The sequence below is a fragment of the Armigeres subalbatus genome, chromosome 2, assembly GCF_024139115.2.
Source record: "Armigeres subalbatus isolate Guangzhou_Male chromosome 2, GZ_Asu_2, whole genome shotgun sequence".
Taxonomy (NCBI): Eukaryota; Metazoa; Arthropoda; class Insecta; order Diptera; family Culicidae; genus Armigeres; species Armigeres subalbatus.
This window is the reverse complement of record NC_085140.1, coordinates 304,548,146-304,620,234: the sequence shown is the minus strand read 5'-3', so window position 1 is coordinate 304,620,234 and position 72,089 is coordinate 304,548,146. Positions and strand designations below refer to the sequence as shown.

The following is a 72,089-nucleotide window of genomic DNA, read 5'->3' as shown; positions in this document are numbered from 1 at the left end:
GCGCGCGTTCTCCCAGGTTCATCACCACAACGCCATCTTCGTCTGCCACATCGGTATTCAGGTGTTCTTCGTAGTGCTGCCGTCACCTTTGGATCACCTCACGCTAGTTCGTAAGAAGATTCCCGTTTATGTCCTTACACAGGGTGTCTACTCATCTGTGAAAACAAAATTCCCTGATTTTTCCAGGTTTTTTCCAGGTGTTTTACATTAATTTCCAGGGAAAAACAAACGTGCCATATATAGATTTTGACAGCAAAATAATCAATTCAAAAAAGTATATATTGCGTATATATAATGTTAAAGAATATTTTGGTGGCTTCACAAAAACAATGTTGTAAATTACTTAAGAAATTCCTCCAGGAATTCCTTCGCAAGTTCACCCAGAAATTGCTTCAGCCATTCAATCAAAATTTCTTCAGGAATCACATAGGAAATTTCTCCAGGTATTCCTTTGAAAATTTCTCCATAGATTCCATCGAAAAATCCTCCGGATTTTAAGAATTGCTTCAGAACTTTCTCCAGGATTTAATTTGAAAATTTCTTTGCTAAAACTTTAGAAAACATCTCAAGGAATTGTTTCGGAAATTTCTTCAGAAATGCATTTCGAAAATGTCTTGTGAAAATCCATCGGAAATACCTTTATAAAATACTTTGCAGATTTCTTCAGATATTCTTCTGAAATTTTTTTCAGGAATTTCTTTGGAAACTTGGTAAGAATTCTATCGAAAATCTCTTTGAATTTTATTTCAGCTGTTTTTTTTTAAGAAACTTAAGAAAACTAGAAAACTACGGAAATATGTTTGGGAATTTCTTCAGGAAATCCTTCAGAACGTCTTACGAAAACTCCTTCAGGAAATGTGTTGATGCAAAAATATGTGATCGCTGGGTCCATGACGTTAGGCATAAGGATGTTAGGCATAATACCTTCTTTATGTCGTGGGCTGTTTTTGGGGCATTTTATGCTTAACATCCTTTATGCCTAACGTCCTTATACCTGTTCGCGTGACCAACATCTAGTTTGTTCTAGTTTGTGACCAACATCTAGTTTGCTTGGACCTAGCAGCCAAGGTACCGGTACTATAAGTGTCAAACGGCCAAGTTATAGCCTATTCAGATTACGCCATTTATGATCATAAATATCATGATAAACAACAACCTGATGCCATCACCATACATTCAATTTTCTTTCTCCGCTTTAACACGATATTTATTACGATAAATAATCTAATCGTAATCTGAATAGGCTATTAAGCTTATTGAAGCATATTTTAGCAGAATAATTTCAATGGTTACAGCGCCACTATTACTGCGTTCTATTACTGCTTTACTGTAAAACCTTCGGAAAATGCTTCGGATATTTTTTTTTGAAATTCCTTGGGATTTATTAAGAACTCATTCAGAAGTATCTTAAGGAAAACTTTAGAAAACACCTGGAGGAGTTATTCCGGATATTTTGCTTTCAAGAATTCTTTGGAAATACTTCGAGAATACCTTTAGAAATTCCTTTGTAAAATCCATTCGGGAATCCTTCGGCTATTCTTTCAAATCACTCAACACTTCACAAATCACTCAACACTTCACAAATCACTCAACACTTTTTTTTAATCCCTTCAGGTTCCCTTTCGGGAATTTCTTAAGAAACCATACGAAAAATCGTCCGGAAATTCGTCTCGAAATTCCTCCGGGAATTCTTTTGGATTTTTATCTTGGTAATTCCTCCAGAAATAATTTAGAAAATTACTAATCAGTTCCTCCAGGAATTGCTTTGAAAAATCCTAACTAATTTAGTATTTTTTAATATATTCCTAAAGATTTTCCGAGGGAATACTCAAAAGAATTTACAAAGCAATCCCTAATTGATTTCCCGAATAAATTCCTAGATTCCACCAAGAATAGCTTAGAAAATTCTCCAGGAATTCCTTGGAAGATGGCAAAACTTTTTTTGCGGAACAACGATCCCATAACGTTCACTACATTTTCAATAGATTTGATTGGTATATTTATTTAAATATTTTTAAGGATCTTTTTCATCTTTTCATCTCATGATCACCGGGTATTCAAATTTCCCTGATTATATCAGGAATTCCCTGATAATTCCAGGTATTTTCCAGGTGGGGAGAATTTTCCTGATAATTCCAGGTTTTCCAGGTTTTTCCAGGTAATAGACACCCTGTTACACATATCAGACTGTGGCACGTGGCCCTTACGTGAACGGTTCAACTTCTCATAGAACTTTCGTGTGTTATTAGCGCGGTACAGTTGCTCCGTCTCTTCATGGTCTCGATCTTCCTGCTGGCGCTTTTTCTCCGGAAAATCGAGTTTTGTCTGTTCCGCGCCCGTTTATATCGTGCTTCGTTTGCCCTCGTGCGGTGTTGCAGCAATCTCGCCCATGCTGCATTCTTCTTTTCCAGTAGATGCTGACATTCGCCGTCTTACTAGTCGTTTCTCAGATCCGGTAGCATCGTGCCAAGTGCAGCGGTTGCGGTGCTACCGAATATCTCTCGAATATCTCTCCAGCTATTTTCAAGAGACGCTGCGCCTAGCTGCTCTTCCGTTGGGAGTGCCACTTCCAGCAGCTGCGCGTATTCTTGGGCTAGTCTACCGTCTTGTAGCCGCCTAATATTAAGCAGCGGCGTTCGACTTCGACGCGTGTTGCACGCCGTCGAGAGTTTTTGAGCGCAGGCATACTGCAACGAGGTAGTGGTCGGATTCAATATTCGCACTGTGGTAAGTGCGTACGTTCGTGATATCGGAGAAGAATTTACCGTCGATTAGATTTGGTTTTCCGTTTCTTGGTTAGGTGATCTCCATGTGGCCTTGTCGATATTTTTTCGGGGAAAGAAGGTGCTTTGGACTACCATTCTGCGGGAGGCTGCGAAGTTTCTGCATCGTTGGCCGTTGTCATTCGATACGGTGTGCAGACTATCCAGTCCGATGGCCGATCTATACATTTCCTACCTTCCTACCTGTGCGTTCATGTCGCCGATGACGATTTTGATGTCCCGCAGTGGGCATCCATCGTATGTCTGCTCCAGCTGTGCGTAGAACGCTTCTTTCTCGTCGTCGGGTCTCCCTTCGTGTGGGCAGTGCATGTTGATGATGCTATAGTTGAAGAAACGGCCTTTTATCCTCAGCTTGCAAATCCTTGCGGTGATTGTTTGCCACCCAATCACCCGTTGACGCATCTTACCCAGCACTATGAAGCCGGATCCTAGCTCGTTGGTGGTGCCACAGCTTTGGTAGAAGGTAGCCGCTCGCCCGCTTTTCCACACTTTCTATCCTGTCCAGCAAACGCCACGACGTCGAAGTTGCGGGGATGTAATGCATCGTAGATTATCCTGTCGCAACCTTCGAAACCTAGCGACTTGCAGTTCCATGTTCCAAGCTTCCAATCTTGATCCTTTATTCGTCGCCTAGGTCTTTGCCGATTATATCGAGTCGCATTATCTCTTATATTGTTCGTAATTATTGGTTTTCCAGGCGGCTTATTGGGCCTGCGCAAAGCTCCTGTCGCCTTGGCGGGGCCTACTTGCGGATATATGCAGTTTTTTTTATAGGAATTTAACAGGGCCCACTGTCAAACCCCACCACATCCTAGGCAAGCCCCACAGCTCGCAGATGGCCTGGGGATATCGAATCAAACTGGTATGTTCATATACAGTGGAAGTGGAAGAATTCCAATTCTGTTTTTTTTTTACCTTGACTCATAGGGCCGCATAGGATCATGGCGCCTGCCTAGGATGTGGTGGGGTTTGACAGTGGGCCCTGTTAAACCTCTATAAAAAGCTGCATGTATCCGCAAGTAGGCTCAGCCAAAGCGACCGTGTGCCGCTCAAAGCGCACAAGCCCAAGTCCTGGTGTTAGGTGGGACGTTAAACAGCCCTGACACGACGGCCCTCCGACGAGACAGGAGGTTTGCGCAGGCCCAATAAGCCGCCTTTAAAAACAACTATTACGAACGACATAGAAGATAATACGACTCGATACAATCGGCAACGACCTAGGCGACGAATAAAGGATCACGATTGGAAGCTTGGAACATGGAACTGCAAGTCGCTAGGCTTCGCAGGTTGCGACAGGATAATCTACGATGAATTACATCCCCGCAGCGCAGCTGGAGCAGACATACGATGGATGCCCACTGCGGGACGTCAAAATCGTCATCGGTGACATGAACGCTCAGGTAGGAAGGGAGGAAATGTATAGACCGGTCATCGGACCGGATAGTCTGCATACCGTATCGAACGACAACGGCCAACGATGCATAAACTTTGCAGCCTCCCGCGGAATGGTAGTCCGAAGCACTTTCTTCCCCGCAAGAATATCCACAAGGCCACATGGAAATCACCTAATCAAGTAACGGAAAACCAAATCGACCACGTTCTAATCGACGGTAAATTCTTCTCCGACATCACGAACGTACGCACCTACCGCAGTGCGAATATTGAATCCGACCACTACCTCGTTGCAGTATGTCTGCGCTCAAAACTCTCGACGGTGATCAACACGCGTCGGAGTCGTCCGCCGCGGCTAAACATTGGGCGGCTACAAGACGGTAGATCAGCCCAAGACTACGCGCAGCAGCTGGAAGTGGCACTCCAACGGAAGAGCAGCTAGGCGCAGCATCTCTTGAAGATGGCTGGAGAGATATTCGATCCGCCATTGAAGCACCGCAACCGCTGCACTAGGCACGGTGGCTCCGAATCAGAGAAACGACTGGTATGACGGTGAATGTGAACAGTTAGTTGAGGAGCAGAATGCAGCATGGGCGAGATTGCTGCAACACCGCACGAGGGCGAACAAGGCACGATATAAACGGGTGCGGAACAGCCAAAACTCGATTTTCCGGAGGTAAAAGCGCCAGCAGGAAGAACGAGACCGTGAAGAGACGGAGGAACTGTACCGCGCTAATAACGCACGAAAGTTCTATGAGAAGTTGAACCTTTCACGTAAGGGCCACGTGCCACAGCCCGATATGTGTAAGGACATAATCGGGAACCTTCTTACGAACGAGCGTGAGGTGATCCAAAGGTGGCGGCAGCACTACGAAGAGCACCTGAATGGCGATATGGCAGACAACGGTGGCGGTATGGTAATGAACCTAGGGGCACGCGCGCAGGATTCTTGCGACTTCCGGCTCCGGATTTCCAGGAAATCCAGGAGGAGATCGGCCGGTTGAAAAACAACAAAGCCCCTGGAGTTGACCAACTACCAGGAGAGCTGTTTAAACACGGTGGTGAAGCACTGGCTAGAGCGCTGCACTGGGTGATTACCAAGGTTTGGGAGGATGAGGTTCTGCCGCAGGAGTGGATGGAAGGTGTCGTGTGTCCCATCTACAAAGAGGGCGATAAGCTGGATTGTAGCAACTACCGCGCAATCACATTGCTGAACGCCGCCTACAAGGTACTCTCCCAAATTTTATGCCGTCGACTAACACCAATTGCAAGAGAGTTCGTGGGGCAGTACCAGGCGGGATTTATGGGTGAACGCTCTACCACAGATCAGGTGTTCGCCATACGTCAGGTATTGCAGAAATGCCGCGAATACAACGTGCCCACACATCATCTATTCATCGACTTCAAAGCCGCATATGATACAATCGATCGGGACCAGCTATGGCAGCTAATGCACGAAAACGGATTTCCGGATAAACTGACACGGTTGATCAAGGCGACGATGGATCGGGTGATGTGCGTAGTTCGAGTTTCAGGGGCATTCTCAAGTCCCTTCGAAACCCGTAGAGGGTTACGGCAAGGTGATGGTCTTTCGTGTCTGCTATTCAACATCGCTTTGGAGGGAGTACTACGAAGGGCAGGGATTAACACGAGTGGTACGATTTTCACGAAGTCCGTCCAGTTATTTGGTTTCGCCGACGACATTGGTATCATGGCACGTAACTTTGAGAGTATGGAGGAAGCCTACATCAGACTGAAAAGCGAAGCTAAACGGATTGGACTAGTCATCAACACGTCGAAGACGAAGTACATGATAGGAAGAGGGCCAAGAGAGGACAACGTGAGCCAACCACCACGAGTTTGTATTGGTGGTGACGAAATCGAGGTGGTTGAAGAATTCGTGTACTTGGGCTCACTGGTGACCGCCGATAACGATACCAGCAGAGAAATTCAGAGGCGCATAGTGGCTGGAAATCGTACGTACTTTGGACTCCGCAAGACGCTCCGATCGAATAGAGTTTGCCGCCGTACCAAACTGTCTATCTACAAAACGCTTATAAGACCGGTAGTTCTCTACGGACACGAGACCTGGACGATGCTCGTGGAGGACCAACGCGTACTGGGAGTTTTCGAAAGGAAAGTGTTGCGTACCATCTATGGTGGGGTGCAGATGGCGGACGGTACGTGGAGGAAGCGAATGAACCACGAGTTGCATCAGCTGTTGGGAGAACCATCCATCGTTCACACCGCGAAAATCGGAAGACTGCGGTGGGCCGGGCACGTAGCCAGAATGTCGGACAGTAATCCGGTGAAAATGGTTCTCGACAACGATCCGACGGGAACAAGAAGGCGAGGTGCACAGCGGGCAAGGTGGATCGATCAGGTGGAGGACGACTTGCGGACCCTCCGCAGACTGCGTGGTTGGCGAAGTGCAGCCATGGACCGAGCTGAATGGAGAAGTCTTTTATGTGCAGCACAGGCCACTCCGGCCTTAGTCTGATGATAAAAAAAAAAATAGGATCATGGATGGATTAAAAACTTGTTTCACTACGCCAGGATTTTTAGAAATGTTATAAGAAACACCGTGCCGTTTATTCAGAAAATTGACTATTTTCACCGGTTTCGGATCTTCCGGAGGACTAGCAGAAGATACATTGAACTTAAAAAATGTCGTCAATGAGAGTATCTATCCTCTTTATTACTTTCCCGAAAAAAATCACGTTGATAACATTTTAATTGGCTTCAATATAACGGATTTTCAGACTGTTGTACTTTTTACAACACGTGAGTTTTCGTGTAATGAAAATTGAAGCGAGTTGCGGAAGGTTTTTCAGAATTTTAACGGGCATTTTTAAATCGTCGCCGTATACTTTGTTATTGATTCTGTTGTTTCTCACCATTGCATGTTTTGTTCTCCTTGCCTCTCAAATTCGTCAATAGTCCCGGAAAATCTTTTGATGATTCCCTAACACAGACATCTGTTTTCAAAATTCCAGCGAAAGTTTCGTTGCTCCCGCGCCAGCCCCAGTTGTCACCAGTCCAACTGATTCGCCGAAGCCGGCCGTTTCGAAGACCTACACAAACGCTCGCATCCAGATTCGCATGCTGGACGGTAGCACTCTGGTGGAAACCTTCGATGCTAAGGAACAGCTCGCTGCCGTGCGGCTGTTCGTGCAGCTTAAATTGGGAAACGCTTCCGCTCCGTTTGGCTTGATGACGAACTTCCCTCGGAAGGTTTTCAGCGGAGACGACTTCGACAACTCGCTGGATAAGCTTGGACTGGTTCCATCGGCAGTGCTAATCGTGACCAAGGCACAATGAGAAAGTTAGGGCATTTTTTTTATTTGGACAGGCGTTGAGTGACAAATGCGGCGGATTTGTGTGTAAGAGTCGAGCAGGGATGTGATTAACAGTGGTAAGAGAAATGCAAGTGGTTTGGAATATTTATTGGTTTTGTCAAAAAGAAAAAAAACGAAAAAAACTAAATTTCAACTTATTTTGTTATTATATTTACTTAAGATCAAAAAGAAAATCCCTTATATGAGTAGTTAGAATCGGGTTGCTTCACTTTTAAGGGCGTTTTAATTACGATTAAGGGTACTATTTACAATGCTAAAAAAGTAACACTTGTTATGATGACCGATTAAATTATTTGTCGGATGCCAGGTTCAAAACTAAACTTCATTACCTCATTACTTAATCAAATATTATTGATTGTAGCTTTAGCAGTTTTAATTTCGTTAAAAAGATGGAACTAAGTAATCAAAATAAAAAAAATAAGGATGACATGATAGGTCGTGTTAGTTGTTCGTCATATGAGCTGTCTAAACATAAGATTTTGATGAGCTATGCAAAAATGCCTTCATCTGTAATTTACATTGTCGCCCACTTTAGCAACTGAATTAGTTTGTAGATGTTAACCCAAAATTTCATTGTTTTCTTCTCCTGTGCTTTCTTTCGTTTATACTCTTCTAAAAGAATTTCGGGTGACTTATTTTCTTTTTGACTGCGTAATGAAGGTATCGTTGCTGGGTAGATAATCGGTTTGTTAAGATTACAATTTGTAATGAGCTTACCCTGAGGTTGATCGATAAAAACATCCTCGAACAAAATTCCATCACAATCTTCTAGTTCCAAGTACTTATTGAAACAGACGCGAATCTCGTTCAAAAATTGATGTTTTGTTGCTTTGTCGTGATAGCACTCTATGGCGGCGTTCCTCTGCAACTGCTCCATTAAAACTTGATGAATCTCTATCACGGTGTAGTTGTTTCCAGGCAGTACTCCGCCTTTCCCAAGCACATCTGCCATCGAATGCTGCTGCAGCCATGATAGGCCCTGACCAAAGTACTTATTCTCCGTATTAAGCTGGACCAAGACGGCTGCGGCGCAAGTTCCATGCTTCAGCCACTCGTGCCGCCATAACGAATCATAAGGTTTATTTTTCTCGACATTTATCCAAAATTGCTCCAGTTGTTGCTCGATTCCATCCAGTTCAGTCACGTTAAAAACTGCAGTCTTGTTACAGAAACTTGGTCCGATGGTGTTCAGTTTTGTAGGCCAAATTCCGTGGATAGTCCAAATATTCTGAGCTGAAGGCAGCCCACAATCATTGCTTGGACCCTTCTCCCGCCACTCATAGCAAGCCGTTATAGGCCATCGTTGAGTGAAAATAAGTAGGTCGAACTCTGGATCTTCCTCTAGTAAGGCTTCATTTACATCTTCGTCTGAAGTTGAATTGTCCTCTTCTGATGAGCTGGAAATTGTAGAATAAAATCGTAAACATAAATAGCAAAGGCCTTGATTATCGAGAAGTCGATAATTATTGAGTCATGGAAAAATAATATGGAAATCTCGTGCAAAGTTCTTACGTGGTATACGTATCTTACAACGAGAACATCTCATACTATCATCCGTATTTTTTTCCGTTTGATTTGAAATATTTGCTCTGAATTCAATTTCTTACGACTGAATCACATCACCATAATATTAATTGTGGAACAGATTATATCAAATCCATGAAATAAACAATTAGATAACGCTGAGTTGTTCACCTATGTTGAAACAACTCATTGTCTTCGCTCAATCTCACCTGTCAGCCCGTGTACAATCATACAGGTAGAAAAATACCAAAATTGTCGCCAGTAATGCCAATTTCATATTTGGAGAAATTTTATCCGCCATCGGTTTTCCTTCTGTTTTCTCGAAGGCTTTCACATGCCCATTGAATGTGTGAGGAGAGAAATAATTTTTCTTCTACTGAAATTGTTGTTTCGCACTGCAGCGTTGCGTTTTTCTTTCAATTATCTTATCAGCCACGTACGGTTGAATAACTTTTCAATCAAATGATGATTGTTGTCACCGATTGTAGTGTTGTAAAACTGGTTTTATTTTGCAAATGTTAGTTTTTTGTCCTTTCTTTTGTTCAATGACATCCGATGATGTATTCCTTCTGCGACTTGAAACCAAGCGAATAAAAATGAAGACTGTTTCCATCTGTCGTCCCATCATAAATAAACAATGCTGTCAGTCGAGGGATAGGAATTTGGCAAATGACAGCGTAATCACGATGGCTGCATGCTGGATGCTCTCGTATACCGTGTAACAGGGTATTATTGGTCATGTGTATAACATTTATTTTCAATTTGATATTAATGGAAGATTTGTTATACAGTAGACGTTCGATATCTGCAAGTAAATGACTGCAATGCTTTTTGACTGCAATTCGATAGTTGCAACAGTTTTGCAGTTATCGGACCGCTAAACTTCAAACTGATGTCAGACTCAATGACGGCTGCATTGCGCTGCACATTTAGATGCACTTTTATTGCATCTGATGTCGTTTGGCTACAAAGCAAGACCATGCTGAGGGTGGCTGGGTTCGATTCCCGGTGCCGGTCTAGGCAATTTTCGGATTGGAAATTATCTCGACTTCCCTGGGCATAAAAGTATCATCGTGTTAGCCTCATGATATACGAATGCAAAAATGGTAACCTGGCTTAGAAACCTCGCAGTTAACAACTGTGGAAGTGCTTAATGAACACTAAGCTGCGAGGCGGGTCTGTCCCAGTGTGGGGATGTAATGCCAATAAGAAGATGTCGTTTGGCAACCGTTTGCCATCTACACTGCCGCTAACCGCAAGTCAGACTTATCTGGATATGGCGTCCATATACATACGTCCATATAGGCAAATTTTGGGCATAATTGGATGTGTTGTAACTATGTCAATTATTATCCGATTTTGATAATTCAGGGATGCCTGAACTAGAAATTTAATGTAGTTTCACCATATGTCCATGGAACCGACAATGGTCATCGGATACCGGAGATATTCCGGGTTTTTCTAAGGTAGGTTCAGAACCGTGAATTTGTGGTGGTATGATTAAAAACAGAATAATATTAGTAACCATAAATAAAGTAGGGCTCTTTCTGATTGGAACCATTTGTTGAAATTCGAAATCGGACCAGGATCAAGCGAGATATGGCCATTTGTTTAGAATCGGTGCCGATCGGGAGTTTTAAAAGAGACCAGGCCACAAATTCATTTGAATCAAGCTTTTTCACCGATCTTTAATTATGATTACATTCCAAAAGTCTTGATACGTCAATAATGAAAAACCAATTAAAAAGACGGATCCTAAAGTCGCTGGGGTGCCCCCGGGGAACCTGTAGAAAGGGACATTTCAGTTTTAGCGTAAAAACTGGTCATTCGACGTTTCGTTTTTCATGGTTTTCTATCATGAAGCGAGGTATGAATATAAAATGGACCACTGACGGCTTTGACAGCTACCGGGACCTACGGATTGTCCCCGGGGAACCTGTAGAAGGGGACATTTCAGTTTTAGCGCCAAAACTGGTCATTCGACGGTTCGTTTTTCATGGTTTTCTTTCAGGAAGCGAGGTATGAATATAAAATGGACCACTGACGGCTTTGACCGCTTCCGGGACCTACGGATTGTCCCCGGGAACCTGTAGAAGGGGACATTTCAGTTTTAGCGCCAAAACTGGTCATTCGACGGTTTGTTTTTCATGGTTTTCTATCAGGAAGCGAGGTATGAATATAAAATGGACCACTGACGGCTTTGACCGCTACCAGGACCTACGGATTGTCCCCGGGAACCTGTAGAAGGGGACATTTCAGTTTTAGCGTCAAAACTTGCCATTCGACGGTTTGTTTTTCATGGTTTTCTATCAGGAAGCGAGGTATGAATATAAAATGGAACAGTGACGGCTTTGACCGCTTCCGGGACCTACGGACTGTCCCCGGGAACCTGTTGAGGGGACATTTCAGTTTTGGCACCAAAGCTAGTCATTCAACGGCTCGTTGCTTATGGTTTTCTGTCAGGAAGCGAGGTATGAACATAAAATAGATCATTGATTACTTTAGTCATTAACGAAATCGAGAAAATAGTGGGACTGATTTGCGTAAAAAATGCCAGACGTATTTCTCGGCAGAACTGACCCGCTAAACTATTGTAATGGTCACTCATGGCTTCAAATTATATTACCGCCATCGGGGGTACAATGGGTCTAAGGGGTGAGAATGGGTCATCGCTCTCACCGGCAGTCTGGAGATCGTAGAGCTAAATCGTTCAAAAAGGTCTCTTATAGTTTAGTCTTCTTGCCTCCAGATTAGACTGGCCCAGGAAACAAAAAAGTTGTCTAATTCCACGGTGCACCCCCAGGATTGTGTCTTTGGGTGAGAAAATCAGGAAAATACACCTCCGTCACTCATTCGATCTGGAAATTGGTTCTGATTGCTCGATTGACCTCAGAATTGCAAAAACAGCAGTTGGTATGCTACAGAAAAATTTCACAGAACATTGTATGATGATTAAATGAACTTTTATATAGGTTTCGGCTGATGCGATTCGATCAAAAAACCCAAAAATACACAAATCAGGTCCTAATAAATCAGCCGAGAATTATATAAAAGTTCATTTAATCATCATGCAATGTTCTGTGAAATTCTCGCTTAACTTTTCAAAAGGACCTAAGTAACATTTTTTCATGAATTAATTTGAATAGCGCAATCAACAGAAAAACATGAAAGCTTTTGATTGCACTACTCAAATTAATTCATGAAAAAAATGTTACTTAGGTCCTTTTGAAAAGTTAAGCGAGAATTGTTCTGTAGCATACCAACTGCCGTTTTTGCAATTCTGAGGTCAATCGAGCAATCAGAACCAATTTCCAGATCGAATGAGTGGCGAAGGTGTATTTTCCTATACATTTTGGCTGAAATCCCCATACAAACATCAAATCAAATGCGCCAGCTTATGCAACAAGCGATTGAGCTGAAATTTTCAGAGATTGATTTTCTCACCCAAAGACACAATTCTGGGGGGTGCCCCGTGGAATTCGACAACATTTTTTTCTCCCCATAGTAATCTGGGCCAGTCTACTCCAGATACATTCAATCTATTATAAAAGCATTCTAAGTAGTTGAAACAGTGACCCATTCTCACCCCCATTTGACCCATTGTCACCCCCGACGATGGTACCAAATAAAAAAAACTAGACTGATTGCAATGAAAATAAGAGGCTCGCTCGCAAATAATTATTCATAATGAAAATGAGTTTTCTTAACGGTCCTGTGTTTCCACATTCAATTCTGGACCATGCAACTACACGTTTTCCTCTACAATTAAAACCCTTTTTCAAGTATGACGTCCACTACTTTTTGGGATTTCTAGACCCCCTCCCCCCCCCCTCTGTCACGCTTTTTTGTATACCTAATATATGTACTGTCACAAAGTTTCAGACCCCCTCCCCCCTTAAACCTGTGACATCATTATTGAACCCCCCTTATATGAAAGAAAAAAGCTTTTCGAATTCATTCCGTGATTTCCCAGGAAATTATTGTTTTAGCAGGAATTTGCTTTCCAAAATCATGTACGCTCAAATCTCGTTTAACTTTTCAAAGGACCAAAGTAACATTTTTTCATGATTTATTTTGAAACATTTTTTTCATGAATTAATTTGAATAGCGCAATCAACAGAAAAACATGAAAGCTTTTGATTGCAGTACTCAAATTAATTCATGAAAAAAATGTTACTTAGGACCTTTTGAAAAGTTAAGCGAGAAATCTCAAAGTACTTAAAAGTCTTATTTCCAATTAAGTACAATACTTCCTAGAACGGCAGTAAGGTACCCCGGGGCAAGTGAAAATACGGGACAAGTGGGTACTATGACTGCAGATGAATCGATGAACGTTTTTAATGGTAACAATGTTCTAGGAAGATGAAGCAGAACTATAAACGAATTCACCCGATACAAAAATATTTGTAATCAAAACCATTTGAGGCACTATACTAATGTTATTGCTTGATCATAACTTTAAACTACCGCGAAAATCTAGTACTTTTATTTTAATTCAATGGATTTCCAACTAAATAGTCGTTTCTAAATTTATCATTGATTTGGAAAGTGAAAATTTTGAGCAATTAAATAATTGTGTGACATCGAAAACGATTTAATAATTTTAATTGAAGTCAAAATCTGCATTTTCATTTGCCCTTGAGTTTTTACATACATGGGGCAAGTGGGACATATTTGAACAACATTTTCGATAAAGCTATTTTAGTTGTTTTTAGATGGTTGTCTCGCGGTCCTTAGCCTCTTACCCAGCAACTCCTATCCCTACCTCCCCGTGGTGCTGGCCGGGATACGAGCAACCTTAGGGAAGATCGGGTAACCAACCCCGGTGGGAACTATGGTCGTATGCTGACAGGGAGGGGGTTTGCTCCTCTTCGGAGGTGCAAATCTTATTGAGCGTCTGTTCTCCATGTCAGGATCGGCTCACAACAGCGTCTGTTCTCCATGTAAGAGGCGGCTGATCATCGTCCGAATGCCAGCGAGGGACTCTAAATGAAACTGTGCACCATGGTTCACCGGAAATAAGGAGGAATGGTGCTCCGGAAATTTAAGGGGTTTGAGGTCAGGCCCTGCAAGCCATCTTTTAAAAAACATACGCAACGAACAATCAACAAGAGAGTATGGACCGGAACCATGGGCGAAGACCACTGCGACGAAAAGGGACTAGCGATTGGAAACTCGGTTCGTGGAACTGCAAATCTCTCAACTTTATCGGGAGCACACGCATACACGCCGATGTGCTAAAAGACCGTGGATTCGGCATCGTAGCGCTGCAGGAGGTTTGTTGGAAGGGATCAATGGTGCGAACGTTTAGAGGTAATCATACCATCTACCAGAGCTGCGGCAACACACACGAGCTGGGAACAGCTTTCATAGTGATGGGCGATATGCAAAGGCGCGTGATCGGGTGGTGGCCGATCAATGAAAGAATGTGCAGGTTGAGGATCAAAGGCCGGTTCTTCAACTTCAGCATAATCAACGTCCATAGCCCACACTCCGGAAGCACTGATGATGATAAAGACGCATTCTACGCGCAGCTGGAACGTGAGTACGACAGCTGCCCAAGCCACGACGTCAAAATCATCATAGGAGATTTGAACGCTCAGGTTGGCCAAGAGGAGGAGTTTAGACCGACTATTGGAAAGTTCAGCGCTCACCGGCTGACGAACGAAAACGGCCTACGACTAATTGATTTCGCCGCCTCCAAGAATATGGCCATTCGTAGCACCTACTTCCAACACAGCCTCCCGTATCGGTACACCTGGAGATCACCACTGCAGACAGAATCACAAATCGACCACGTTCTGATTGATGGACGGCACTTCTCCGACATTATCGACGTCAGGACATATCGTGGCGCTAACATCGACTCGGACCACTATCTGGTGATGGTTAAACTGCGCCCAAAACTATCCGTCATCAACAATGTTCGGTACCGACGACCGCCGCGGTACGACCTAGAGCGACTGAAGCAACCTGATGTCGCCACTGCATACGCGCAGCATCTCGAGGCAGCGTTGCCGGAAGAGGGTGAGCTCGATGGGGCCCCTCTTGAGGACTGCTGGAGTACAGTTAAAGCAGCCATTAACGACGCAGCGGAGAACAACGTCGGGTATATGGGTCGAAGTCGACGGAACGATTGGTTCGACGAAGAGTGCAGACAGATTCTGGAGGAGAAAGACGCAGCGCGGGCGGTCGCGCTGCAGCAAGGTACCCGGCAGAACGTGGAACGTTATAGACGGAAGCGGAGACAGCAGACCCGCCTTTTTCAGGAGAAGAAACGCCGCCTGGAAGAAGCGGAGTGCGAGGAGATGGAACAGCTGTGCCGTTCTCAAGATACACGCAAGTTCTATCAGAAGCTCAACGCATCCCGCAAAGGCTTCGTGCCGCGAGCCGAAATGTGCCGGGATAAGGATGGGAGCATCTTGACGGACGAACGTGTGGTGATCGAAAGGTGGAAGCAGCACTACGAGGAACATCTGCATGGCGCTGAGAGTACAGGCAGTGAAAGTCAAGGCAGCGGAGGAGATGACTACGTCAGTTCAGCGGACGATGGAAGCCAACCAGCCCCCACCTTGAGGGAAGTTAAGGATGCCATTCAACAGCTAAAGACCAATAAAGCAGCTGGTAAGGATGGTATCGGAGCTGAGCTCATCAAGATGGGCCCGGAAAAGCTGGCCACTTGCCTGCACATACTGATAGTCAGAATCTGGGAAACCGAACAGCTACCGGAGGAGTGGAAGGAAGGAGTTATATGCCCCATCTACAAGAAAGGCGACAAACTGGAGTGTGAGAACTTTCGAGCGATCACCATCCTTAATGCCGCCTACAAAGTGATATCCCATATCATCTTCCGTCGTCTGTCACCATTAGTGAACGAGTTCGTGGGAAGTTATCAAGCCGGCTTCGTTGACGGCCGCTCGACAACGGACCAGATCTTTACTGTACGGCAAATCCTTCAAAAATGCCGTGAATACCAGGTCCCAACGCACCATCTGTTCGTTGATTTCAAGGCGGCATACGACAGTATAGACCGCGTAGAGCTATGGAAAATTATGGACGAGAACAGCTTCCCTGGGAAGCTTACCAGACTGATCAAAGCAACGGTGGATGGTGTGCAAACACTCCAGTTCGTTCGAATCGCGCCGGGGACTAAGACAAGGTGATGGACTTTCGTGCCTGTTGTTCAACATTGCGCTAGAAGGTGTCATGCGGAGAGCCGGGTGTAACAGCCGGGGTACGATTTTCAACAGATCCAGTCAATTTATTTGCTTCGCGGATGACATGGACATTGTCGGCCGAACATTTGCAAAGGTGGCAGAACTGTACACCCGCCTGAAACGTGAAGCAACAAAAGTTGGACTGGTGGTGAATGCGTCAAATACAAAGTACATGCTTGTGGGTGGAACCGAGCGCGACAGGGTCCGCCTGGGAAGCAGTGTTACGATAGACGGGGATACCTTCGAGGTGGTCGAGGAATTCGTCTACCTCGGATCCTTGCTAACGGCTGACAACAACGTTAGTCGTGAAATACGAAGGCGCATCATCTGTGGAAGTCGGGCCTACTACGGGCTCCAGAAGAAACTGCGGTCGAAAAGATTCGCCACCGCACCAAATGTGTCATGTACAAGACGTTAATAAAACCGGTAGTCCTCTACGGACATGAAACATGGACAATGCTCGAGGAGGACTTGCAAGCACTCGGAGTATTCGAGAGACGGGTGCTTAGGACCATCTTTGGCGGTGTGCAAGAAGACGGTGTGTGGCGGCGAAGAATGAACCATGAGCTCGCCCAACTCTACGGCGAACCCAGTATCCAGAAGGTAGCTAAAGCCGGAAGGGTACGATGGGCAGGACATGTTGCAAGAATGCCGGACAGCAACCCTGCAAAGATGGTGTTCGCTTCCGATCCGGCAGGTACGAGACGGCGTGGAGCGCAGCGAGCGAGATGGGCAGACCAGGTGCAGAACGACTTGGCGAGCGTGGGGCGTATCCGAGGATGGAGAGATGCGGCCTCGAACCGTGCATTGTGGCGTCAAATTGTTGATTCAGTGTTATCTGTTTAGATGTTAACTAAATAAATGAATAGATGGTTGTCTAGTGAAAAGTAGCTTCGTCATTTATATCATATGGATCTGAATCAGATGCAGTTTGATTTCGTTGTTAAAAAGTATTGTACAGTAAATTACCAAATGTGTATTTTACATTCTGAAAATTATCTCCCGCATGAAGAAAAGCAATGGCCATAACTATGCGATATCCTTCCGTTTACAGTGCAAATAATCCATTTATTCTACAATAGGTCAACAGGATTTGTCTTGTGTTTTGTTATTTTCAAACTTCGCATCAGATTTTCAGATAAATAAAGTCCTTTACACATAAATTGGCTATTTTGTTCACATTAAAACACTGCCCATCGCCTGACTAAAACGTTTCTTCTGAAGTATTGATTTATGTTATAATTTGTGTTTTAAAGAGAAATATTTATTTATACGAAAAGTGAATAAAGGTTTGCTCATCCTTGCCACCTAAAACATGTTATACAAAAGTAAGCTATTGGAAAACAAGACAACAGTCAAATAAACAGTAAATCGGCTGTTGTCTTGTTCTCATATCTACTAAAATTATAATCGCTATCTTGTTGCAAAAATAAAGTCCGACATGCAACCAATCTTCATCCATGATCTGAAAATACTAATACTCAGAAATATTATGAATATTCTATCTACATTCCTCAAATTAGTTTCGTTCTACAGTAGAAAACAGAATAGGTCCCACTTGCCCCGTTTGAAGGGGTTAGTGAGTCCTGAAGGTAAATTTATTTCTTGCACTACCAATATTTTTGTAATGTAATGTGGCTTCCAACACCTCTACACTTCAACAATGGAAGCATATAATGATGTATCAGTGGTTAGTGTTCTGAAATAACCTGTTTTCTAAGTATGCGTTAACAATTTTGCTGAACTAGCGTTTTTAGATCCCACTTGCCCTGGGTACCTTACACGAGTTTCTCGCAAGGGGCCTCACACCTCGTAAATCTTGTCGACGGATTTTGTTCTTATGTGCTTATGTAGGCTGGGGTTTACAGGACTTCAGAACGGTGAAACAAAAATTCCGTATTTTAGATACATAGAAGCTGGAAGCTATACATTTTTGATGGTAGCAACATTAGATTCCATAAGAAACCGATATGCATTCCCGACAGACTATCGAGCTTCGGAGCTTCTCTGAAACGGAATTTATGTCGTGCCTCAATCAGCAATAGAATAGAATATTTCAATCCTTAGTTTTTGTTCATGATTTAAGAATACCTGTTGTTATCCTTCACCTAGCAATATTCAAACAAATACTAAAAATCGACATGCTTCATAAAAAAGAAAAAAAGCCTTCAAAATTTTCACAGTTACGCATTATAAGGGGAGGAGGGAGTACAAATAATGTTTCTTTTTGTTAGGTTGGGGAGGGAGGGATCAAAAACTCCGATTTTTGCGTTACGTAATTTGTGAACAAACCCTTATAACACATCTAATTATGCCCAAAATTTGCCTATCCCAGTTATTTTGGACATCCCCTGTAGAATGCGTTGCAGTTATCGAACGGCATTCCTCAACTGAAAAGTAAACATGTTGCAGTTATTGAACGGACACTGTAATAATATATGTTAGAATACCCTAAAGCGAAATGCAAGATTAATGAGTCGCCTGCTTACAGCGGCACACTAGGAGTTAACTTTTGGAAATCAGGCATCTAATGTTTAATGTTCCGAAAATAAGCACCTTAATCGAAAAAATATTTGGTAGGCGTAGTAGAGGACACCTTCCCACATAACTGGTACCAAATAGTTTTTCGTGAAAAGTTCCTACTACAGTATTGACCCAATTTTGTCACTCCCCGATTTTGTCTACCCCAGATTTTATCACGTTTTCGACCCGATTTTATCACGTCCCAATTTTGTCACCCCAAAAAAAGTTGAAAATTTTATTCATTTTTTTAATTTTCGTAAATAATACCGTAAACAACGTTGATTCCCATGCAATATCTTTCACCGCCTGTAGTTTATTATAAATGACTTCTGAGCACCTGGGCAGGATTCTGTAAGCATTTTCGACAGGAAATAACGGATACCGTTCACGCATTTTGCCTTTCCAAGGCATAAAATGACTGATATTTGTGAAACGAATTGAAAAAAATATTTTTTTCCCGATTTTGTCACATACCCTGTTTTATCACCCCAAAATTCACCAGGGGGGGTGATAAAATCGGGATATTACTGTATTGAAAACCCGCGTTAGATGTCGTTCGCCATACAAACTTCAGTTGGTTAACTCATGCTGGCTATTTTCACATATACGTTAGCACTTAGGTGCTGGCAGCGGCGGGTAGGAAACCAGCCTTTGTATAAGATTCATCGAACAAAATCATTATGTTGCTGTCATTGGCGTAACTAGCTTCGAAGTTTAAGACTCCTAAATTAGGAGGCTATAGCCTCTCAATCTATTTTATGTTTTGGCATTTATCGTCTACATCAAGTAGATTCCATAGGTTTCTCTGACAACAATAAATAGTCAAACCTTTTGGAAAACACATGGTATACCATGTGTTTTCCAAAAGGTTTGACTATTTAGGGTCCGTCTCATTTGGAGAATTAAACCGAAATTAAACGTAAAAGTGACATTTCAATAATAATCAAATAACCCTGCTCGCAGAGCAAGCTTACTGACAGATATCGAATTATTTTTCATCGATAGCTTATTGGAAATGCTGGGTAACACCAGCCATTCTTATGATCGGATGATTTTTTTATTTTGAACTGTCACTTTTAAGTTTGATCCTCCAAATGAGAAAGACCCTTATTGTTCTATCTATAGATATTATCGAAAATGTTTGAGAATTCTTTGGCACAATTTCTAGAGAAATACCAGTCCCCCACATAGTGCATACAGTTTCTTGTTGCTACTTTATTGTGGGGTGTATTGAAGTGCTTTGGAGCTGTTTCCAGAACAAATGCAATACATTCGTTTTAATTCGCCATAATAATAATTAGGCGATAACAATACTTCCGCCTTACCAACTAGCATTTGTTTACTTTGCTCGATAGGTAGACGGTTTGACAGTTCAATAGGTAGATTTGGCTTCCCTATTTGCACAACTCTATATATAATTGATAGACTCTGTTAAATATCTGTTATCTGTGGAAATACTATTTTGAATCTCTTCTCTTCTCTGCTCCTAACCCCCTCATTTAAATCTTTTATGGATTCTATTGAAGCATTTGTAATTATTTGTCCAAAACCATGAGCAAATTTATAGCCGCGTAAAATTAGAATTGTATTTTGTTTATGTATGCAAAAGTTGTGAACGATGAATAATGTCAATTATGACATTTCACTTTGACAAGTTGAGCTGTCATTCTCTCAAACCGCACTTATTTCATTCTCGCACTTCTGAAGTGCGGAGTCCATCGAGGTGGGAACTGCGCAATATTGGACCAAAAACAAAACAACAGCAACAGATAGTTTCTAATCGCTCAAGGACGGAACGAAAAGTTTCAATGCAAAAAGCAATAATAACTGAGGAAAGGCAAACGCCAATAGAATAGAATAGAATAGAATAGAATAGAATAGAATAGAATAGAATAAAATAAAATGGAATAGAATAGAATAGAATAGAATAGAATAGAATAGAATAGAATAGAATAGAATAGAATAGAATAGAATAGAATAGAATAGAATAGAATGGAATGGAATGGAATAGAATAGAATAGAATAGAATAGAATAGAATAGAATAGAATAGTATAGAATAGAATAGAATAGAATAGAATAGAATAGAATAGAATGGGAATAGAATGGAGATGGGAATAGAATAGAATAGAATGGAGAATAGAATGGGAATAGAATAGAATGAGGAATGGATGGAATGGAGATGGGAATAGAGATGGGAATGAATGGGAATGGAATGAGATAGAATGGAATGATGGGATGGAGATGGGATGGGAATGGGATGGGATGGGATGGGATGGGGATGGGATGGGATGGGATGGGATGGATGGATGGGATGGGATGGGGATGGGATGGGATGGGATGGGATGGGGATGGGATGGGATGGGATGGGGATGGGATGGGATGGGATGGGGATGGGGATGGGATGGGATGGGATGGGGATGGGGATGGGATGGGATGGGATGGGATGGGATGGGGATGGGATGGGGATGGGATGGGATGGGATGGGATGGATGGGATGGATGGATGGGATGGGATGGGATGGGATGGGATGGGATGGGGATGGGATGGGATGGGATGGGATGGGATGGGGATGGGATGGGATGGGATGGGATGGGATGGGGATGGGATGGGGATGGGATGGATGGGGATGGGAATGGATGGGATGGGATGGGATGGGATTGGGATGGGGATGGGATGGGGATGGGATGGGGAGGGGATGGGGAGGGGATGGGGAGGGGATGGGATGGGGATGGGATGGGATGGGATGGGATGGGGAATGGGGATGGGATGGGATGGGGATGGGATGGGATGATGGGATGGGATGGGGATGGGGATGGGGATGGGATGGGATGGGATGGATAGGATGGAGATGGGAGGGGATGGGGAGGGGATTGGGAGGGGATGGGGAGTGGATTGGGATGGGATGGGGATGGGATGGGGTTGGGATGGGGTTGGGATTGGGATGGGGTGGGGATGGGGTGGGGATGGGTTGGGGATGGGATGGGGGTGGGGTTGGGATGGGATGGGGAGGGGATGGATGGGGATGGGGATGGGGATGGGGATGGGGATGGGATGGGGATTGGATGGGGATGGGATTTGGATTGGATGGGGATGGGATGTGGATGGGATGGGGATGGGATGTGGATGGGATGGGGATGGGATGGGGATGGGGATGGGATGGGATGGGATGGGATAGAATAGAATAGAATAGAAATGGGATGGGGATGGGATAGAATAGAATAGAATGGGATAGAATAGAATGGGATGGGGATAGAATGGGATGGGATGGGAAGGATGGGATGGGAATGGGATGGAATAGAATGGAATAGAATAGAATGGAATAGGATGGAATGGAATAGAATAGAATAGAATAGAATAGAATAGAATAGAATAAGATGAAAAGCAGGCCATGTTCCAGTTTAAATGTAGAACCATTGAAGAAGAATCGGTACCGGATTTCCAAACGCGGAAACTTTCGGAAATTTTTGTCTGATCCTTGTACGAAAATTTCCGAAAGAATTTATGAGAGTCTGAAGAATCTCTTATATAGAAGAACTACTAAAGGTTCCATAGTGGATCTTCGGAACATGGCTTTCCGGCAAAGCTTAATAGGCTAATTCGTGCGACGCTGGTGGATCCATACCGAGCGCCGGAATATCTGTTAAGACATCCGACTCGTTCGTGGGGTTACTTAGATGGATTGAAGCAGGGCGATGCGCTCTCTAATTTGCTATTCAACATAGCTCTGGCAGATGCAATTCGAAGATCTGAAGTGCAAAAAAAAACTTAACTTAATTCACCGAGTGATGATACTGCCTTTCTCGCATTTAGCCAAGACACCAACCTTATATGGCGCTTATATAATTCGATTCCATTTTCTTAATTACTTTTAAACGCAATGGTCGATCGTTATCAAATTCAATAGTGATCAACAAGGCTTTGTCCCCTGTTGAATGCAACTTGTTGCGAGAAAATCGGTTAAGAATTACTATATGAAAAAGTGGCTAATGTTTTTTGGTTCTCGTGTGCACACTTACACACATACACACGGACAGATAGACATTTGTTCAATTCGACGAGCTGAGTCGATCGGGCCTTCACAATTCTTATGTACCAAAACCAACCTTTTTTGTTCATTTTGGGGCCCCCACAAGCTGTCGGCCCCGGGGCCCCCTTCCGGATAAATCCGGCCCTGCCCGGTCCACAGTAGGATGGTTTTGGAAAAAGTGGGATATTGGTATTATCGGCGAAACTATTGATTGGAGACTTCTTTTGTTATCAAGCCGGCTTCGTTGACGGCCGCTCGACAACAGACCTGATCTTTGCTGTACTGCAAATCCTTCAAAATGCCGTGAAAACCAGGGGTGGCATTGTGCATCTCGATTCTAAGGTAATTCTATCAACTCGAACGTGTTTGGCATTACGGGTTTTGATTCGATCTCGAAAACGACTCATCGTTCGAGTATGCTAGAGGAGGTACAAAAATAACGAGATGGTTTGGCATTATGGAAACTCGTTAGCACACTGAAAAACGACTCAAGTCGAATGAAAAACATTCGTCACCTTTATAGCTTTCGAATGTTGTTCGAGAGTTTTTTCTTGGTGAAAGTTTTCAATTATATTTGTTATTATTTCTCTACAGGAAGAGAATAAATGTTTATTATTGTCTCTTGAGGAAAAGAATGTCATTAGTATACCTACTTTTATAGTTTCCAGACAATATGCAATCTCTAATTATCCCGAAATCCGCGTAAAAACGACTTCAACTAAAATCGTTTTTTTAAGTTTTCACGTATTTTTTGACGATTTCGATAAATCGCGTGATAAATCTATGAGGAAAATCTGCGTAAAAACGTGTATTCTCCAAAATCTACGTAAAAATAGATGAGTTAAATAAAAAAACGCACATGAGATGCTCCAAGTGCGTTTAACTAAAATACATGGAAACATCAAAGTAATGTATTATCGAATCCTTCTTTAGCTTTAAATTATTTAGCTCAAAATAGGATCTGTGGCATACACTCGAATAAACATAAAACTTATAATTTGTGTCGTAACAATATCTCAATTTACAAAACATGTCTTATCGGCATTATGTTTTAATCGGTTGCAACTGCTCAATAAATAATATTGCTTTTTAAAGTCATTGAGCACAATTTGCTTATTTATAAATTAACTGCCAATTCATGCCCTGAAGGATGCCTTTCCAACAGGCAACATGCTACACGCAGATGAAATTACTCTTATTCTCTCTGTTTACTCACATTCGCCATGCGCTGAAGGTTGTCTCTCCAGCGGACGGACGGAGACAGCTATCTCTTATTCTCTCTGTTTACATTTCGTACATACCATTACTAGAACATACGGAACATACTCGATTGAACTAGTACAGCACCATTCGAAATCTTGTACTGCGACTGAATGAAGTCGAACGAAATAGATAATGCCGCAATTTTTTCGAAACGAATCCAAAAACTTACGAATTGAGTGGTTCGATTCGAGATGCGCAATGTCACCCCAGGTCTCAACGCACCATCGCCATCACGCATACGACAGTATAGACCGCCTAGAGTTATGGAAAAACACCATCCTCCGTAAGCTTCCCAGGGAACCTGTTCTCGTCCATATTTTTCCATAGCTCTACGCGGTCTATACTGTCGTATAATGCTTTCAGTAGTTTCCGATGGAGTTACTAATTGAATTTTCGGAAGAATAAACCAAAAACAAAATAAACAGCAAACACTAAAAATTCCGAAGGTATCCAGCTTTCCACGCTCACCATAATGGCGGATACTTTAATAAGTTTGACAAGAACTGCTTCTCGACACTGAACTGAAATTTTCGTCTCAGGAAACCCTAATTTTGCCGATTTTTCCCGTTACCAACGATACACAATTATTTGTTTATTTTCCATCAACAAAAGCATTTGCGCAAGGCTCCAAATCTTATATTTTTAATTACTATGCTTCCTAACTCTCCTACTTTTTGCAGGTATTATTGGATAATGAAATATGCGAGGAAATATACATACAATTCCAGATTCCATTGGTTTTAATTTAGCATCAATTCTAACATGGCCTTGTAGTTTGAGAAGCAGTCACAAAGTCACAAAGTTTCAGACCCCCTCCCCCCTTAAACCTGTGACATCATTATTGAACGACCCCTTATATGACAGAGAAAAGCTTTCCGAATTCATACCGTGATTTCCCAGGAAATTGTTGTTTTAGCAGGAGTTTGCTTTCCAAAATCATGTACGCTCAAATCTCGTTTAACTTTTCAAAAGGACCAAAGTAACATTTTTTTCATGATTTATTTTGAAACATTTTTTTCATGAATTAATTTGAATAGCGCAATCAACAGAAAAACATGAAAGCTTTTGATTGCAGTACTCAAATTAATTCATGAAAAAAATGTTACTTAGGACCTTTTGAAAAGTTAAGCGAGAAATCTCAAAGTACTTAAAAGTCTTATTTCCAATTAAGTACAATACTTCCTAGAACGGCAGTAAGGTACCCCGGGGCAAGTGAAAATACGGGACAAGTGGGTACTATGACTGCAGATGAATCGATGAACGTTTTTAATGGTAGCAATGTTCTAGGAAGATGAAGCAGAACTATAAACGAATTCACCCGATACAAAAATATTTGGAATCAAAACCATTTGAGGCACCATACTAATGTTATTGCTTGATCATAACTTTAAATTACTGGGAAAATATAGTACTTTTATTTTAATTCAATTGATTTCCAACTAAATAGTCGTTTCTAAATTTATCATTGATTTGGAAAGTGAATATTTTGAGCAATTAAATAATTGTGTGACATCGAAAACGATTTAATAATTTTAATTGAAGTCAAAATCTGCATTTTCATTTGCCCTTGAGTTTTTACATACATGGGGCAAGTGGGACATATTTGAACAACATTTTCGATAAAGCTATTTTAGTTGTTTTTAGATGGTTGTCTCGCGGTCCTTAGCCTCTTACCCAGCAACTCCTATCCCTACCTCCCCGCGGTGCTGGCCGGGATACGAGCAACCTTAGGGAAGATCGGGTAACCAACCCCGGTGGGAACTATGGTCGTATGCTGACAGGGAAGGGGGGGTTTGCTCCTCTTCGGAGGTGCAGATCTTATTGAGCGTCTGTTCTCCATGTCAGGATCGGCTCACAACAGCGTCTGTTCTCCATGTTAGGGGCGGCTGATCATCGTCCGAGTGCCAGCGAGGGTGTCAGGGTGTCAGGTTTGGTGTCAGGCCCTGCAAGCCAGCCTTTAAAAAATCATAAGCAACGAACAATCAACAAGAGAGTACGGACCGGAACCATCGGCGAAGACCACTGCGACGAAAAGGGACTAGCGATTGGAAACTCGGTTCGTGGAACTGCAAATCTCTCAACTTCATCGGGAGCACACGCATACTCGCCGATGTGCTCAAGGACCGTGGATTCGGCATCGTAGCGCTGCAGGAGGTTTGTTGGAAGGGATCAATGGTGCGAACGTTTAGAGGTAATCATACCATCTACCAGAGCTGCGGCAACACACACGAGCTGGGAACAGCTTTCATAGTGATGGGCGATATGCAAAGGCGCGTGATCGGGTGGTGGCCGATCAATGAAAGAATGTGCAGGTTGAGGATCAAAGGCCGGTTCTTCAACTTCAGCATAATCAACGTCCATAGCCCACACTCCGGAAGCACTGATGATGATAAAGACGCATTCTACGCGCAGCTGGAACGTGAGTACGACAGCTGCCCAAGCCACGACGTCAAAATCATCATAGGAGATTTGAACGCTCAGGTTGGCCAAGAGGAGGAGTTTAGACCGACTATTGGAAAGTTCAGCGCTCACCGGCTGACGAACGAAAACGGCCTACGACTAATTGATTTCGCCGCCTCCAAGAATATGGCCATTCGTAGCACCTACTTCCAACACAGCCTCCCGTATCGGTACACCTGGAGATCACCACTGCAGACAGAATCACAAATCGACCACGTTCTGATTGATGGACGGCACTTCTCCGACATTATCGACGTCAGGACATATCGTGGCGCTAACATCGACTCGGACCACTATCTGGTGATGGTTAAACTGCGCCCAAAACTATCCGTCATCAACAATGTTCGGTACCGACGACCGCCGCGGTACGACCTAGAGCGACTGAAGCAACCTGATGTCGCCACTGCATACGCGCAGCATCTCGAGGCAGCGTTGCCGGAAGAGGGTGAGCTCGATGGGGCCCCTCTTGAGGACTGCTGGAGTACAGTTAAAGCAGCCATTAACGACGCAGCGGAGAACAACGTCGGGTATATGGGTCGAAGTCGACGGAACGATTGGTTCGACGAAGAGTGCAGACAGATTCTGGAGGAGAAAGACGCAGCGCGGGCGGTCGCGCTGCAGCAAGGTACCCGGCAGAACGTGGAACGTTATAGACGGAAGCGGAGACAGCAGACCCGCCTTTTTCAGGAGAAGAAACGCCGCCTGGAAGAAGCGGAGTGCGAGGAGATGGAACAGCTGTGCCGTTCTCAAGATACACGCAAGTTCTATCAGAAGCTCAACGCATCCCGCAAAGGCTTCGTGCCGCGAGCCGAAATGTGCCGGGATAAGGATGGGAGCATCTTGACGGACGAACGTGGTGATCGAAAGGTGGAAGCAGCACTACGAGGAACATCTGCATGGCGCTGAGAGTACAGGCAGTGAAAGTCAAGGCAGCGGAGGAGATGACTACGTCAGTTCAGCGGACGATGGAAGCCAACCAGCCCCACCTTGAGGGAAGTTAAGGATGCCATTCAACAGCTAAAGACCAATAAAGCAGCTGGTAAGGATGGTATCGGAGCTGAGCTCATCAAGATGGGCCCGGAAAAGCTGGCCACTTGCCTGCACATACTGATAGTCAGAATCTGGGAAACCGAACAGCTACCGGAGGAGTGGAAGGAAGGAGTTATATGCCCCATCTACAAGAAAGGCGACAAACTGGAGTGTGAGAACTTTCGAGCGATCACCATCCTTAATGCCGCCTACAAAGTGATATCCCATATCATCTTCCGTCGTCTGTCACCATTAGTGAACGAGTTCGTGGGAAGTTATCAAGCCGGCTTCGTTGACGGCCGCTCGACAACGGACCAGATCTTTACTGTACGGCAAATCCTTCAAAAATGCCGTGAATACCAGGTCCCAACGCACCATCTGTTCGTTGATTTCAAGGCGGCATACGACAGTATAGACCGCGTAGAGCTATGGAAAATTATGGACGAGAACAGCTTCCCTGGGAAGCTTACCAGACTGATCAAAGCAACGGTGGATGGTGTGCAAAACTGTGTGAAGATTTCGGGCGAACACTCCAGTTCGTTCGAATCGCGCCGGGGACTAAGACAAGGTGATGGACTTTCGTGCCTGTTGTTCAACATTGCGCTAGAAGGTGTCATGCGGAGAGCCGGGTGTAACAGCCGGGGTACGATTTTCAACAGATCCAGTCAATTTATTTGCTTCGCGGATGACATGGACATTGTCGGCCGAACATTTGCAAAGGTGGCAGAACTGTACACCCGCCTGAAACGTGAAGCAACAAAAGTTGGACTGGTGGTGAATGCGTCAAATACAAAGTACATGCTTGTGGGTGGAACCGAGCGCGACAGGGTCCGCCTGGGAAGCAGTGTTACGATAGACGGGGATACCTTCGAAGTGGTCGAGGAATTCGTCTACCTCGGATCCCTTGCTAACGGCTGACAACAACGTTAGTCGTGAAATACGAAGGCGCATCATCTGTGGAAGTCGGGCCTACTACGGGCTCCAGAAGAAACTGCGGTCGAAAAGATTCGCCACCGCACCAAATGTGTCATGTACAAGACGTTAATAAAACCGGTAGTCCTCTACGGACATGAAACATGGACAATGCTCGAGGAGGACTTGCAAGCACTCGGAGTATTCGAGAGACGGGTGCTTAGGACCATCTTTGGCGGTGTGCAAGAAGACGGTGTGTGGCGGCGAAGAATGAACCATGAGCTCGCCCAACTCTACGGCGAACCCAGTATCCAGAAGGTAGCTAAAGCCGGAAGGGTACGATGGGCAGGACATGTTGCAAGAATGCCGGACAGCAACCCTGCAAAGATGGTGTTCGCTTCCGATCCGGCAGGTACGAGACGGCGTGGAGCGCAGCGAGCGAGATGGGCAGACCAGGTGCAGAACGACTTGGCGAGCGTGGGGCGTATCCGAGGATGGAGAGATGCGGCCTCGAACCGTGCATTGTGGCGTCAAATTGTTGATTCAGTGTTATCTGTTTAGATGTTAACTAAATAAATGAATAGATGGTTGTCTAGTGAAAAAAACATTTCGTCATTCATATATCATATGGATCTGAATCAGATGCAGTTTGATTTCGTTGTTAAAAAGTATTGTACAGTAAATTACCAAATGTGTATTTTACATTCTGAAAATTATCTCCTGCATGAAGAAGAGCAATGGCCATAACTATGCGATATCCTTCCGTTTACAGTGCAAATAATCCATTTATTCTACAATAGGTCAACAGGATTTGTCTTGTGTTTTGTTATTTTCAAACTTCGCATCAGATTTTCAGATAAATAAAGTCCTTTACACATAAATTGGCTATTTTGTTCTGTAACACATTAAAAACACTGCCCATCGCCTGACTAAAAACGTTTCTTCTGAAGTATTGATTTATGTTATAATTTGTGTTTTAAAAGAGAAATATTTATTTATACGAAAAGTGAATAAAGGTTTGCTCATCCTTGCCACCTAAAACATGTTATACAAAAAGTAAGCTAAAGGAAAACAGGACAACAGTCAAATAAACAGTAAATCGGCTGTTGTCTTGTTCTCATATCTGCTAAAATTATAATCGCTATCTTGTTGCAAAAATAAAGTCCGACATGCAACCAATCTTCATCCATGATCTGAAAATACTAATACTCAGAAATATTATGAATATTCTATCTACATTCCTCAAATTAGTTTCGTTCTACAGTAGAAAACAGAATAGGTCCCACTTGCCCCGTTTGAAGGGGTTAGTGAGTCCTGAAGGTAAATTTATTTCTTGCACTACCAATATTTTTGTAATGTAATGTGGCTTCCAACACCTCTACACTTCAACAATGGAAGCATATAATGATGTATCAGTGGTTAGTGTTCTGAAATAACCTGTTTTCTAAGTATGCGTTAACAATTTTGCTGAACTAGCGTTTTTTTAGATCCCACTTGCCCCGGGGTACCTTACACGAGTTTCTCGCAAGGGGCCTCACACCTCGTAAATCTTGTCGACGGATTTTGTTCTTATGTGCTTATGTAGGCTGGGGTTTACAGGACTTCAGAACGGTGAAACAAAATTCCGTATTTTAGATACATAGAAGCTGGAGGCTATACATTTTGTTGGTAGCAACATTAGATTCCATAAGAAACCGATATGCATTCCCGACAGACTATCGAGCTTGGAGCTTCTCTGAAACGGAATTTATGTCGTGCTTCAATCAGAAATAGAATAGAATATTTCAATCCTTAGTTTTGATGATTTGAGAATACCTGTTGTTATCCTTCACCTAGCAATATTCAAACAAATACTAAAAAATACACATGCTTCATAAAAAGAAAAAAGGCTTAAAAATTTTCACAGTTACGCATTATAAGGGGGAGGGAGGGGGTACAAATCATGTTACTTTTTGTTTCGTGGGGAGGGAGGTCAAAACCTCCGATTTTTGCGTTACGTAATTTGTGAACAAACCCTTATAACACATCTAATTATGCCCAAAATTTGCCTAGCCCAGTTATTTTGGACATCCCCTGTAGAATGCGTTGCAGTTATCGAACGGCATTCCTCAACTGAAAAGTAAACATGTTGCAGTTTTTGAACGGACACTGTAATAATATATGTTAGAATACCCTAAAGCGAAATGCAAGATTAATGAGTCGCCTGCTTACAGCGGCACACTAGGAGTTAACTTTTTGGAAATCAGGCATCTAATGTTTAATGTTCCGAAAATAAGCACCTTAATCGAAAAAATATTTGGTAGGCGTAGTAGAGGACACCTTCCCACATAACTGGTATCAAATAGTTTTTCGTGAAAAGTTCCTACTACAGTATTGACCCCATTTTGTCACTCCCCGATTTTGTCTACCCCAGATTTTATCACGTTTTCGACCCGATTTTATCACGTCCCGATTTTGTCACCCCAAAAAAATTTGAAAATTTTATTAATTTTTTTAATTTTCGTAAATAATACCGTAAACAACGTTGATTCCCATGCAATATCTTTCACCGCCTGTAGTTTATTATAAATGACTTCTGAGCACCTGGGCAGGATTCTGTAAGCATTTTCGACAGGAAATAACGGATACCGTTCACGCATTTTGCCTTTCCAAGGCATAAAATGATTGATATTTGTGAAACGAATTGAAAAAAATATTTTTTTCCCGATTTTGTCACATTTTATCATCCCAAAATTCACCAGGGGTGATAAAATCCGGATATGACTGTATTGTGAAAACCCGCGTTAGATGTCGTTCGCCATACAAACTTCAGTTGGTTAACTCATGCTGGCTATTTTCACATATACGTTAGCACTTAGGTGCTGGCAGCGGCGGGTAGGAAACCAGCCTTTGTATAAGATTCATCGAACAAAATCATTATGTTGCTGTCATTGGCGTAACTAGCTTCGAAGTTTAAGACTCCTAAATTAGGAGGCTATAGCCTCTCAATCTATTTCATGTTTTGGCATTTATCGTCTACATCAAGTAGATTCCATAGGTTTCTCTGACAACAATAAATAGTCAAACCTTTTGGAAAACACATGGTATACCATGTGTTTTCCAAAAGGTTTGACTATTTAGGGTCTGTCTCATTTGGAGAATTAAACCGAAATTAAACTTAAAAGTGACATTTCAATAATTATCAAATAACCCTGCTCGCAGAGCAAGCTTACTTTTGACAGATATCGAATTATTTTCCATCGATGTCCTATTGGAATTGCTGGGTAGCACCAGCCATTCTTATGACCGGGTGATTGTTTTTATTTTTGAACTGTCACTTTTAAGTTTAACTCTCCAAATGAGACAGACCCTTATTGTTCTATCTATAGATATTATCGAAAATGTTTGAGAATTCTTTGGCACAATTTCTAGAGAAATACCAGTCCCCCACATAGTGCATACAGTTTCTTGTTGCTACTTTATTGTGGGGTGTATTGAAGTGCTTTGGAGCTGTTTCCAGAACAAATGCAATACATTCGTTTTAATTCGCCATAATAATAATTAGGCGATAACAATACTTCCGCCTTACCAACTAGCATTTGTTTACTTTGCTCGATAGGTAGACGGTTTGACAGTTCAATAGGTAGATTTGGCTTCCCTATTTGCACAACTCTATATATAATTGATAGACTCTGTTAAATATCTGTTATCTGTGGAAATACTATTTTGAATCTCTTCTCTTCTCTGCTCCTAACCCCCTCATTTAAATCTTTTATGGATTCTATTGAAGCATTTGTAATTATTTGTCCAAAACCATGAGCAAATTTATAGCCGCGTAAAATTAGAATTGTATTTTGTTTATGTATGCAAAAGTTGTGAAACGATGAATAATGTCAATTAAGACATTTCACTTTGACAAGTTGAGCTGTCATTCTCTCAAACCGCACTTATTTCATTCTCGCACTTCTGAAGTGCGGAGTCCATCGAGGTGGGAACTGCGCAATATTGGACCAAAAACAAAACAACAGCAACAGATAGTTTCTAATCGCTCAAGGACGGAACGAAAAGTTTCAATGCAAAAGCAATAATAACTGAGGAAAGGCAAAGAATAGTATAGAATAGGATAGAATAGGATAGAATAGAATAGAATAGAATAGAATAGAATAGAATAGAATAGAATAGAATAGAATAGAATAGAATAGAATAGAATAGAATAGAATAGAATAGAATAGAATAGAATAGAATAGAATAGAATAGAATAGAATAGAATAGAATAGAATAGAATAGAATAGAATAGAATAGAATAGAATAGAATAGAATAGAATAGAATAGAATAGAATAGAATAGAATAGAATAGAATAGAATAGAATAGAATAGAATAGAAATAGAATAGAATAGAATAGAATAGAATAGATGAATAGAATAGAATAGAATAGGACCGAATAGAATAGAATAGAATAGAATAGAATGAATAGATGGAGAATGGGAATAGAAATGGAGATAGAATGGATAGAAATGGATAGGAATGGGGAATGGGGATAGAAATAGAATGGGAATATGGGGAATAGAAATAGAATGGGGATAGAACAGGGATGGAATGGGATGAATGGGGAATGGGATGGGATGGGATAGAGATAGAATGGGATGGGGATGAAATGGGATGGATGGGAATAGAATGGAATGGAATGAGAATAGAATGGGATGAGATGGGGAAATGGGAATGGGATGGATGGAATAGAATAGAAATGGGATGGGGAACATGATGGGGATGGATGGGATGGGGATAGAAATGGGATGGATGGGATGGGATAGAACATGGGATGGGATGGGATGGGGATAGAGGATGATAGAATGGGATGGGGATGGGATGGGAACAGATGGGGATGGGATGGGATGGGGATAGGATGGGATAGATGGGATGGGATGGGGATGGGATGGGAGAAATGGGATGGGATGGGGATGGGATGGGATGGGGATGGGGATGGGGATGGAATGGGATGGGGATGGGATGGGGATGGGATGGATAGAAATGGGATGGGGATGGGATGGGGATGGGATTGGGTTGGGTTGGGGTTGGGATGGGGATGGGATGGGGATGGGTTGGGGTTGGGATGGGGATGGGATGGGGATGGGTTGGGGGGGGGAGGGGGATGGGATGGGGATAGATGGGGATGGGATGGGATGGGATGGGATGGGATGGGATGGGATGGGGATGGGATGGGGATGGGGATGGGATGGGGATGGGATGGGATGGGATGGGATGGATGGGGATGGGGATGGGGATGGATGGGATGGGATAGATGGGATGGGGATAGAATGGGGATGGGAATGGGATGGGGATGGGGATGGGGATAGAATTGAATTGAATTGAATTGAATAGAATTGAATTGAATTGAATTGAATTGAATTGAATTGAATTGAATTGAATTGAATTGAATTGAATTGAATTGAATTGAATTGAATTGAATAGAATAGAATAGAATAGAATAGAATAGAATAGAATAAGATGAAGAGCATGCCAAGTTCCAGTTTAAATGTAGAACCGTTGAAGAAGAATCGGTACCGGATTTCCAAACGCGGAAACTTTCGGAAATTTTTGTCTGATCCTTGTACGAAAATTTCAGAAAGAATTTATGAGAGTCTGAAGAATCTCTTATATAGAAGAACTACTAAAAGGTTCCATAGTGGATCTTCGGAACATGGCTTTCCGGCAAAGCTTAATAGGCTAATTCGTGCGACGCTGGTGGATCCATACCGAGCGCCGGAATATCTGTTAAGACATCCGACTCGTTCGTGGGGTTACTTAGATGGATTGAAGCAGGGCGATGCGCTCTCTAATTTGCTATTCAACATAGCTCTGGCAGATGCAATTCGAAGATCTGAAGTGCAAAAAAAAACTTAACTTAATTCACCGAGTGATGATACTGCCTTTCTCGCATTTAGCCAAGACACCAACCTTATATGGCGCTTATATAATTCGATTCCATTTTCTTAATTACTTTTAAACGCAATGGTCGATCGTTATCAAATTCAATAGTGATCAACAAGGCTTTGTCCCCTGTTGAATGCAACTTGTTGCGAGAAAATCGGTTAAGAATTACTATATGAAAAAGTGGCTAATGTTTTTTGGTTCTCGTGTGCACACTTACACACATACACACGGACAGATAGACATTTGTTCAATTCGACGAGCTGAGTCGATCGGGCCTTCACAATTCTTATGTACCAAAACCAACCTTTTTTGTTCATTTTGGGGCCCCCACAAGCTGTCGGCCCCGGGGCCCCCTTCCGGATAAATCCGGCCCTGCCCGGTCCACAGTGGGATGGTTTTGGAAAAAGTGGGACATTGGTATTATCGGCGAAACTATTGATTGGAGACTTCTTTTGTTATCAAGCCGGCTTCGTTGACGGCCGCTCGACAACAGACCTGATCTTTGCTGTACTGCAAATCCTTCAAAAATGCCGTGAAAACCAGGGGTGGCATTGTGCATCTCGATTCGAACGTAATTCTATCGAGTCGAATATGTTTGGCATTATGGGTTTCGATTCGATCTCGAAAAAGACTCATCGTTCGAGTATGCTCGAGGAGGTACAATAATAACGAGATGTTTTGGCATTATGGAAACTCGTTAGCACACTGAAAAACGACTCAAGTCGAATGAAAAACACTCGTCACCTTTATAGCTTTCGAATGTTGTTCGAGAGTTTTTTCTTGCTGAAAGTTTTTCATTATATTTGTTATTATTTCTCTACGGGAAGAGAATAAATGCTTTATTATTTTCTCTTGAGGAGAAGAATGTCATTAGTATACCTACTTTTATAGTTTCCAGACAATATGCAATCTCTAATTATCCCGAAATCCGCGTAAAAACGACTTCAACTAAAATCGTTTTTTTTTAAGTTTTCACGTATTTTTGACGATTTCGATAAATCGCGTGATAAATCTATGAGGAAAATCTGCGTAAAAACGTGTATATTCCAAAATCTACGTAAAAATAGATGAGTTAAATAAAAAAACGCACATGAGATGCTCCAAGTGCGTTTAACTAAAATACATGGAAACATCAAAGTAATGTATTATCGAATCCTTCTTTAGCTTTAAATTATTTAGCTCAAAATAGGATCTGTGGCATACACTCGAATAAACATAAAACTTATAATTTGTGTCGTAACAATATCTCAATTTACAAAACATGTCTTATCGGCATTATGTTTTAATCGGTTGCATCTGCTCAATAAATAATATTGCTTTTTAAAGTCATTGAGCACAATTTGCTTATTTATAAATTAACTGCCAATTCATGCCCCGAAGGATGCCTTTCTAACAGGCAACATGCTACACGCAGATGAAATTACTCTTATTCTCTGTTTACTCACATTCGCCATATGCTGAAGGTTGTCTCTCCAGCGGGCGGCATGCTAAACACGGAGAAAGCTATCTCTTATTCTCTCTGTTTACATTTCGTTCATACCATTACTAGAACATACGGAACATACTCGATTGAACTAGTACAGCACCATTCGAAATCTTGTACTGCGACTGAATGAAGTCGAACGAAATAGATAATGCCGCAATTTTTTCGAAACGAATCCAAAAACTTACGAATTGAGTGGTTCGATTCGAGATGCGCAATGTCACCCCAGGTCTCAACGCACCATCGCCATCACGCATACGACAGTATAGACCGCCTAGAGTTATGGAAAAACACCATCCTCCGTAAGCTTCCCAGGGAACCTGTTCTCGTCCATATTTTTCCATAGCTCTACGCGGTCTATACTGTCGTATAATGCTTTCAGTAGTTTCCGATGGAGTTACTAATTGAATTTTCGGAAGAATAAACCAAAAACAAAAATAAACAGCAAACACTAAAAAATTCCGAAGGTATCCAGCTTTCCACGCTCACCATAATGGCGGATACTTTAATAAGTTTGACAAGAACTGCTTCTCGACACTGAACTGAAATTTTCGTCTCAGGAAACCCTAATTTTGCCGATTTTTCCCGTTACCAACGATACACAATTATTTGTTTATTTTTCCATCAACAAAAGCATTTGCGCAAGGCTCCAAATCTTATATTTTTTAATTACTATGCTTCCTAACTCTCCTACTTTTGCAGGTATTATTGGATAATGAAATATGCGAGGAAATATACATACAATTCCAGATTCCATTGGTTTTAATTTAGCATCAATTCTAACATGGCCTTGTAGTTTGAGAAGCATGTGACCAACAGCAGTATACATATTATTTTGTTCAGTAACTGTGTCCGTTATGTCACACAAAATGAGTTGGGCATAAAATACGTATAAAGCAGTGCTTCATGAAGTCTGGTAAAAGCGATTTAGGTCTTTGAAACCAGCATTTTTAAACAATCGATAATCTAGCTGTGCCGTTGCATGCACTTGCAAAGTAGAAGTTATTTGGGGTAAAGAAACAAATATAGTATTGTGATACTATTCGAATGAGGAGTAAAACATTGAATGTTTCAGTTTAAATTGTCGGTATCAAGAATTTAAGTGAGAGTTGTCCTGAATCGATGACTTTCATGTTACTTTACTTGTGCTGTATGACAAAAAATTGCAAAAGAAAAAGTATTGGATTGAAGTTTTGTTTTTTTTTGCCTTTCTCGTATACTAAGTATACGGGAAAGGGTATATGATTGCTCCAAAACAAACTTTTATAGAAGGCCCGGAGACCCATAGTGTTATATACCAATCGACCCAGTTCGACGAATTGAAATTGATGTCTGTGTGTGTGTGTGTGTGTGTGTGTGTGTGTGTGTGTGTGTGTGTGTGTGTGTGTTTTTTCTTCCTAAACAATGGAGGGAATCTGCTCAACAGACATCCTGGGTTGACCAGGAAGTGCTGGGTTAGGGCCACCTCCAATGAGGGAGGCAGGACTGCATCCCCGACCAGCTAAACCGTTTCCATTGCCGCCAAGCCCATCGTCCCTTCGGTACAACCAGAATGTAATGCTTCAAAGGGGGGCCAGTGCATAACGCACCCTCGAGGTTAGCTGCGTGTCCTTGCAGCATTGAACATCGTGACTCGCTTTTTTAGAAGAACACCATGGTATCGTGCCAGCGCATTGCCGGCTTTCCAGGTGGCCTTACCACGCCCTATGTCCTCGGAAAGGACTCACAGAGGGACTTGCCGACGCGAGGCCTACGCCTGCCCCAGCCTTGACGAGGACCCCTTTCCGTCCTCGGGCTCGGAACCCGCCCGGTTGACCGACGCCGCGAAAGCGACGATACCATGTTGTTTTTCGCGCGGCCACTTGTTCGATAAAAGGATCGAGTTCGACCACAGAGCATGACCACCGGTATGACCCATGAAGCCGACTCCGATCCCTTGGACCACCTCTTATTTGCGCCTGAACTAGCCATCCATTCAGAGATGCCTGAACTAGAAATTTAATGTAGTTTCACCATATGTCCATGGAACCGACAATGGTCATCGGATACCGGAGATATTCCGGGTTTTTCTAAGGTAGGTTCAGAACCGTGAATTTGTGGTGGTATGATTAAAAACAGAATAATATTAGTAACCATAAATAAAGTAGGGCTCTTTCTGATTGGAACCATTTGTTGAAATTCGAAATCGGACCAGGATCAAGCGAGATATGGCCATTTGTTTAGAATCGGTGCCGATCGGGAGTTTTAAAAGAGACCAGGCCACAAATTCATTTGAATCAAGCTTTTTCACCGATCTTTAATTATGATTGCATTCCAAAAGTCTTGATGCGTCAATAATGAAAAACCAATTAAAAAGACGGATCCTAAGTCGCTGGGGTGCCCCCGAGGAACCTGTAGAAGGGGACATTTCAGTTTTAGCGTAAAAACTGGTCATTCGACGGTTCGTTTTTCATGGTTTTCTATCAGGAAGCGAGGTATGAATATAAAATGGACCACTGACGGCTTTGACCGCTACCGGGACCTACAGATTGTCCCCGGGGAACCTGTAGATGGGGACATTTCTGTTTTAGCGCCAAAACTGGTCTTTCGACGGTTCGTTTATGAAGGTACCGTGGTATGAATATAAAATGGACCACTGACGGCTTTGTCCGCTTCCGTCCCTACGGATTGTCCCCGGGAACCTGCAGAAGGGGACATTCCAGTTTTAGCGCCAAAACTGGTCATTCGACGGTTTGTTTTTCATGGTTTTCTATCAGGAAGCGAGGTATGAATATAAAATGGACCACTGACGGCTTTGACCGCTACCAGGACCTACGGATTGTCTCCGGGAACCTGTAGAAGGGGACATTTCAGTTTTAGCGTCAAAACTTGCCATTCGACGGTTTGTTTTTCATGGTTTTCTATCAGGAAGCGAGGTATGAATATAAAATGGAACAGTGACGGCTTTGACCGCTTCCGGGACCTACGGACTGTCCCCGGGAACCTGTTGAGGGGACATTTCAGTTTTGGCACCAAAGCTAGTCATTCAACGGCTCGTTGCTTATGGTTTTCTGTCAGGAAGCGAGGTATGAACATAAAATAGATCATTGATTACTTTAGTCATTAACGAAATCGAGAAAATAGTGGGACTGATTTGCGTAAAAAATGCCAGACGTATTTCTCGGCAGAACTGACCCGCTAAACTATTGTAATGGTCACTCATGGCTTCAAATTATATTACCGCCATCGGGGGTGACAATGGGTCTAAGGGGTGAGAATGGGTCATCGCTCTCACCGGCAGTCTGGAGATCGTAGAGCTAAATCGTTCAAAAAGGTCTCTTATAGTTTAGTCTTCTTGCCTCCAGATTAGACTGGCCCAGGAAACAAAAAGTTGTCTAATTCCACGGTGCACCCCCCAGGATTGTGTCTTTGGGTGAGAAAATCAGGAAAATACACCTCCGTCACTCATTCGATCTGGAAATTGGTTCTGATTGCTCGATTGACCTCAGAATTGCAAAAACAGCAGTTGGTATGCTACAGAAAAATTTCACAGAACATTGTATGATGATTAAATGAACTTTTATATAGGTTTCGGCTGATGCGATTCGATCAAAAAACCCAAAAATACACAAATCAGGTCCTAATAAATCAGCCGAGAATTATATAAAAGTCCATTTAATCATCATGCAATGTTTCAGGAATTTCGTTAATCTTTCAAAAGGACCTGGCAATTTTTTCATGAATTAATTTGAATAGCGCAATCAACAGAAAAACATGAAAGCTTTTGATTGCACTACTCAAATTAATTCATGAAAAATGTTACTTAGGTCCTTTTGAAAAGTTAAGCGAGAATTGTTCTGTAACATACCAACTGCCGTTTTTGCAATTCTGAGGTCAATCGAGCAATCAGAACCAATTTCCAGATCGAATGAGTGGCGAAGGTGTATTTTCCTATACATTTTGGCTGAAATCCCCATACAAACATCAAATCAAATGCGCCAGCTTATGCAACAAGCGATTGAGCTGAAATTTTCAGAGATTGATTTTCTCACCCAAAGACACAATTCTGGGGGGTGCCCCGTGGAATTCGACAACATTTTTTTCTCCCCATAGTAATCTGGGCCAGTCTACTCCAGATACATTCAATCTATTATAAAAGCATTCTAAGTAGTTGAAACAGTGACCTATTCTCACCCCCATTTCACCCATTGTCACCCCCGACGATGGTACCAAATAAAAAAAACTAGACTGATTGCAATGAAAATAAGAGGCTCGCTCGCAAATAATTATTCATAATGAAAATGAGTTTTCTTAACGGTCCTGTGTTTCCACATTCAATTCTGGACCATGCAACTACACGTTTTCCTCTACAATTAAAACCCTTTTTCAAGTATGACGTCCACTACTTTTTGGGATTTCTAGACCCCCTCTCCCCCCTCTGTCACGCTTTTTTGTATACCTAATATATGTACTGTCACAAAGTTTCAGACCCCCTCCCCCCCCTTAAACCTGTGACATCATTATTGAACGACCCCTTATATGACAGAGAAAAGCTTTCCGAATTCATACCGTGATTTCCCAGGAAATTCTTGTTTTAGCAGGAATTTGCTTTCCAAAATCATGTACGCTCAAATCTCGCTTAACTTTTCAAAAGGACCAAAGTAACATTTTTTTCATGATTTAATTTGAATAGCGCAATCAACAGAAAAACATGAAAGCTTTTGATTGCAGTACTTAAATTAATTCATGAAAAAAATGTTACTTAGGACCTTTTGAAAAGTTAAGCGAGAAATCTCAAAGTACTTGATAGTCTTATTTCCAATTAAGTACAATACTTCCTAGAACGGCAGTAAGGTACCCCGGGTCAAGTGAAAATACGGGGCAAGTGGGTACTACGACTGCAGATGATTCGATGAACGTTTTTAATTGTAAGAATGTTCTAGGAAGATGAAGCAGAACTATAAACGAATTCATCCGGTACAAAAATATTTGGAATCAAAACCATTTGAGGCACCATACTAATGTGATTGCTTGATCATAACTTCAAACTACCGGGAAAATCTAGTACTTTTATTTTAATTCAATGGATTTCCAACTAAATAGTCGTGTCTAAATTTATCATTGATTTGGAAAGTGAATATTTTGAGCAATTAAATAATTGTGTGACATCGAAAACGATTTAAAAATTTTAATTGAAGTCAAAATCTGCATTTTCATTTGCCCTTGAGTTTTTACATACATGGGGCAAGTGGGACATATTTGAACAACATTTTCGATAAAGCTATTTTAGTTGTTTTTAGATGGTTGTCTCGCGGTCCTTAGCCTCTTACCCAGCAACTCCTATCCCTACCTCCCCGCGGTGCTGGCCGGGATACGAGCAACCTTAGGGAAGATCGGGTAACCAACCCCGGTGGGAACTATGGTCGTATGCTGACAGGGAAGGGGGGGTTTGCTCCTCTTCGGAGGTGCAAATCTTATTGAGCGTCTGTTCTCCATGTCAGGATCGGCTCACAACAGCGTCTGTTCTCCATGTTAGGGGCGGCTGATCATCGTCCGAGTGCCAGCGAGGGACTCTAAGTGAAACTGTGCACCATGGTCCACCGGAAATAAGGAGGAATGGTCCTCCGGAAATTTAGGGGGTTTGGTGTCAGGCCCTGCAAGCCAGCCTTTAAAAAATCATAAGCAACGAACAATCAACAAGAGAGTACGGACCGGAACCATCGGCGAAGACCACTGCGACGAAAAGGGACTAGCGATTGGAAACTCGGTTCGTGGAACTGCAAATCTCTCAACTTCATCGGGAGCACACGCATACTCGCCGATGTGCTCAAGGACCGTGGATTCGGCATCGTAGCGCTGCAGGAGGTTTGTTGGAAGGGATCAATGGTGCGAACGTTTAGAGGTAATCATACCATCTACCAGAGCTGCGGCAACACACACGAGCTGGGAACAGCTTTCATAGTGATGGGCGATATGCAAAGGCGCGTGATCGGGTGGTGGCCGATCAATGAAAGAATGTGCAGGTTGAGGATCAAAGGCCGGTTCTTCAACTTCAGCATAATCAACGTCCATAGCCCACACTCCGGAAGCACTGATGATGATAAAGACGCATTCTACGCGCAGCTGGAACGTGAGTACGACAGCTGCCCAAGCCACGACGTCAAAATCATCATAGGAGATTTGAACGCTCAGGTTGGCCAAGAGGAGGAGTTTAGACCGACTATTGGAAAGTTCAGCGCTCACCGGCTGACGAACGAAAACGGCCTACGACTAATTGATTTCGCCGCCTCCAAGAATATGGCCATTCGTAGCACCTACTTCCAACACAGCCTCCCGTATCGGTACACCTGGAGATCACCACTGCAGACAGAATCACAAATCGACCACGTTCTGATTGATGGACGGCACTTCTCCGACATTATCGACGTCAGGACATATCGTGGCGCTAACATCGACTCGGACCACTATCTGGTGATGGTTAAACTGCGCCCAAAACTATCCGTCATCAACAATGTTCGGTACCGACGACCGCCGCGGTACGACCTAGAGCGACTGAAGCAACCTGATGTCGCCACTGCATACGCGCAGCATCTCGAGGCAGCGTTGCCGGAAGAGGGTGAGCTCGATGGGGCCCCTCTTGAGGACTGCTGGAGTACAGTTAAAGCAGCCATTAACGACGCAGCGGAGAACAACGTCGGGTATATGGGTCGAAGTCGACGGAACGATTGGTTCGACGAAGAGTGCAGACAGATTCTGGAGGAGAAAGACGCAGCGCGGGCGGTCGCGCTGCAGCAAGGTACCCGGCAGAACGTGGAACGTTATAGACGGAAGCGGAGACAGCAGACCCGCCTTTTTCAGGAGAAGAAACGCCGCCTGGAAGAAGCGGAGTGCGAGGAGATGGAACAGCTGTGCCGTTCTCAAGATACACGCAAGTTCTATCAGAAGCTCAACGCATCCCGCAAAGGCTTCTTGCCGCGAGCCGAAATGTGCCGGGATAAGGATGGGAGCATCTTGACGGACGAACGTGTGGTGATCGAAAGGTGGAAGCAGCACTACGAGGAACATCTGCATGGCGCTGAGAGTACAGGCAGTGAAAGACAAGGCAGCGGAGGAGATGACTACGTCAGTTCAGCGGACGATGGAAGCCAACCAGCCCCACCTTGAGGGAAGTTAAGGATGCCATCCAACAGCTAAAGACCAATAAAGCAGCTGGTAAGGATGGTATCGGAGCTGAGCTCATCAAGATGGGCCCGGAAAAGCTGGCCACTTGCCTGCACATACTGATAGTCAGAATCTGGGAAACCGAACAGCTACCGGAGGAGTGGAAGGAAGGAGTTATATGCCCCATCTACAAGAAAGGCGACAAACTGGAGTGTGAGAACTTTCGAGCGATCACCATCCTTAATGCCGCCTACAAAGTGATATCCCATATCATCTTCCGTCGTCTGTCACCATTAGTGAACGAGTTCGTGGGAAGTTATCAAGCCGGCTTCGTTGACGGCCGCTCGACAACGGACCAGATCTTTACTGTACGGCAAATCCTTCAAAAATGCCGTGAATACCAGGTCCCAACGCACCATCTGTTCGTTGATTTCAAGGCGGCATACGACAGTATAGACCGCGTAGAGCTATGGAAAATTATGGACGAGAACAGCTTCCCTGGGAAGCTTACCAGACTGATCAAAGCAACGGTGGATGGTGTGCAAAACTGTGTGAAGATTTCGGGCGAACACTCCAGTTCGTTCGAATCGCGCCGGGGACTAAGACAAGGTGATGGACTTTCGTGCCTGTTGTTCAACATTGCGCTAGAAGGTGTCATGCGGAGAGCCGGGTGTAACAGCCGGGGTACGATTTTCAACAGATCCAGTCAATTTATTTGCTTCGCGGATGACATGGACATTGTCGGCCGAACATTTGCAAAGGTGGCAGAACTGTACACCCGCCTGAAACGTGAAGCAACAAAAGTTGGACTGGTGGTGAATGCGTCAAATACAAAGTACATGCTTGTGGGTGGAACCGAGCGCGACAGGGTCCGCCTGGGAAGCAGTGTTACGATAGACGGGGATACCTTCGAGGTGGTCGAGGAATTCGTCTACCTCGGATCCTTGCTAACGGCTGACAACAACGTTAGTCGTGAAATACGAAGGCGCATCATCTGTGGAAGTCGGGCCTACTACGGGCTCCAGAAGAAACTGCGGTCGAAAAAGATTCGCCACCGCACCAAATGTGTCATGTACAAGACGTTAATAAAACCGGTAGTCCTCTACGGACATGAAACATGGACAATGCTCGAGGAGGACTTGCAAGCACTCGGAGTATTCGAGAGACGGGTGCTTAGGACCATCTTTGGCGGTGTGCAAGAAGACGGTGTGTGGCGGCGAAGAATGAACCATGAGCTCGCCCAACTCTACGGCGAACCCAGTATCCAGAAGGTAGCTAAAGCCGGAAGGGTACGATGGGCAGGACATGTTGCAAGAATGCCGGACAGCAACCCTGCAAAGATGGTGTTCGCTTCCGATCCGGCAGGTACGAGACGGCGTGGAGCGCAGCGAGCGAGATGGGCAGACCAGGTGCAGAACGACTTGGCGAGCGTGGGGCGTATCCGAGGATGGAGAGATGCGGCCTCGAACCGTGCATTGTGGCGTCAAATTGTTGATTCAGTGTTATCTGTTTAGATGTTAACTAAATAAATGAATAGATGGTTGTCTAGTGAAAAATAATTTCGTCATTCATATATCATATGGATCTGAATCAGATGCAGTTTGATTTCGTTGTTAAAAAGTATTGTACAGTAAATTACCAAATGTGTATTTTACATTCTGAAAATTATCTCCTGCATGAAGAAGAGCAATGGCCATAACTATGCGATATCCTTCCGTTTACAGTGCAAATAATCCATTTATTCTACAATAGGTCAACAGGATTTGTCTTGTGTTTTGTTATTTTCAAACTTCGCATCAGATTTTCAGATAAATAAAGTCCTTTACACATAAATTGGCTATTTTGTTCTGTAACACATTAAAAACACTGCCCATCGCCTGACTAAAAACGTTTCTTCTGAAGTATTGATTTATGTTATAATTTGTGTTCTAAAAAGAGAAATATTTATTTATACGAAAAGTGAATAAAGGTTTGCTCATCCTTGCCACCTAAAACATGTTATACAAAAGTAAGCTATTGGAAAACAAGACAACAGTCAAATAAACAGTAAATCGGCTGTTGTCTTGTTCTCATATCTGCTAAAATTATAATCGCTATCTTGTTGCAAAAATAAAGTCCGACATGCAACCAATCTTCATCCATGATCTGAAAATACTAATACTCAGAAATATTATGAATATTCTATCTACATTCCTCAAATTAGTTTCGTTCTACAGTAGAAAACAGAATAGGTCCCACTTGCCCCGTTTGAAGGGGTTAGTGAGTCCTGAAGGTAAATTTATTTCTTGCACTACCAATATTTTTGTAATGTAATGTGGCTTCCAACACCTCTACACTTCAACAATGGAAGCATATAATGATGTATCAGTGGTTAGTGTTCTGAAATAACCTGTTTTCTAAGTATGCGTTAACAATTTTGCTGAACTAGCGTTTTTTTAGATCCCACTTGCCCCGGGGTACCTTACACGAGTTTCTCGCAAGGGGCCTCACACCTCGTAAATCTTGTCGACGGATTTTGTTCTTATGTGCTTATGTAGGCTGGGGTTTACAGGACTTCAGAACGGTGAAACAAAAATTCCGTATTTTAGATACATAGAAGCTGGAAGCTATACATTTTTGATGGTAGCAACATTAGATTCCATAAGAAACCGATATGCATTCCCGACAGACTATCGAGCTTCGGAGCTTCTCTGAAACGGAATTTATGTCGTGCTTCAATCAGAAATAGAATAGAATATTTCAATCCTTAGTTTTTGATGATTTGAGAATACCTGTTGTTATCCTTCACCTAGCAATATTCAAACAAATACTAAAAATACACATGCTTCATAAAAAAGAAAAAAAGGCTTAAAAATTTTCACAGTTACGCATTATAAGGGGGAGGGAGGGAGTACAAATAATGTTACTTTTTGTTACGTGGGGGAGGGAGGGGGTCAAAAACTCCGATTTTTGCGTTACGTAATTTGTGAACAAACCCTTATAACACATCTAATTATGCCCAAAATTTGCCTATCCCAGTTATTTTGGACATCCCCTGTAGAATGCGTTGCAGTTATCGAACGGCATTCCTCAACTGAAAAGTAAACATGTTGCAGTTATTGAACGGACACTGTAATAATATATGTTAGAATACCCTAAAGCGAAATGCAAGATTAATGAGTCGCCTGCTTACAGCGGCACACTAGGAGTTAACTTTTGGAAATCAGGCATCTAATGTTTAATGTTCCGAAAATAAGCACCTTAATCGAAAAAATATTTGGTAGGCGTAGTAGAGGACACCTTCCCACATAACTGGTACCAAATAGTTTTTCGTGAAAAGTTCCTACTACAGTATTGACCCAATTTTGTCACTCCCCGATTTTGTCTACCCCAGATTTTATCACGTTTTCGACCCGATTTTATCACGTCCCAATTTTGTCACCCCAAAAAAATTTGAAAATTTTATTCATTTTTTTAAATTTTCGTAAATAATACCGTAAACAACGTTGATTCCCATGCAATATCTTTCACCGCCTGTAGTTTAATATAAATGACTTCTGAGCACCTGGGCAGGATTCTGTAAGCATTTTCGACAGGAAATAACGGATACCGTTCACGCATTTTGCCTTTCCAAGGCATAAAATGATTGATATTTATGAAACGAATTGAAAAACATATTTTTTTCCCGAATTTGTCACATACCCTGTTTTATCATCCCAAAATTCACCAGGGGGTGATAAAATCGGGATATTACTGTATTGTGAAAACCCGCGTTAGATGTCGTTCGCCATACAAACTTCAGTTGGTTAACTCATGCTGGCTATTTTCACATATACGTTAGCACTTAGGTGCTGGCAGCGGCGGGTAGGAAACCAGCCTTTGTATAAGATTCATCGAACAAAATCATTATGTTGCTGTCATTGGCGTAACTAGCTTCGAAGTTTAAGCCTCCTAAATTAGGAGGCTATAGCCTCTCAATCTATTTTATGTTTTGGCATTTATCGTCTACATCAAGTAGATTCCATAGGTTTCTCTGACAACAATAAATAGTCAAACCTTTTGGAAAACACATGGTATACCATGTGTTTTCCAAAAGGTTTGACTATTTAGGGTCTGTCTCATTTGGAGAATTAAACCGAAATTAAACTTAAAAGTGACATTTCAATAATTATCAAATAACCCTGCTCGCAGAGCAAGCTTACTTTTGACAGATATCGAATTATTTTCCATCGATGTCCTATTGGAATTGCTGGGTAGCACCAGCCATTCTTATGACCGGGTGATTGTTTTTATTTTTGAACTGTCACTTTTAAGTTTAACTCTCCAAATGAGACAGACCCTTATTGTTCTATCTATAGATATTATCGAAAATGTTTGAGAATTCTTTGGCACAATTTCTAGAGAGATACCAGTCCCCCACATAGTGCATACAGTTTCTTGTTGCTACTTTATTGTGGGGTGTATTGAAGTGCTTTGGAGCTGTTTCCAGAACAAATGCAATACATTCGTTTTAATTCGCCATAATAATAATTAGGCGATAATAATACTTCCGCCTTACCAACTAGCATTTGTTTACTTTGCTCGATAGGTAGACGGTTTGACAGTTCAATAGGTAGATTTGGCTTCCCTATTTGCACAACTCTATATATAATTGATAGACTCTGTTAAATATCTGTTATCTGTGGAAATACTATTTTGAATCTCTTCTCTTCTCTGCTCCTAACCCCCTCATTTAAATCTTTTATGGATTCTATTGAAGCATTTGTAATTATTTGTCCAAAACCATGAGCAAATTTATAGCCGCGTAAAATTAGAATTGTATTTTGTTTATGTATGCAAAAGTTGTGAAACGATGAATAATGTCAATTAAGACATTTCACTTTGACAAGTTGAGCTGTCATTCTCTCAAACCGCACTTATTTCATTCTCGCACTTCTGAAGTGCGGAGTCCATCGAGGTGGGAACTGCGCAATATTGGACCAAAAACAAAACAACAGCAACAGATAGTTTCTAATCGCTCAAGGACGGAACGAAAAGTTTCAATGCAAAAAGCAATAATAACTGAGGAAAGGCAAACGCCAATAGAATAGAATAGAATAGAATAGAATAGAATAGAATAGAATAGAATAGAATAGAATAGAATAGAATAGAATAGAATAGAATAGAATAGAATAGAATAGAATAGAATAGAATAGAATAGAATAGAATAGAATAGAATAGAATAGAATAGAATAGAATAGAATAGAATAGAATAGAATAGAATAGAATAGAATAGAATAGAATAGAATAGAATATAGAATAGAATATAGAATAGAATATAGAATAGAATATAGAATAGAAATAGAATAGAATATAGAATAGAATAGAATAGAATAGAATAGACTAGAACAGAATAGAATAGAATAGAATAGAATAGAACAGAATAGAATAGAATAGAACAGAATAGAAACAGAACAGAATAGAATAGAATAGAACAGAATAGAATAGAATAGAATAGAATAGAATAGAACAGAATAGAACAGAATAGAATAGAATAGAACAGAATAGAATAGAACAGAACAGAACAGAATAGAATAGAATAGAATAGAATAGAATAGAAATTAATAGAATAGAAAAGAATAGAATATAACAGAATAGAACAGAATAGAATAGAATAGAACAGAACAGAACAGAATAGAAATAGAACAGAACAGAACAGAATAGAACAGAACAGAACAGGAACAGAACAGAACAGAACAGAACAGAACAGAAATAGGAACAGAATAGAACAGAATAGAACAGAATAGAACAGAATAGAACAGAATAGAATAGAATAGAATAGAACAGAACAGAATAGAATAGAATAGAACAGAATAGAATAGAACAGAATAGAATAGAAATAGAACAGAATAGAACAGAATAGAACAGAACAGAATAGAATAGAATAGAATAGAATAGAATAGAATAGAATAGAATAGAATAGAATAGAATAGAATAGAATAGAATAGAATAGAATAGAATAGAATAGAATAGAATAGAATAGAATAGAATAGAATAGAATAGAATAGAATAGAATAGAATAGAATAGAATAGAATAGAATAGAATAGAATAGTATAGAATAGAATAGAATAGAATAGAATAGAATAGAATAGAATAAGTTGAAAAGCATGCCAAGTTCCAGTTTAAATGTAGAACCATTGAAGAAGAATCGGTACCGGATTTCCAAACGCGGAAACTTTCGGAAATTTTTGACTGATCCTTGTACGAAAATTTCAGAAAGAATTTATGAGAGTCTGAAGAATCTCTTATATAGAAGAACTACTAAAAGGTTCCATAGTGGATCTTCGGAACATGGCTTTCCGGCAAAGCTTAATAGGCTAATTCGTGCGACGCTGGTGGATCCATACCGAGCGCCGGAATATCTGTTAAGACATCCGACTCGTTCGTGGGGTTACTTAGATGGATTGAAGCAGGGCGATGCGCTCTCTAATTTGCTATTCAACATAGCTCTGGCAGATGCAATTCGAAGATCTGAAGTGCAAAAAAAAACTTAACTTAATTCACCGAGTGATGATACTGCCTTTCTCGCATTTAGCCAAGACACCAACCTTATATGGCGCTTATATAATTCGATTCCATTTTCTTAATTACTTTAAACGCAATGGTCGATTTTTATCAAATTCAAAGGCGATCAAAAAGGCTTTGTCCCCTGTCGAATGCAACTTGTTGCGAGAAAATCGGTTAAGAATTACTATATGAAAAAGTGGCTAATGTTTTTTGGTTTTCGTGTGCACACTTATACGCATACACACGGACAGATAGACATTTGTTCAATTCGACGAGCTGAGTCGATCGGGCCTTCACAATTCTTATGTACCAAAACCAACCTTTTTTGTTCATTTTGGGGCCCCCACAAGCTGTCGGCCCCGGGGCCCCCTTCCGGATAAATCCGGCCCTGTCCGGTCCACAGTGGGATGGTTTTGGAAAAAGTGGGACATTGGTATTATCGGCGAAACTATTGATTGGAGACTTCTTTTGTTATCAAGCCGGCTTCGTTGACGGCCGCTCGACAACAGACCTGATCTTTGCTGTACTGCAAATCCTTCAAAAATGCCGTGAAAACCAGGGGTGGCATTGTGCATCTCGATTCGAACGTAATTCTATCGAGTCGAATATGTTTGGCATTATGGGTTTCGATTCGATCTCGAAAAAGACTCATCGTTCGAGTATGCTCGAGGAGGTACAATAATAACGAGATGTTTTGGCATTATGGAAACTCGTTAGCACACTGAAAAACGACTCAAGTCGAATGAAAAACACTCGTCACCTTTATAGCTTTCGAATGTTGTTCGAGAGTTTTTTCTTGCTGAAAGTTTTTCATTATATTTGTTATTATTTCTCTACGGGAAGAGAATAAATGCTTTATTATTTTCTCTTGAGGAAAAGAATGTCATTAGTATACCTACTTTTATAGTTTCCAGACAATATGCAATCTCTAATTATCCCGAAATCCGCGTAAAAACGACTTCAACTAAAATCGTTTTTTCGAAGTTTTCACGTATTTTGACGATTTCGATAAATCGCGTGATAAATCTATGAGGAAAATCTGCGTAAAAACGTATTCTCCAAAATCTACGTAAAATAGATGAGTTAAATAAAAACGCACATGAGATGCTCCAAGTGCGTTTAACTAAAATACATGGAAACATCAAAGTAATGTATTATCGAATCCTTCTTTAGCTTTAAATTATTTAGCTCAAAATAGGATCTGTGGCATACACTCGAATAAACATAAAACTTATAATTTGTGTCGTAACAATATCTCAATTTACAAAACATGTCTTATCGGCATTATGTTTTAATCGGTTGCAACTGCTCAATAAATAATATTGCTTTTTAAAGTCATTGAGCACAATTTGCTTATTTATAAATTAACTGCCAATTCATGCCCTGAAGGATGCCTTTCCAACAGGCAACATGCTACACGCAGATGAAATTACTCTTATTCTCTCTGTTTACTCACATTCGCCATGCGCTGAAGGTTGTCTCTCCAGCGGACGGCATGCTAAACACGGAGACAGCTATCTCTTATTCTCTCTGTTTACATTTCGTACATACCATTACTAGAACATACGGAACATACTCGATTGAACTAGTACAGCACCATTCGAAATCTTGTACTGCGACTGAATGAAGTCGAACGAAATAGATAATGCCGCAATTTTTTCGAAACGAATCCAAAAACTTACGAATTGAGTGGTTCGATTCGAGATGCGCAATGTCACCCCAGGTCTCAACGCACCATCGCCATTACGCATACGACAGTATAGACCGTTTAGAGTTATGGAAAACACCATCCTCCGTAAGCTTCCCAGGGAACCTGTTCTCGTCCATATTTTTCCATAGCTCTACGCGGTCTATACTGTCGTATAATGCTTTCAGTAGTTTCCGATGGAGTTACTAATTGAATTTTTCGGAAGAATAAACCAAAAACAAAATAAACAGCAAACACTAAAAATTCCGAAGGTATCCAGCTTTCCACGCTCACCATAATGGCGGATACTTTAATAAGTTTGACAAGAACTGCTTCTCGACACTGAACTGAAATTTTCGTCTCAGGAAACCCTAATTTTGCCGATTTTTCCCGTTACCAACGATACACAATAATTTGTTTATTTTTCCATCAACAAAAGCATTTGCGCAAGGCTCCAAATCTTATATTTTTTAATTACTATGCTTCCTAACTCTCCTACTTTTGCAGGTATTATTGGATAATGAAATATGCGAGGAAATATACATACAATTCCAGATTCCATTGGTTTTAATTTAGCATCAATTCTAACATGGCCTTGTAGTTTGAGAAGCATGTGACCAACAGCAGTATACATATTTTGTTCAGTAACTGTGTCCGTTATGTCACACAAAATGAGTTGGGCATAAAATACGTATAAAGCAGTGCTTCATGAAGTCTGGTAAAAGCGATTTAGGGTCTTTGAAACCAGCATTTTTAAACAATCGATAATCTAGCTGTGCCGTTGCATGCACTTGCAAAGTAGAAGTTATTTGGGGTAAAGAAACAAATATAGTATTGTGATACTATTCGAATGAGGAGTAAAACATTGAATGTTTCAGTTTAAATTGTCGGTATCAAGAATTTAAGTGAGAGTTGTCCTGAATCGATGACTTTCATGTTACTTTACTTGTGCTGTATGACAAAAAATTGCAAAAGAAAAAGTATTGGATTGAAGTTTTGTTTTTTTTGCCTTTCTCGTATACTAAGTATACGGTAAAGGCTATATGATCGCTCCAAAAACAAACTTTTTATAGAAGGCCCGGAGACCCATAGTGTTATATACCAATCGACTCAGTTCGACGAATTGAGGTGATGTCTGTGTGTGTGTGTGTGTGTGTGTGTGTGTGTGTGTGTGTGTGTGTGTGTGTGTGTTTTTTCTTCCTAAACAATGGAGGGGGAATCTGCTCAACAGACATCCTGGGTTGACCAGGAAGTGCTGGGTTAGGGGCCACCTCCAATGAGGGAGGCAGGACTGCATCCCCGACCAGCTAAACCGTTTCCATTGCCGCCAAGCCCATCGTCCCTTCGGTACAACCAGAATGTAATGCTTCAAAGGGGGGCCAATGCATAACGCACCCTCGAGGTTAGCTGCGTGTCCTTGCAGCATTGAACATCGTGACTCGCTTTTTTAGAAGAACACCATGGTATCGTGCCAGCCTATTGCCGGCTTTCCAGGTGGCCTTACCACGCCCTATGTCCTCGGAAAGGACTCACAGAGGGACTTGCCGACGCGAGGCCTACGCCTGCCCCAGCCTTGACGAGGACCCCTTTCCGTCCTCGGGCTCGGAACCCGCCCGGTTGACCGACGCCGCGAAAGCGACGATACCATGTTGTTTTTCGCGCGGCCACTTGTTCGATAAAAGGATCGAGTTCGACCACAGAGCATGACCACCGGTATGACCCATGAAGCCGACTCCGATCCCTTGGACCACCTCTTATTTGCGCCTGAACTAGCCATCCTTGAGTCCACGCGCCACCTTCTGTGTAGCTCCGAGACGATTTGGGTGATAGCCGATAAAACGGCGTTCCAGCCAACTTCATCTTTACACATCCTCCGAACTAGATTGTCCGGGGTAGTGTCCAGACCACATGTGGCAAGCATGTGGTCACGCATTGTGCGAAAACGTGAGCACAAGAACAACACGTGTTCCGCCGTTTCCTCCAAACATGCGCACACCAAACACTTGGGAGAGGCAGAGCAAGACAGCTGCGTTACCTGCACTTTGATTTTGCAGCACGCTTAAACGCCGGGCACATCGAACCCCCATGGGTGCTTGCTGTTCACAGCTTTGCTGGAACAAATCAAACAATTGGGAGGGTTCGTGCAGCATTGTGCCTTATGTCCCTCCAATCCGCAGCGTCGGCAGAGATTGCTTCTGTCAGGGCCTTTGCAGTCCCATTGCTTGTGCCCCGGTTCCAGGCACTTGAAGCAAACTTCGGGTTGCTCGTATATGCGCACAACCACCTTGACGCTCCCTAACTTGACTACCTTGGAGGCGTCCGCTGCAGATAGCCGAACCAATGCTACCTGCGTCCCTGCCGGACCTTTCCGTAGCCGAACGGCTGTGGTGGTCGTCTCCACTTCACACTGTCGCCGCAGTGCCGTGACGAGCTCTTCGACTTCAGTGATCTCGTCCAGGTCTTTAATTAGATTCACCTCCGTCGTGAGTGCCCTCACCTTGACCGTCTCGCCTAGGACCTCCTCCGCCAACTTCTTGTAGGCGGCGCCCTTTTGCGAGACGCCCCGCTTCAGCTCGAGTATCATCTCGCCCATCCGGGTACGTCTTATTCGACGTACGTCGGCACCGAGTTCACCGAGCTTGACGTCACTCCTCATCGCCTTCAAAACATCCGAGTACTTAGCCTCGTCCGCCGTGATGACTAGGGCATCGCCCCTGGAGCGATTGGCGCCTACCCTAGACTTCTTGCTACCCTCATTCGCCTGGGCCTTCTTTTCGGCCCTTGACGTCTTCAGTTTCCTCTTGTTCTTGCCAGGGTCCAGGAGGCGTCACCCCCCTCTATTTCCCTGGTCTGGTGCGGCTGAGAACTTTCAGCCTGCCGTAACCCTTATCACCGTCTTTCCTGAGTGGACGGACCTTTCCAGGTCCTTCCTCCCCGGTTTTGGAGGTACCTGACCGGGGTTCAGCTTCCCAGCCCCACTACCCTTGTTCGGGGTAGTAACCTCCGCGTTTTGGAGCGGCCCCAGGAGCTCATCCCTGGAGACTGTCTCCCTGTTTTGTGTCTGCTCCGTTGGAGCAGTCACCCCTGACGTACCTGCAAATACTTGAGCCTCAGTCTGGGTAGACTTTGGCACCACCGTCTTCGCTGGCACGCCTTCGGTCGATTCGACCTTGCCTGAGTCCGCGAATCCTTGGGCCTCAGTCTGGGCAGACCTCGACTCCACCGATTTCACGGGTTTACACTTGGCCGTCCTGACCGCCCTCTCCAGCTTGGCGTCCAGCATCGACTTTCGAAGTTTCTGCAAGCTCCTCTTGAGGTCCTTGCTGATATTATGCTTCGATGACGCAAAGTCGATGATGGCGTCCAGCTGTTCCGTCGCCACCTCGAAGGCCGAAAGCCCATCGCGTTTGCGGTTCATCGCCTCCACAAGCCATGGGCCGTCAATAACCCCTACCGGCGTTTTTATAGCCGAGAGGAAGGTTGAGTGACCCACGCTGGCGTTGCGCACTGAGCTGCCGATTATTGCCTCTGGCCTCCTAGGCGGAGACCTGAACAACCCACCTCTTGCGAAGGGGTTGTCGCCTACACTACTACCACTAATTGAACAATTGACTCGGTTTTCCATTTTGGTCCCACGAGTTGCTCGGGAAAAGAGGTCCACCACGCCAGAGCCCAGCATGACGCGGTAAGGGACAATTACTGTGGAGGGTGCCCAGGTACCCCACAGGCTCCGTTAAAGGCCTAGCTTATTATTTCACCCCCCTGGCCATGCATCCCCTCGGCACGGGTCGCTTGACGCCTTGGGATTAGGGGTTAGGGACGATGGTCCCGGTCTAACTCGCAGTGGCCATGGGGAGGGGTCGTCAAGCCCTTGGACAAAGTCCCTGCTGCCCCAGTGATGTCTGTGTGTGTATGTGTGTGTGTGCGCAAAAAGTCTAGCTCACTTTTTGGGCACTTATTCTCAACCGATTTGCTCGCAACAAGTTGCATTCGACGCAGAATCCTGTCCCATTGTTTCCTATCGACAATTGACCCGATCGGACTATGGGCTTAGAAGTTATGGCCAAAATACTTTTTTTCATAAAAAAGCACATTAAAAAGTCTAGCTCACTTTTTGGAAATTTATTCTCAACGAATTGGCTCGCAACAAGTTGCATTCGACGCAGAATCCTGTCCAATTGTTTTCTATTGAAAATTGACTCGATCGGACTATGGGCTTAGAAGTTATGACCAAAATTCTTTTAGCCTTTCTTGTATACAAAGTATAGGGGAGACTGGGTAGACTTGATCCCCTTTTCTGATTTCCGATGTATCACAGCCAAAAATAAATAAACATACGCGATTTCCACACTGACTCTCTAAGAAATATAGTATTTAACCTTACTGATGTATGACAGTCCTTAAAATATTGTTGTTATTGATACATAATCGATTTTTTAGAGTGCTGTCAAAAGTCTACTTTCAAAATATTCGGGGGAAATTGATCCTTCTTCAAGAGCTTGCTTTGTTAAAATTAGAAAGGTGCCCTCAATTTTTTTTAAATATTTTTCCTTCAAAATACGCGCAATTTTCGAATTGCTGTGCGTATACATGAACGATTTTTGTTATTGAATTCGACAGCACATGTTATTTTTAAATTTGGGGAGACTTGATCCTCTTTCTATGATATCTACCCAATAAATAATGTTTCCTGCCAACCCTTCATCAAATCTGTCAAATCTACAAAAAATCAGAAGCCAGAGAACAGATTTATATTTTTTTGAATTTTTTCGCCAAATTTGTGTATGGGTGACTAATGGGGGATCAAATGTCCCCATATTGAGGCAATAACTTCAAATCCAAATATCCTAAAACTTTGATGGAATGTTGACATTTCCACCAGTACAAATCATTAGACATTTTTTTTTGTCTTTATTTAAGAGGCTGGCTCGTCTCCAAACAATCATTAAGCATATTTATTGCGAGAAGATTGAAAAATTCGAACCGGGGTCCGACGGTCGACTGTCGGAAAGCTGTTCCGCAAACGTCAAATCACTTGTTGCACGGTAAAAATTTTTGGTTTATTTTTTCGGTGTGAATGTTGATTATTAAAATCAACGAGAATATGCAACTTTAAACGAGTGTTACATGCCGCTATATTTTTTAAACAAGTTTTATGGTACTTTAAAGGCATTTTGTCATATATTTATGTGATTTTGAAACATTTTAGATTTCTCGAATCTTCTTGATATCAAGAAATATCAACACTTTTCGTACAGTGCATGCCATTTTGAAGTTTCCGACACTCAGTCTGCTTCTTCTTCTTTGCTCCGCAAAATTAGAATTTTTCTCTTTTCTCGCAATATGGCTTTGTGCTGTGAAAAAAATGGAAGCCTTTGGTCATTGTTAGGAAAAGTTATTCAAATTTTGCGTGGCCAATAAAAAAATCTTTAGGAAGATCAAAACATACAAACCGCCCTGCAGAATAAATAAGGTTGTCAATCCAAAAAATAACTCACAACATAAAGGTCATTTGTCTAGAGGATCTATACTAAAAAATACGCTAGAACAAAACTACTTTAGTTCTCGATAAAACAGGGGGTGATCAAGTCTCCCCGGGAATCAAGTCTACCCACCTTGCCCTACTTAAAGGCTATATGTTCGCTCCAAAAACGAACTTTTTATAGGAAGCCCGTAGGGCGTAGAGCCTTAGTGTTATATACCGATCGACTCAGCTCGACGAATTGGAGTGATGTCTGTGTGTGTATGTGTGTGCGCAAACTAATCTCACTGATTTTTCAGGCACTTATCCTTAACCATTTCATTTCTTAGGCATTTATCCTCAACCGATTTGCTCGCAACAAGTTGCATTCGACGCGGAATCTTGTCCCATTGTTTCGTATCGAAAACCGGCCCAGTCGGACTATGGGCTTCGGAGTTATGACCAGTTTTTACAAGAAAAATGTTTTTTCTCTACTTAGGCACTTACCCTCAGCTGATTTACTCGCAACATTCGACGCAGAATCATGTCCCATTGTTTCCTATTTAAAATTGACCGGATCGGACTATGGGCTCAGAAGTTATGGCCAAAATACTTTTTTTTATACCAAAAGTGCGTAGAAATTACTCACTCGAAAGAAACGAGAAAGGCACTATCACCGCTAGGTGGATTAATCTGGGTTTTTTACATTTGAATAGAATTTCTGACAATTTAATAAGGTGCTACGATCCTACGCAGCTCAACTCCCCGGGATCATATTATTGCGGATGCGTGGCGGGTGATGCGATGCGTGTTGTGTTAGCACTATAAGTTTTTCGCAATTAATATACCATTCCTTTTTTAAATGACATCATCACATTAAATCACATCATTTTAAATTACATCATATCTTGATACATATATTTCAGACAAGAGTTCTACGGTCCTAGGCTATGGGAGGTAACATCCAGATCCACACGGTTTTACGCGAAACCGGCGTCTACGCTTTTTTTAAACATAGGATTAGGGGAAAGTGGGGCAAAATGGCCATCCTAAGCGGTAACCCTTGTAAAATAGTGACACTCCTTCAAATTCTGCTGATTTGTCTATGAAACACCTTTATGATGACCCGTCTTTGACATAAGTATCAATTAACACTGATTAATAAAGTTTCAGTATCTTATAAACTGGGTTTAAAAAAGGTGTTTCTATGATGCCTATATTTGCTATATGGGGCAATATAACCACCCCCTCGGGGCAAGACGAGCATGGACCAAAAACTATGTCAAAAGTGTGCTAAATTTATTTAGAATAGGGGACACATTTTTTGCACTTCTATGAATTATGTTCAAATGATACTTCGTTTAAAAATGTGTATTTAATGTTGATTTCTTGACAACTGGCACTACGACAATATCAGAATTTGCCTAAAACTAATTTTTACTGTTAAAACCATATCCTTTGTTTTAAATCATCTCTGATTCACGCAGAAACTATTTTGATCATTTTTTAAATGCATTTAAGGGTTAGGCGACTCTTAATCCTGGAGATGACCTTGTTCATATACAGTTGGCAATACCGCCCCAGACCGACGTATATCCAAAGATTTATATCCTATCGAACCTAATTACTGTGAATCTCCTCAAATTATTATTGTATATAGGCTATAGTTATATGAAAGCTTCGATAAATATCAATTTGTCCTGAAAAAATGACTAATTTAGGCTTCAATTGTTAAATTATGTAACTAGAAAATTATAAGACAACTAAACCATCTTCAAATCAATATTAAAAGAACAAGTGAGGTTTTCAAAGTACGTTTTTCAGTTGTACAGCCCTTTTACATTATTGCAAACCATTCCTTGTAATAATAATGTGAATATAATGCTCACTTAAGGCATAATTAACGTTGGCTGTCTTGTCCCATATGGCCATCTTACCCCACTTTCCCCTACATTCTAAAAATTGTAAATCTCTGGCAAAATGTTCGAGAATACGAAAATTTAAAATAAACGCTATTCCAAATTGATATTGGTGGAAAGCTTCAGTGTCTCATTGGTTTCGAGAAGACCGATAAGACTTCTTCGCGAACCTTCTAGCGAGGGATTCCGCTACCCTTAGTCATGTTTTATGGAAATTGATGGAACCGTTAAATTACAAAACTCTTCATTCATGACTGTTTACTCCGGGATCATTTTATCATATCTGAAATAGGAAAAACATTAGAAAATGTTTGCACGATTATTAATAAGAAATTTGGAAGTCTTGCGTGAATTTGATTGTTGATAAAATAATAAACAATGCTATAGGTGTCATTGGTAACGAGAACAATCAGCGTTTGCTTGGTTTGCTTAGATTGGAATTTCAGTTAAGTGTCGGGAAACAGTTCTTGTCAAAACTTTTATAGCATCCGTTATAGCATCCGTTACGGTGAGCGTGGAAAGCTGGATACTGAAAGAATTTCGGAAAGAACTCATGAAGCCATTTTCGAAGGAATTCCTACAGGAAGTACTGGAAGAATACCCGGAGAATGTTGCTGGAAGAAGTTCTGAAGAAATTCCTAAATGAAATTTCGATGAAATCCCTTATCTGGAAGAATTTATTTAAGGAATTCATGGAATAATTGCAGAAGAAATTTCATAAGGAGGAATTTCCGAAGGCATTGCTTTAAACATTTAAAGAGCTTCGGAGAAATTTCGTAAGAAATTCTCGGAAGAATTCCTTAAGTTATTTTCTAAGGTTTTTCCGAGGAATATCTGGGAGGAATATCTGGACGAAATTACAAGGAAATATACCAAGTGGTTTTATCAATCGTATTCAAAAATTGATTTCAAGATAAACATTTGGAAAGGGTGTAACAGTCACAGTTTATTCTTTCTGATTATTCGTCTACAAATATAGCCATATGTGTGAACGAAGAATCAGAAGGAATAAATTTTGGCTGTTACGCCCTTGTCAAATGTTGGTCTAGAGCAGCGGTTCTCAACCTGGGGTACATGTACGCTGGCCCTAGGGGGTACCTCGGACAAAAATGCGTAATGGCGGACGTATTACATTTCCAATCAAAACTCATTGATAAAGTTTTGATAATTCTGTTTTTTTTTATTTCAAAAATTTATATTGTACATAATATGCAATGCGATCAATAAATCCCAATTGAATCCTGCCTTCCTCAATCAGCACAACGTATGAAGGGCTGCGGAACAAAAGATCAAACGAACAAAACGGCTCCTTTCAAAAGACAATGAAGTCGATTTCAAGAGGCTCAAAATCCTCCTCCCAAGAGGCTCGGAAGCCTCCTTTCAAGAGGCTCGGAAGCCTTCTTTCAAGAGGCTTGGAAGCCTCCTTTCAAGAGGCTTGGAAGCCTCCTTTTAAGAGGCTCGGGAGCCTCCTTTCAAGAGGCTCGGAAGCCTCCTTTCAAGAGACTCGGAAGCCTCCTTCCAAGAGGCTCGGAAGCCTCGTTTCAAGAGGCTCGGAAGCCTCGTTTCAAGAGGCTCGGAAGCCTCCTTTCACAAGGCTCAGAAGCATCCTTTCAAGGGGCACAGAAACCTCTCCTTTCAAGAGGCTCGGTAGCTTCCTTTCAAGAGGTTCGGGTGTCTCCTTTCAAGAGGCTCAAAAGCCTCCCATCAAGAGGCTCAGAAGCCTGATTTCAAGAGGCTCATAACCCTCCTTTCAAGAGACTCAAAAGCCTCCTGTCAAGAGGCTTGGAAGCCTGTTTTCAAGAGGTTCGGAAGACTCCTTTCAAGAGGCTCAGAAGCCTCCTTTCCAGAGGCTCAGAAGCCTCCTTTCAAGAGGCTCAGAAGCCTCCTTTCAAGAGGCTCAGAAGCATCCTTCCAAGAGGCTGAGAAGCATCCTTTCAAGAAGCTCAGAAGCTTCCTTTCAAGAGGCTCAGAAGTTTCCTTTCAAGAGGCTCAGAAGCCTCCTTTCGAGAGGCTCAGAAGCCTCCTTTCAAGAGGCTGAGAAGCCTTCTTTCAAGAGGCTGAGAAGCTTCCTTTCAAAAGGCTCAGAAGCCTCCTTTCAAGAGGCTCAGAAGCCTCCTTTCAAGAGGCTCAGAAGCCTCCTTTCATGAGGCCTCAGAAGCCTCCTTTCAAGAGGCTCAGAAGCCTCCTTTCAAGAGGCTCAGAAGCCTCCTTTCAAGAGGCCTCAGAGCCTCCTTTCAAGAGGCCTCAAGCCTCCTTTCAAGAGGCTCAGAAGCCTCCTTTCAAGAGGCTCGGAAGCCTCCTTTCAAGAGACTCAGGAAGCCTCCTTTCAAGAGACTCAGAGCCTCCTTTCAAGAGGCTCAGGCCTCCTTCAAGAGGCCTCAAGCCTCCTTTCAAGAGGCTCAGAAGCCTCCTTTCAAAGAGGCTCAGGAAGCCTCCTTTCAAGTGGCTCGAAACCCTCCTTTCAGGAGGCACAGAAGCCTCTTTGCAGGAGGCTCAAGTCTCTTTCCAAGAGGTTTAGAATCCTCCTTTCAAGAGGCTCGGTCGCGTCATTTCAAGCAGCTCGTAAGCCTCCTTTTAAAAAGCTCGAAAGCCTCGTTTCAAGATTCCTTCAAGAGGCTCGCAAGCCTCCTTTCAAGAGGCTCGGAAGCCTTCTTTCAAGAGGCTCGGAAGCCTCCTTTTAAAAAGCTCGAAAGTCTCGTTTCAAGATTCTTTCAAGAGGCTCGGAAGCCTCCTTTTAAGAGGCTCAGAAGCCTTTTTCCGAGAGGCTCGGAAGGCTCTTTTCGGAATCCTCCTTTCAAGTGGTTAGGTTGCCTCATTTCAAGAAGCTCGTAAGCCTCCTTTTAAAAAGCTCGAAAGTCTCGTTTCAAGATTCTTTCAAGAGGCTCGCAAGCCTCCTTTCAAGAGGCTCGGAAGCCTTCTTTCAAGAGGCTCGGAAGCCTCCTTTTAAAAAGCTCGAAAGTCTCGTTTCAAGATTCTTTCAAGAGGCTCGCAAGCCTCCTTTTAAGAGGCTCAGAAGCCTTTTTCCGAGAGGCTCGGAAGACTCTTTTCGGAATCCTCCTTTCAAGTGGTTAGGTTGCCTCATTTCAAGAAGCTCGTAAGCCTCCTTTTAAAAAGCTCGAAAGTCTCGTTTCAAGATTCTTTCAAGAGGCTCGGAAGCCTCCTTTTAAGAGGCTCAGAAGCCTTTTTCCGAGAGGCTCGGAAGGCTCTTTTCGAGAGGCTTGGAAGGCTTCTTTCGAGAGGCTCGGAAGCCTCTTTTCCAGAGGCTCGGAGGCCTCCTTTCGAGAGGCTCGGAAGCCTCCTTTCAAGTGGTTAGGTTGCCACTTTTCAAGAAGCTCGTAAGACTCCTTTTAAGAGGCTCGGAAGCCTGCTTTCAAGAGGCTCGGAAGTCTACTTTAAAGGGATTCAAAAGCTGAAAGGAGCTTCCCTTCAAAGGCCTCGGAATTATTTTTTCAAGAGGATTGGAAGCCTGCTTTTGAGAGGGTTAGCTCTATTAATGCAAAAAGTTCGAAGGGGTACCTCCCAAAAAAAAAAGGTTGAGAACCGCTGGGCTAGAGTTATACTGGACAAAAAATTGGAAAAGCATTCACAGTAGGGATTTAATTATTTTGCTAAATTGGTATGCTAAATCAAAAAAAAAACAAAGAAAGCTGATTAAATAAGTGCCCTGGTTGATTTTAATAAATGAACAAAAATGTCAAAATAATCTGTAGCACATAGATTATTTTGACATTTTTGTTCATTTATTAAAATCAACCAGGGCACTTATTTAATCAGCTTTCTTTGTTTTTTTTTTGATTTAGCATACCAATTTAGCAAAATAATTAAATCCCTACTGTGAATGCTTTTCCAATTTTTTGTCCAGTATAACTCTAGCCCAGCGGTTCTCAACCTTTTTTTTTAACCTTAACTTGAAATTCCAGAACTACAATGATTTGTGGTCTGAGAGAACTACAATGAGAGGTCCTATAAGAATGCTTTGGGCACGTATTCAGGCCTTCACAAAAGCTTATGTACCACAATAAACATAATTTGCGCGTCACCTACAGGATTGAATGAGGCATTGGCTCCGACGAATTCCAAAGATCAGTTAAACATTTTATGTATGGAATCGCCAACTTCCTATTGTCTATTGGGTCAATCTAGGAAACGAGGGCTAGGTTATATTATTGTATGTAAACTAACTTTCTTCTGGAAGGAGATTCTCTATTCAACCCGTGGATTCGCATAAGTGTCTCTGCTTATGGAACCACCCCCCACATGTTTGGCCCTTCATACAGGAGTCTGATGAAATACAAACAGTAGTATAATCATGATCAAATCGTTTGTCAGATATGACCAGTGCTATCGGTAGGTACCTTGCTACAATAGATGGTAGTATCATCATCATCACTAGTTGAACCTGCCCGATCTCGCCCGAGTTGTTTTTTTTTACATAGCTGTCAATCGTTTAGTTGATTGCAGCGTCGCGCTCATATGTATGTGTGTGTGTACAAAAATGTGAGACACACTTTTTGGTACTTAGCATTATTTGCTTGCAACAAGTTGCAGTCGACGCGGATTGCGGTCTATTTGTTTCCTATTGAAAATTGGCCCGATCGGTCATTGCGTTCCAAAGTTATTGAAAAAACATTAATTTTCTGCCAAGGGTCCGCTAGAGTGGCCCAAGCTTATATGGAAAAAGTGAAAAGTCTGGAATTTTAAACCTTGCACCCTTAAATGACAGTTTGGGGGTCCCAGAAGCTCCCTTGAAAATTTCAGCTCATTCGGTCCAGTGGTTGGCGTGCGCAAATGGCTCAAAGTTTGTATGGGAAAAGTGATCCAAATGTATGGGGAAACGCAACCGTTTCAGTTTTTTTGCTTGTAGGTGACGCTGTAGTCGACGGATTCCTGTTGTGGACAAAATGTAGAACTTTTTTTATATAAGGAAGCGACTGGTGAAGACCGGATGTAAATCCCTTTGAAATTGGCCAAGTCGAGGGTGTCGAGCGTGTATCCCAGGGGTGTTTAAAATGAGAGCAACGCACCACCGACCTTTGCGGCGGCGATGCAGGCGTATTCGGTGCCGTGCGAAATTAAATACATGATTATCACGCAACCTCGCAAATTTTTCTCCGATTGGTAAATACTTTCCGTGCTCTGTACAGTAGTGTAGCTAGAGAGGGAGGGGGTTACTTACTACTGAAGCCAACGAGCTGAAGTTTTAAAGGGGAGTCAAAATTCATGAAATATTTGTAACGAGATGTTTTCGGACATCGTGATGCCCGTTGCATCAATTTTAGAACGATATGATATAATCGTTACAGACAGAGGGACAGAAAGACAGAGAGACCTGGGATATTATATAAGTTATATATTTTTCAAACAACAGTTTTAATGTTTATAGCATAATTTATTAACTGTATAAAACTACAAAGTTATCAACAAACAACACTTATACCTATATTAATTATTTATTTCAACTGCTAGGCCTTCCTTTATAACAGAGCGAGTGCAACCTGGAAAATTTTGCCTATGCTGTTGAACAACTTTGAGAAGATATTGAAGCTATTCTTCATTTTTTGTCAGTTTTCCACAAAAATCTTGAACTAGTTTAACTCCTCTTTCAGCACAGTCATTCACTACCAAAAATGAATTAATTTTATTTCTACTTTCAACAAATTCTTCCAATTCATCTCATATACTAGGATCTTCTTTGAGAAAATTTGCAGATATTCCAGAAATTTCAAAAAAAATCATCGTATTTTGAGAAACAAAATCCGAAAGTGTACAAGAAGTCAACTTATCGATCGTAGATACTTTCAATTCTATTTTTCTTACTTCATCACCATTACAAGATTTTAAATTGTTTGCCATTTCTTTTCTCTCATCAGTAGATATTTCTGGGTCGAAAAAAGCCAGAGCGACTGATTCTTCCCTCAAGTACCATAGATGATTTGCAAATCTTGAAGCCGCAGCCATATACACATTTCTTGATTGATCAAGGAAAGCATCTCGTAAAGTTATCAATTTTTTTGCCAGGTTTAGATCATTTCGTGCTGCTGATGAGGGTAAAGGAGCTTTAAACCAAGACTAATTTTTTTTTGTTAAATATCTTGGCTGTGCATATGCACAGCATATGTTTCGAAATGGACAAATTGATATGAAATTTGCGAAAAAGAATCCACGTGTCTTGGAGGGACTCGAACCCTCAACCTCCTACTCTCTAGATAGGCGTGATAACCCCTACACAACAAGACCACTTAAAGGTCACGTTTGCGGAAAAGCCATCAGAATCCGAGTACCAACCTCCACCGCGGTTAGCTCTCTTTTTGCAAATTGAATATTTTTCGGATGCTTGATTTGCCCAATCTCCACATGTGCTTTACTGTTGTATATCCACAGTCAAGCGAGTGCACATTGTTTATTAAACGAGAGGATCGCATTCCTTGCCCCCAGTAACGGGCTGGGCGGGACGGTATAGAATGCGAATTCAATCGCACTCTGCTGTGCCAAAGGCTTGCTTAGCTAAAGCATTTCAAGTGTCGGTCTTTCACCGTCATTAGTCGTCTGAGTACACGCGACCGCTTACGTAAGGCAATCAAACTCATCAAATGCTCTTTTGTCAAAGCCTCCATATATTTTCAGTGGCATGAACTTCCAAAGACGGTAACTTATCAGATATCACAAATCTAATCTTCATTGGTGTTCTAAAAATACGATAAATATTAATGATAGCAACTTGTTGCACTGAATAGCCAACTAATCAACGCCATGTCGGTTGTTAGCTCACTGCGAATCAGGCTACAAATTGATACTAAAAGTGGCATCCCCCAGGCATCAGGGCGCAAACCTGAGGACTGCTACGCAGTGCCGTGATGAATTTGTCATATTTTTTACCGCGCTCATCACGCGCTCGCGCGCATTCTGCCGGCCAACGACTTGTTTGTTTCCGAACAGCAGCGAGCCATGCCCTGAAGGACTGATTGGAAGTCGCTTCCACACCATTGTTACACACACTAAGTTCTGTAAGGACCAACGATCGAACCGGTCTTATTCTTTCTTCGTGGCTGAAGACGATGCGATGACGCAGCTGGTGGAAGAGAGGAAAATGTTTCACTTAACACTTATGCAAATCACATCACCAGCTCAAGTCATTCGTCCGGCCGGACACTGTACCACGGGATCGCACAATGTGTTCTAAGAGACGAAATCGCGATCGAAATGCATTATAAAGCAAATAGTATCCTTCTTCAGTAGCTCTACATTCCAATTGGAATATGGCTTGCTCTTCAACATAGTATTCTATTAGCGTGTCCTAACAACTATCATAACTAATAACATAACTAATTAATAGAAAGCTTTTCTGTGCCCGCCATTGCATGAGTATCTTGTATGGCAAGTACAATGGATATACTATGCCCAGGACACCGAAATGTTAGTAAAGTTGATTAGGTGTTAAATAGACAAAATACTTTAAAAAATTGTCCAAAAGTTTGGAAAATAATTTTTTCAAACTTTTCTGTCACCAAAATACTAAATTTATATAGTTTTTAGGATTATGGTCATCGTTTTGGATATGACCAAAATTCCAGAGATTGTTTCTTTACGGAATCCATGTTATCCCGGTAAAAAAATATATAATGAAAATTACCTACAAACATCTTGTGCTGCTAATTTTAACTTTACAATGCTAGAACTAAACATCGAAATGAAATTTTAGATCATTTTTGTCAAGCCCAACACATTTATCAAACAGGAACATGTTACGTAATACTGAATCGATTACTTCATCCCGGGTGAAGTTAATCTGTAAATGAGTTTGATGACTCAAAAACCTTCTCCGAAGACACCAATCTTTAGAAATTAACATTTACGGAGAAGACCTTTCCGGTAAAGCATTTTACGCCACAGTTAACACTGTGGGCCCCGATTGATCGTTCAATAGTGTGATATCCATACTCATGCTGTCTTGTGTTCCTGTCCACGTTGCGCGTTGGACTGCGCGCTACCTTGCGCCGCGGACATTGACCGAGAAGTCCGAACGAACGTACGGCTCTGACCGCAAATATGGTAACCAGTTTTTGCGCCGTTTCGTGAGTGGCCAGCAACATATATAGAATTTTTTCTCGAAACTTACTTCTCTATAAGCGCTCAAGCTCTCATAAACAGCGACGGATTTGAATTGAACTCTTTTTTTCTTCCATTTCGCGAAAAGTTGCGCTGCAGAACCAGAAGACGATGACTACGGCCGGCGACTGCGGGATAATCAACTCGCGCCTACGTTGGCGAATTAGTTTATAAATCTTCTCATTCCTGCTCGTTCTTTTTTTTGTCGTTTTATATTGGATACGTGGTCAGATTTGCAGATCCAGTTCAGTGACATGTTAGCAAGAACATGGAACAATTTTATCACTTCCACTATTTTTATATACGCTTTGAACGAGGACTATGTCCAACGGTCTATGAATCTTAGAGTAGTGAAGCCTCGTAAAGTGCTATAAAATTTCACATTTGAGGCCTTTGTGTGGAATTTATCCGGATTTCGCACAATGATTTTTAGGCTAGGACTAAATTTCAAAATTTTTGTCTTTGGGAATATCCATTAGGTACCTCAAAAAAGAAATTATTTGTTTTTCATTGAAAGCTTAGCAAAGAAACAGTGTCCCTTGTTGTGGCTTTTAACCCTTATGCGGCCAACAAAAAAACACACGTGGTTGGCCGACAGTTATTAACTTTAACAATTTTAAACCAATTACTCAACTCATATACTTTCTGTCCGCTCTCAAGGTTACAGCTTTTGTTCGTCGTTATACAAGAAATCCTTGAAGAAAAGCCTAAGAGTCTACATGCGTAATCGTAGGCCATTCAACCAGTTTCATATATGCTACATGCTCTTTGCGCTTCTTAGAAATGAAGGTGTTCACAGTATATGTTTCGGGTCATGCAAAAAAAATCCCTGGAATGCGGTTTTAGTCATCCGTGAAGTCTCTGGAGTAAAGCCTTAGGGTCTACTCGTGTAACCAAAGGCCTATTATCCTAATTTCAATACGCTACATGCTCTTTGTGGTACCTCGCTGCTTAGTGTTCATTAAGTACTTCCAGAGGTTTTAACAGCGAGGTTTCTAAGCCAAGTTGCCATTTTTGCATTCGTATATCATGAGGCTAACACGATGATACTTTTTTGCCCAGGGAAGTCTATTTCAAATCCGAAAATTGCCTAGACCGGCACCAAGAATCGAACCCAGCCACCCTCAGCATGGTCTTGCTTTATAGCCGCGAATCTTACCGCTAGGCTAAGGAGGGCCTCTTGGTTACGCAAGCAGATCTTAAGATCCTATTCCAGGGATTTTTTTATGACTGAGGCTTGACTCCAGAGGTTTTTTTGGAAACCCAGAACATATATTATGAACACCGACTATTCTAAAAAGCGCAATGAGCATGTAACATATTTAAAACTGGTTGATAGTCCTTTGGCTACGCGTGTAGACTCTTAACCCTTTATAAGGCAGTGGCAAGTATATTTCCACCAACAAATTATATGTTTTTCTGTTTATTAACAAGAGCTTTACTTATTATTTCCCATGTAGTGGCTATATTGGCCATGTTCTGGTGGATGGGCGCCATTTCTCGGATGTTATCGATGTGCAGACATTTAGAGGTCTGAACATTGACTCTGATCATTACCTCGTTATCAGTAAAATTCGATCACGGTTGTCAACTGCATCGAACGAAAGAACACAGCAAACGATGCGTTACAATATCCAGCGACGGCTCGAATAAGCTCGACGAACGGATAAGTGCAATCAACGTTAGCGACAACATCAACGATCTATGGGAGTCGATCCATGGAACGGTGAGCACGACAACACGAGAAGTGGTAGGCACTGCACTGCCGTCCCAAGCATAGTTGTCCCATGTCGTTTTTAGTTGATGACCTTCTTGCAGCCATGGTGGCCAATAAAAGAGTCCATCAACGGATTTAGGAACTTGAAAGGGTTGTTGGCAAGCCTAGCCATGATGTCTGATAGAGAAATAACTCGTCTGAGCAAATACGACCCCGCCAGCAGAGTGGGAATGGCAACGTAAAAAACGACATGGGACAACTATGCTTGGCACTGCAGTGCACAGAGGCGACCCAGGACGGGTTGGTTCGATGTGGAGTGTCAGAGAGTGACAGACGTACAAGGTACAAGGAAGCAAGAGCAACCGAAAAACGAACCCAACGCAGGAAGAAGGAAGAATATGAAGAACAAGTTATTAGTGAGGCGCAGGAAAAAATGGAGCAGAACGATATGCGGAGGATTTATGAGTGTGGAGAAAGACAGCGCCATCTCCCGTCATGTGCAGCGACCAACAAGGGAATTTCTTCTTCTTCTTATTGGCATAACATCCCCACACTGGGATAGAGCCGCCTCGCAGCTTAGTGTTCATTAAGCACTTCCACAGTTATTAACTGCGAGGTTTCTAAGCCAGGTTACCATTTTTGCATTCGTATATCATGAGGCTAACACGATGATACTTTTATGCCCAGGGAAGTCGAGACAATTTCCATTCCGAAAATTGCCTAGACCGGCACCGGGAATCGAACCCAGCCACCCTCAGCATGGTCTTGCTTTGTAGCCGCGCGTCTTACCGCACGGCTAAGGAGGGCCCCTTCGGAACAAGGGAATTTGCTGACAGATAAAACCGAAGTGGCTGCCAGTTGGAAGCAACACTTCGAGACTTTGTTGAATAGAGGAAGTGACGGTGCATCGGTGAACATAATAAATATCAGCGACGATGGACAAGCTGTGGAGTCACCTACACTAGATGAGGTTAAAAAAGCTGTTCAAGACAATAAGGCTGCGGGGAAGGACCAGCTCCCGGCTGAACTTCTCAAACATGGCAGTGAGCAGCTTTATGAAGTTCTGCACCATATTATGTCGAAAATATGGGAAGACGAGGAAATGCCTGCTAGCTGGTTGGACGGCCTCATTTGCCCTCTCTTTAAGAAAGGGCACAGACTGGAGTGCTCCAATTACCGAGGAATAACCCTCCTTAATTCGGCGTACAAAATTATGTCCCGTATTCTGTTCAACAGATTGAGACCGCTTGAAGAGTCCTTCGTCGGCGAATACCAAGCAGGTTTTCGTGAGGGCCGATCAACGGCGGATCGGATGTTTACTCTGAGACAAATCCTTAATAAATTCCGCGAGTACAACTTGCAGACACATCATCTGTTTATTGATTTCAAGGCGGCGTACGATTCAATGAAACGGAATGAATTATGGCAAATTATGCTTGAACATGGGTTCGCTGTAGAGCTGGGCGAGCTCATGGTTCATTCTTCGCCGCCACACACCGTCTTCTTGCACACCGCCAAAGATGGTCCTAAGCACCCGTCTCTCGAGTACTCCGAGTGCTTTCAAGTCCCCCTCGAGCATTGTCCATGTTTCATGTCCTTAGAGGACTTAGCGCGTCTTGTACATGACACATTTGGTGCGGTGGTAAATCTTTTTTGACCGCAGATTTTTCTGGAGCCCGTAGTAGGCCCGACTTCCACAGATGATACGCCTTCGTATTTCATGACTAACATTGTTATCAGCCGTTAGCAAGGATACAAAGTAGACGAATTCCTCGACCTCGAAGGTATCCCCGTCTATCGTAACACTGCTTCCCAGGTGGGCTCTGTCACGCTTGGTTCCGCCCACTAGCATGTACTTTGTCTTCGATGCATTCACCACCAGTCCAATTTTTGTTGCTTCACGTTTCAGACGGGTGTACAGCTCTGCCACCTTTGCGAATGTTCGGCCGACAATGTCCATGTCATCCACGAAACAAATAAATTGACTGGATCTGTTTAAAATCGTACTCCGGCTCTCAGCATGACCTTCTAGCGCAATGTTGAACAACAGGCATAAAAGTCCATCACCTTGTTTTAGTCCCCGGCGCGATTCGAACGAACTGGAGTGTTTCTCCGAAATGTGGGCTTCGTGGCCGTGCGGTTAGCGACGTCAATCGTCTAGACGCATGTGCTAGGGAGTGTGGGTTCGAGTCCTGCCCCGGTAAGGAGGAAACTTTTCGTGATTGAAAAATTCTCCACTAGTCCACTGGATGTTATGTGTCCTGTCCGTTGTCTCTAGGTATGTCGCCTTGACATCAATGAACAGATGGTGCGTTGGGACCTGGAATTCACGGCATTTTTGGAGGATTTGCCGTACAGTAAAGATCTGGTCCGTTGTCGAGCGGCCGTCAACGAAGCCGGCTTGATAACTTCCCACGAACTCATTTACTAATGGTGACAGACTTCAGAAGATGATCTGGGATATCACTTTGTAGGACATTAAGGATGGTGATCGCTCGAAAGTTCTCACACTCCACCTGTCGCCGTTCTTGTAGATGGGGCATGTAACTCCTTCCTTCCACTGCTCCGGTAGCTGTTCAATTTTCCGGACCCATCTTGATGAGGCCAGCTCTGATACCATCCTTACAAGCTGCTTTATTGGTCTTTAGCTGTTGGATGGCATCCTTAACTTCCCTCAAGCTGGGAGCTGGTTGGCTTCCATTGTCCGCTGAACTGACGTAGTCATCTCCTCCGCTGCCTTGACTTTCACTGCCTGTACTCTCAGCGCAGTGCCATTCAAATGTTCCTCGTAGTGCTACTTCCACCTTTCGATCACCACACGTTCGTCCGTCAAGATGGTACTATCCTTATCCCTGCAGATTTCGGCTCGCGGCACGAAGCCTGTGCGGGATGCGTTGAGTTCTGATTGAACTTGCGTGTTTTTTTGAGAATGGCACAGCTGTTCCATCTCCTCGCACTCCGTTTCATCCAAGCGGCGTTTCTTCTCCTGAAAAAGGTGGGTCAGCTGTCTCCGCCTCCGTCTATAACGTTCCACGTTCTGCCAGGTACCTTGCTGCAGCGCGATCGCCCGCGCTGCATTCTTCTCCTCCAGAATCTGTCTGCACTGTTCGTCGAAGCAATCGGAGACTTCGTCCCACATACCCGATGTTGTTCTCCGCTGCGTCGTTAATGGCTGCTTTAACTGTATTCCAGCAGTCCTCAAGAGGGGCCCCATCGAGCTCACCCTCTTCCGGCAACTCTGCCTCGAGATGCTGCGCGTATGCAGTGGCGACGTTAGGTTGCTTCAGTCGCTCTAGGTCGTACCGCGGCGGTCGTCGGTACCGAACATTGTTGATGACGGATAGTTTTGGGCGCAGTTTAACCATCACCAGATAGTGGTCAGAGACGATGTTAACGCCACGATATGTCCTGACGTCGATAATGTCGGAGAAGTGCCGGCCACCTCTCAGAACGTGGTCGATTTGTGATTCTGTCTGCAGGGGTGATCTCCAGGTGTACCGATACGGAAGGCTGTGGTGGAAGTAGGTACTGCAAATGGCCATATTCTTGGAGACGGTGAAATCAATTAGTCGTAGGCCGTTTTTGTTCGTCAGCCGGTGAGCGCTGAACTTTCCAATAGTCGGTTTAAACTCCTCCTCTTGGCCAACTT

At 42.6% G+C, this 72,089-nt stretch overlaps 3 protein-coding genes across 3 annotated transcripts in view; 2 read left to right on the top strand and 1 right to left on the bottom strand.

Moving 5' to 3' along the window:
- LOC134212521 (UBX domain-containing protein 1) overlaps positions 1-7,671 on the top strand; it is a 9,986-nt gene extending 2,315 nt beyond the window's left edge. Inside the window, exon 3 of the mRNA XM_062690479.1 lies at positions 7,172-7,671. Coding sequence (XP_062546463.1) covers positions 7,172-7,496 — 325 coding nt within the window. The 3' untranslated portion in view covers positions 7,497-7,671. The remainder of the gene's footprint in view (positions 1-7,171) is intronic.
- LOC134212520 (ribonuclease Oy) lies at positions 7,607-9,657 on the bottom strand. The gene is made up of 2 exons (XM_062690478.1): positions 9,268-9,657; positions 7,607-8,931 (listed from the first exon to the last, which is right to left on the bottom strand). Exons 1-2 carry the CDS (start codon positions 9,357-9,359, stop codon positions 8,049-8,051), a joined length of 975 nt encoding a protein of 324 aa, XP_062546462.1. The 5' UTR covers positions 9,360-9,657; the 3' UTR covers positions 7,607-8,048.
- Positions 9,658-20,956: 11,299 nt separating this feature from the next.
- Positions 20,957-21,640, top strand: LOC134209835 (uncharacterized). Its single transcript, XM_062685859.1, has one exon. It carries the CDS (start codon positions 20,957-20,959, stop codon positions 21,638-21,640), a length of 684 nt encoding a protein of 227 aa, XP_062541843.1.
- Positions 21,641-72,089: the final 50,449 nt, after the last annotated feature.

Excerpts from the sequence above, each read along its gene's own strand:
- LOC134212520 (XM_062690478.1), bottom strand. The coding sequence starts at position 9,359 with ATGGCGGATAAAATTTCTCCAAATATGAAATTGGCATTACTGGCGACA. Across the intron at positions 8,932-9,267 it reads GATTGTACACGGGCTGACAG|CTCATCAGAAGAGGACAATT; the intron begins GTGAGATTGAGC and ends TACAATTTCCAG.
- LOC134209835 (XM_062685859.1), top strand. The coding sequence starts at position 20,957 with ATGAGGAATGGATGGAATGGAGATGGGAATAGAGATGGGAATGAATGG.